Raw genomic sequence first — 58,082 nt, 5'->3', positions numbered from 1 at the left:
ACAGTTAGTGGGTCTGTTCTAGTTAAGGGCCTCTTCACATATGCCGCCAGAAACATCACAGATTGTGATTTCAGCGGTGCCCATCCAGGGGCATGGAAAACCTGTCACCCCATGTCCTGCATTGCCTGACTCACTGATATCAAGTAAATGGGTTCCTGACTGAAGCCAAAATAATATTTGCCCACAAAAACAAAGATATACAATGTCAATGATAAATTGACTGTTATATACTGTATAGATTTGTATTAAATGAAATACAATTGGTACAGTTACAATGGCATTAATCTATACATCTTAATAATTTCTAACTTGAACAATGAGAGTTCTATGCATAAACTTGCCGCTTGTAAAATCAATATGTTGAATTGATGAGCATGGAAATGGCACTGGAGGGCTGCATCTGGCCCACAGGCCAGGCCGTAGTTTGCGGACTCCTGGTCTAAGGTTTAGGACAGGGGCCAGGTAAATTGCCTAGGAGGGATGCATCTGGCCGACAGGCCTTAGTTTGGGACTCCTGGTGTAGTGGTTTGAGAGTTGTCCTACAATTGTGGCTTCATTCCCTACTCAGCCATGCAAACCCACTGGGTGATTTTGGGCAAGTCACACACTCTCAGCCTCAGAAAACCAAAACACTTTCAAACCAGGAACAGATTTTCTTATTCAGAGGCTGATGGCCATCTGTCAGGAGTGATTTGATGGTGTGCTATGATTTCTGTTCCTGGTTGATAAATGTCATTTCCTAATTGATTCTGTCATAAAAACAGCAAGGGACATCGTTCTATAAAAAATAGAACATTATGATTTGTTGAGTCTCTCTCCACCCATCTAACACATTTTCAGCCACAAAAACAAAGTTTCTGAAGTAGAACAATGACTTTCAAAGTAAAAACAACCCAATGAAACAGGAAATAAGACTTTCAAACCAGGAACAGATTTCTGCAATTATTAAAAAATGGTTTATTATAAAAGCTATGAAAATTCACCAAACATCAGAAGATAAGGAAAACTTTCTGAAATTTGGTGAGCTAACAGTGGTAAATGTGTTCTACCACTGTAGCAAATTTCATTAGGATAGCTCAAAAAATGAGGGAGAGGCCCCTCAATTTTCCCCATTGACGATAATGTTTTCCTTTATGCGCATGCGCACACACCATTAACGAAGCACATACGAAGTTTTGGAAGTTTCGGAAAGTTTTGAATTTTTTTGCTTCAAAATTTGGAAATGACTTTAGAAACGAAGCGCCAGTGCCCCCTACCTTTGAAGCGAGTATTGAACCATTTTTTTCATGGATCGCACATGCCTACTTCATATAGAATCATAAAGTTGGAAAAGACCACAAGGACTATCCAGTCCAACCTCCTTCTTTCATTCAGGAGCACACAATCAAGCTTTCCTGACAGATGGCCAACCTGCCTCTGTTTAAACTTTTTCCTGCACTTTGAGTCCATTGCTCTGTGTCCTTGTATCTGGGGCAGCAGAAAACAAGATCACCCCCATATGTCACTTTTCAGCTTGATGGGCTACATGCTTATTCAGAAGTCTAAGGCTCTTTTATTTGATGAGGGTTACTCTTAAGAAAGCATAATAAGAACTGTTTTACTTGTTGCAGTGAGGCCTACATTGTAATGTTTCTTTTTAATGTTGGTCATCACACTGAGTGCCTTGGTACAGAGAGGGAATCTGTAAATGGTGTATATGTACAAATAATAAGACTCCAGAAACAATAGCTGCTATTTTATTTTTAATTATGTTGGCCTTTTAATTTTTTAAAAAGATGACAGGAAAAAAATGTTGAAAGACGAAAAAGATAATGTAGATACAAAACTACTTGGCCTAAAGAGACTCAACAATATGTTTAACAAACAGATTGGCGGATTCTCAAGTCAGTGAGGCCATTTCACATGGTCTCCTTCATGTATTCATTCAATGAACACAGAGGTGCTTCACCGTGCTTGTAACACACATGCATGTACACATTTGTGCATGAGAGTATGACAGGATATGCACATGTACATGTACAATTACTCTCCCAGACATACACACAGACATATTATTCTTGACTGAAGTCCTTAGAATGGAATGAATGAAGAGCATTATGACCTAAGTTTCCACCTTACTTATGGTCAGGTTTAGTTGGGTCTGCCATTTTCTCACAGATGCTAAACCGGTATCCTAAACAATCAGAAGCAATTAGATTCCCACCCTGAATAGATGCACAGATGGGATAATTGCTGGATCCAGCATCAGGAATGTTAAACCTACAAGAGAATACAATTATTTGTATAGACAGCATTAGAATTTCAGGTCCATGTTGACACAGATTGTATTTTCATGTTCATCTAACCCTTCCTCTTGAGCTGAGGCAAGATTCTACATTATTATCAATAACTTCCCTCAATTGTTATTTTACATGTTTTGGAGTACAAAGCTCATTCCCACTCAGTACATTGTTGGAGATAATGGGAATTGTGATCCAAAATACATGGAGTAATTTTCATGGATAAGATGATCTACAGATTTTGAAATCAAGGACAGTCCTAAGGATGCTAAATGTGTTATGGAAAGAAGGAAGATCTGTCTACAGGGTTAACATTAATGTGCCTCATAATAGATGGGAGCTATATGTGAATATTTTACTTTTACAAAAATACTCTTAAAAAAAAGCAGAAGATCACTGTTACAAGATATAAGGATGATAAGCATGTTGTGTATGTGTGTATGGTATACCATTGAGGATTTCTGGGGTGGTGGAATGGCGACGGGACAGACGCTTTGAGCTCTCTCTCAAGTGTCAGCCCCACAGACTGAACATGAGAGCTATAAGCTTCCCTCCTCAGGTGAATCGAAGCCAGAGGAGCAGCCAAATCCATAGGGAGTTAACCCGATGGTCCAAGAGTCACTTTCCCCTCAAGGAAAGTGGCCAAAGGACCTGGATGTGACTCACGTTGGATGAGCTGATCACCGAAGGAGTGAGCCAGGAATCCGGCAGGACCCCTGGACAACTGTCAATCTTGCACATTTTAAACTTAAGTTTATCCGATTCTTTTTATTACCTTCCTTGGCAGTTATAAAGTAATAGCTAATAGCATCCTAGTGAGCCAGAAAACTGAATTAAATACACAGACAACCTCGCAGATGCTGTAGGGGGGAGGTGGAAGCTGGTTTTTATTGTATATGCATTTTAGTGCATACCGGAAGTATCAAAACATTTGAAAAACACATTTAACATATACAACATCCAACCCAAATAAACATTTAAAATAAACAAGCTGTTAACAACAAGGGGTCAAGATCCTGAACCAGATAAATATCTGCATCACCCCTACAATTTACACAAATCGACTCGAAATATGCAGTTCTCAGCTGAGTTGTTTAAAATAGAAAAATAGCACTTTTGTATGTTATTTTTGCATTCTGATCAGCCTATAAAATGTAGTTTTAATATAAGGATCCCAGTGTGTCTTTTGTGTAATGTATGGCCCAAGGTATTTGTAAAGAAGTATGAATTTTAGTTTACAGATGCCATGTTTAATTATGTGGTTATGTTTTAAAAAGGGTATGTATTATTGTTATTGCATGAAGGGAATAGCCACCTCAGCACTCAGAGGCTGGTTGCCATGGAGAAGGGGGCGGAGCCAACTGGGTTAGCTGAAGAGAGAGTAGAATTTGGAGGGAAAGTCAGTGTGTGGTCAGAGAACCCACAGGAAAGGTTGATTTTAGTCTGGGCTCTGTTGAAGCTCAGGGAAGGCTGATCCTAAGTTAGGGGATCAGGGATAAAATAAGTTTGGTGACTTATATTAAGGTAGTCTGTAATCGGAGGAATTGCAGTTAAGACTGATCCTTAGTGAAGGGATCAGGGTGGCTCAAATGCTTGATTTTTGAGTCAATTTTAAAATAAGTTTAGTGGCTTATATTAAGGTAGTCTGTTTCCAGATAAGGAACAGATAGGCTGTGATTGAAATTTATAGGGTGACTGCAGTTTAGAGTAGTAAAGAAAGAAGTGACATTTTAAGAAGTTTGAATCACCTCAATATAGCTTTGCAACTGTTAAGGAAAATGCCTCTAAGTGAGAATTGTAACCATTAAGCTTGTGCCTGAATAAACGTGTTATTGTTCTCTCAAACATCTCAGTCTCTGTCATATATACACATTAAGAATAAATGGACTTCCGGGTGGATGGCATGGAGGCAGGACGGGCGCCCTGGTGCTCTCAGGAACACCCAGCTTCCACCTTGATGAAAAGAAGAAAATACAATTTTTTGGCTGACGAGTTGAGAAAAAGAGATATCCGATTCCGGTGGGAGAAGACTGAAGGCCTGATGGTCTCATATAGGGAACAGAAGATATGGATTACATCAGAGGAAAAGGCCAAATCTTTTTATGATAGGCTGATGAAAGACCAAGATGTCGGGCTGTCACCGGAAGAGGAAGAAGAGAAAAAAGAAGCGAGCTAGATTTCTCTCACCAACGTCCACAAATAAGAATACACCTCAACCGGACTTGGGAACAAACCATAGTAAATAAAATATATAATAAAAATCTGTTATGCAAATTAAGTGTTGGAGTAACAATGTTAATGGACTGAACTCTCCAAATAAGAGGAGAAAATTATTTAATCAAATTAAAAGAGGGAAATATGATATCGTAGCACTCCAGGAAACGATATTTGTCAAAAACACGTCTCAAATTTAACTCAAAAAAATATTGGGAGAGAATTCTATTCCGCAGCTAATGAAAAAAGAGAGGAGTGGTAGTTTATACTAGTCCGAGATTGGATTCCAAATTGGCCTTTAAGGATCAAGAGGGTCGAATGATAGCGATCAGTATAAACCAGAACAACGCTCTTTTGTAACATTTACGCTCCGAATGGCGCCAAAACATTTTTTGTGAGGGAGTTAAGAGAGAAAATACTGAGCCAACAGTTTGATAATTTGATAATTGTTGGAGATTTCAATGGGGTCTTGGACCCACAGCTGGACAAATCTGGTACTCAGAAAAATAGATTAGGAAACAAAATGAGTCAACTCCCGAAACAATTTGTGAATTTAATGGAAGAATATGATCTAATAGATATTTGGAGAATAACACATAAAAAAGAAAAAGACTTTACCTTTTTTTCAGATAGACACCAATCGTGGTCAAGGATTGATATGGCCTGGGCCTCGAATTCTTTATCAACAAGAGTTTCTAAAATTAAAATATTGCCCAGAACCATTTCTGACCACTGCCCGATAGAATTCAGACTAGACGAGAGGATAAATAACTTTAAATGGAAATTTAATGAGAATATGTTGAAATCTGAAGACGATATTAAAAAAAATAGGGAAATCTTGAAGGAATATTTTCAGCTGAACACGTCCCAGGAGACTTCGATTCAAGTAATATGGGACGTGAGTAAAGCCGTTATGCGAGGACATTTGATACAGCAGAATGCCAGAAAAAACAAACTGAAAAGAGAAAAATACGATAAAATCACCGAACAATTAATTAAATTAGAAGCAGGTTTAAAAGCGAACCCCTCTGATGAGAAACTTAAACGAGATTTGAACTTCTGGGTAACACAGATGGATTACTTAGAAACAGAAAAGATAGCTAAACAAATGAAATTTGTTAAACAATATAACTTTCAGAATGCAAACAAACCAGGACGATGGCTTTCCAGGAAAGTTAGGGGAAAAAAACAAGCGCAGTTTATTACAGAAATTGTATCCGAGGGGAAAACTTATACAAAGGATCAGGATATATTGAAACAATTCTTTAAATTTTACAAGAAATTATATACCAAGGATACAATAAATAAAGAGAGTATTATGTCATTCTTAAATAGGCAGAACCTTGAAAAAATAACAGAGCAACAGCGCGAGAGACTAAATAAGGAGATCTCGGTAGAGGAAATAAAAAAGGCCATTAGAGTAATGGACTCAAGCAAAGCTCCTGGCCCGGACGGTTTTTCGGCCAGCTATTATAAGATTATGATTGAGGAAGTAACGCCACACCTCCATAAAATTATGAATGGGATACTCCAAGGTCAAAAACCTCCGGATTCATGGCAAAAGACGTCTATAACAATGATAAAGAAAGAAGGGCAAGACCCAAAAGACGTGAGAAACTATAGACCAATTTCGCTTCTTAATGTGGACTATAAAATTTTTGCAAACATACTAGCCGGACGACTCAAAAATTTTCTTAGTGATTGGATAAAGGAAGAGCAGGTAGGTTTCCTCCCCACACGCCAAGTAAGAGATAACGTTAGAACGATTTTAAATGTAATCGAGTATTACGAGAAAAATAACCAAGAAGAATTAGCATTGCTAAGTTTGGATGCGGAAAAAGCGTTCGATAATCTAAATTGGGACTTCCTAAAATTATTATTGAAAGAACTGGACTTTGGATATCAATTTACGAATGCTATAGAGGCCATATACGACCAACAGGAGGCAAAAATAACAATAAATTTGCAAGATTCGGAAACATTTAAAATAGACAAAGGGACCAGACAGGGGTGCCCCTTGTCACCACTGCTTTTTATCATGTCATTGGAAATTCTGCTGAATGAGATTAGACAAGACTCTAGATTGAGAGGTTTAAAAATAAAGAACGAAGAATATAAAATCAGAGCCTATGCCGATGACGTGATTTGTATTATTAGCAATCCATTGGAAAATATAATAAATTGGATTGAAAAAATAGAAGAATATGGCAAATTAGCAGGGCTCAAATTAAATAAAAGAAAATCAATGGTCTTAACTAAAAATATGTCAAAAGAGAAAAAAGAAGAATTATCTAAACTTGCTGGTCTTCAGGTGGTTGATAGAATTCAATACTTAGGTTTAATAATAACAGGTAAAAATTCCCAGTTAATGAAAAATAACTACGAGCAAAAATGGAAGGAAGTCAAAAAGGATTTGGAAAATTGGAAACATCTAAAACTATCTCTACTTGGAAGAATTTCAGTCATTAAAATGAATGTTTTACCTAAACTGATATATCTTTTTCAGGCCCTTCCGATTATAAGGAATTTAAGCATCTTTAATACTTGGCACAAAGACATATCAAAATTTATATGGCAAAATAAAAAACCCAGGATCAAAAGGATAAATTTAATAGACGAAAAAAAAGGGGTGGTTTTGGTCTACCAGACTTACGACTTTATTATGAAGCTGCGGGTCTATGTTGGATTAAAGAATGGACGACTTTAAAAAAACGCAGAATCCTAACCCTGGAGGGATTTGATCTTCGGAAGGGGTGGCACGCTTATACATGGTACGATAAGTCAAAGGTAGAAAGTAATTTCTCTAATCACTTTATCAGAGCCGGCCTGATAAAAATATGGAATAGATATAAATTGAAATTTTATACGAAAACCCCTCTATGGGTTTCACCATTGGAAGCCTTCCAAAGGAGAGAATTAGGTTGGCGAACGTGGCCTACTTACGAGGACTTACTAATTAAACAAAAAGGGAAATTTGAATTAAAAGAGGAAAAAGATATTAAACTATTATTTCCGAAATGTTCTTGGTTTCATTATAGACAGGCATATGATCTCTTTAGGCTAGATAAGGAAATGGGCTTCGCAGAAAGAAATGGCTTTTGGGACAATATAATGAAGATTGAGCATAAATTAATTACGAAGCTATATAAAAAATTATTAGAGTGGGGCACGGAAACGGAGCAGATAAAGGAGTGCATGGTAAAATGGGCCCAAAATGTGGGCCATCCAATTCAATTAAAAAGTTGGGAGAAGGTATGGAATCAGGGCCTCAGGTATACTTACGCGTATGATATGCGCGAGAACTGGTTAAAGATGCAATACAGATGGTATACAACCCCCTATAAAATCTCAAAATGCTATAAAAACTCCTCAGATAAATGTTGGAAGTGTGAGCACCAAACAGGCACGTTTTTTCATTTATGGTGGACGTGTCCGAGAGCCCAACATTTTTGGAAAGAGGTAAATGAAGCAATACAATCTATACTGAAGATAAAGATTAGAAGAGAACCTGAATATTTTTTACTCGGAATGTTAGATATAGAATATGACAAAGATAAAGAGATCCTGTTTAACTATCTGGTTATTGCGGCGAGAATAACTTATGCTAGGAGATGGAGACAAAAAGAGACTCCAAACAAGGAGGAATGGTTGATTAAAGTCTTGGATGTGATGAACATGGATAGGCTTACCTACTGGTTATCTTCAAGTCAAGGCTTGCCTAAGAAAGAAACCAACTGGGACCTGGTAAAGGGCTATTTAAAACAAATAAAATTTAACCCTATCTGCTGAATAAATTCAATCTTAGAATCGGATAAGGACAAAGGGGATGTGGTTTTGATTGACCATCAGAATTTTTTTTTTTTTAGAACCAGTCAAAGGAAGATGGAAGTCAACCTTTTTTTTTTCTTATTTCTTCTCTACTCTCTTTTCCTACTTTCTAACAAAAATAAATGTTCTCCCACTTTCGATGGAAAACACTATTTTTCTATCAAGATGTATATATTGATGTTTCTTTTTTTTTCTCTTTTTTCTGTCATTTTTCTATATATAAAACCTTGAATAAAGATCATATATATAAAAAAAAGAATAAACAAGAAGAAAGAAAAACAAAATTTAAAAGTCTCCTCTCTAAGTAGCTAGTGGCTACGTATTCCTATAGTGGTGGCAAGAATTGATGATCCCCTTGACATTTGGTGGCAGCATTATAAAGACATTGACATTTGGTGGCAGCATTATAAACATCTTTACCTCTGGTGGCAGCGTAAATAAACATCTTTAAATTTGGTGGCAGAGGTGGGATAAAAATGTTTTCCCCCCTGTCTGAAAGAACCTCAGTCATTCTTAGTTCTTTACAAATTGGTGGCAGCAGTGGGATTCAAAAGGATTCCCCCCTGCCTTAGTTCTTTACAGTATTGGTTTCTCTCTTTCTTATACAAGTTACAACTAAACAGTACATGTGTAGTATCTTCTACCTCTGACGCTCCACATGTGTTTTAGTATGTTTTAACTTGTGTGTTTTATGTTTTATTGTTTATATTGTGTGTTTATATGTAATAAACCACTTTAGGTCCAGCAGAAGAGAAAAGCAAGATAGAAATACCTTAAACAAACAAATAAATAAATAATATTTAAAGGTTAAAAATCTGTTCAAATTCATAGACAATGCAGCCTGAAAATGGCATGACCCTCTAAATCTTGGACAGCAGTTCTCAGCATCTTTATCCTCCAGTGTTTATTTTGAGGAATACTGCGAGTTGTCTAAGGTGAAAATCTGGTGACACTTGTGTTTATCATATAAAATTATACTATGTTCATAGAGAAAATATCTGACAGACATATAGTAACATTATAATAACTTAGGCCAAAATCCTCTTGGAAATTTGTATTTTTGGGAATTAGAATTGCACAATTGCAAAACACTCATGTCCTATATAAGGCTGGTCTTGAAAGCCAGTAAAGCACTTGCTGTGTGTTGATGCTCAAATACACATCACATCAGCCCTGTATTGAGCACCAGTACACATTGGATGCTGTCCCATTACACAATCTTCACAATTCAGTGAAAGGGCATTTAAGTGCCTCTGTTACATAGGTATAGGCAATATAAGATTTCAGCAAAATGCTTATTTCTGTGGGTGATCTCTTCTAATATTTAAAATAAGGGAAGGGGAAAATCCCAATAGCTATATGCAAATAAAACTTGGAGAGTATATGGACTTTATATGCTTTTGTTTGTTGTTTGTTTGTTTGTTTTCTTTAGCTCTGTTTCTCTTTCTTTAGCTCTTGGGTCATCTTGGGTATTCTATAGCATTTTACTCCATGTGGAAAAACAACTAATAAAGATTTTTTTTAAAAAAAAAAAGAAAACGTATGGACTTGAGATCATCATATATCTTTTCACCATGGGTTAAGCTGACTTGGGATGATAGGAACACCTGGTGTGCCACAAATTGCCCATACTAGCTATAGATCCTAGAAGCATCAAAACCATAGTAAAATACCAGATCAGCTTTGTTAAAAATTTGTCTCATCATTCTGAATTACCCTTTTCAAGCACAAAGAACTTACAAGTCAGTGATAAAGGTGCTGTTGTCATCCCATAACCAAGGTCCTCCAGCTCTGCTGCGGAATAAACCAATCCAGTAAGAATTATAGGACTGTGCTGATTCAAGAATAAACTCCTGGATGGAAATGCAAGAATACCGCAAGTCACATTCCACTTTTTGGGAAATCAGGGGAGGAATATATGATTAGCAAATAGACAAATACAAACAGCATCACTTTTTCTTATAAAAAACAACACCAGTTCATTTAGTTTTGTGTCACCATAAACATGCCTTGCACTATTACGCTGTTGAATATTTAATATAATCAGGTGGTAAAAATGCCAATTAATTCAATTTCAATTCTAGGTTATAGAAAAATCAAAAGGGTGTTTGTGTGAGTGCTTTTCCAAGGTATTGTAAACTAATCACTAGCATGATCAGTGTCTCCCAAATATCTTAGAAAGACTGTACAAGTCATGTTTACCTGTCTGAGCATACAAAGCGCCCGCCGCCCAAGTTATTCCCATCTGTGAACTCTAAGAGATGTGGGTCAGAAATTTGTATAATCAGAAGTCTTTCACATGATATTGTAATGTTATGATTCCACTTTAACTAACATGGCATCATCCCATGGAATCCTGGAATTTGTAATGGAGAGGAGCATTTATAATCTTACAAATCCTTCACTTCTTAGGATTCAACCATAGCAGGAGAAATGGAATCATAGTGCTATAATTGTATAGTTAGAAAGGATTCCAAAGCAGCTTTTGTGGAAATGGGGCAAAAACCTAGTTTTTTCTTCTTCTTTAACTCCTCTCTCTCAATATTCAGTCCATTAGAAAATAATTTCATTACACCTCATATAGCAATGAAAGACTAGCATGCTATTAGACATAACTGTCATGATTGTAAATGCCCTCAAACCTCACCTTGAAATCCAGGCAGCCACATGGAGGGATGGAATTCTACCGCACTGGCAATTCAGGTGCTGAAGAATGATATGCCCAACCTCCTTCCACCAGTGAACCATGGTACAATGAAGAATTATGGAAGGACCCTACAGGACACCTGCTTTTGTTCATTGCACCATTGCACCATTGCTCATTGGTAAGAGACATCCAGTACATCACTTGGCAACATCACAGAACTCTGTCCCTCAATACAGTTGCCTAGATTTTAAGGTGGGCTTCAGGAGTCAGATCAGTAAACAGGCTATAGCCACAACATCATGGGTATATGTCTGATTTCTGATCTTGGTCTGTATTTCTTTATATAAAAATACATTTCTTCTTCTAGCTGTACTTTAGGCAATCCATTACACTTGTGTCATCTTTTGCCCTAGTTCCTGTAACCTATTTTCCAATCTCTGCTCCCCTCTCTTGAATAGGTGTCTGCTGCCAAGATCATCCATCTCCCACCATCTTCTGTCATTCTTAACACTCTATATTAGATTCTAACTTGAGATCTTTCTTATCTTTGAAAGCATTGCTTCCTATTATATCTCTATCCTTCAGGACTTCAGAAACTTATTTTTGACTAGAAATCCAAGAATCACTGAGCCAGTGTAGCCGTCAGATGTTGGTACTTGCAAACTTTTCCTAGCTTGATCCCATTCCCAACTTACCTAGGCCCATGAAATTTTTCTTCCAGCTGTACTGAGGAGAGTTGGATTTTATAAGTGCGAATGTTATAAGAATAAAGTTTTGAGAAAAGGTAAAAGAGAGGGGAAGAGGAAGTGAAAGAGTGAAAAGGATAGTGTTGCTATCACAGTGGGAAATTAGAAGTGTGTGAAAGGTGAAGAAAGATCAGGATGACACTGAGAAGAGAGATGAGAGGGGAAAGCACAGGAAAATGCAGGCTTATCCAATTGTTTTGGATAACAGGATTGTTTTGAAACAGAGAACCAAGAAGCTCTGGAGAAGGACAGAAGGCAAAGTGAAGGACAGAACTAAAAGGGAGAAGTGCAGACAGGAAAGAGGGAGAGGGTTGATTACATGTGTATGCAAGTTTACTTTAATCAGCTATAAAGCCCATGATGCAGAATAGCCAAATGTGGCATTTTTGTTCTTCCTGCATATCCAATAGTATATTTAACTAACTATTGTATTTTAGATCTCCTCATTTCTAGTGTCTGATTGGAATATAGATACTAGAGATTTTTGGGGCACTGAGCCTCAACACTATTGACAATGGCCATTTCAACATCTGCTTCCTGAAATGATGCTATCATTTATTCTTGATGGCCCTTCAGATTACAATTATATTTCTCCTCAAATTTACACTTCCTATGAAACCTTTTTGCTGGTTGGCAAACAAATCGCAAGCATATACAAATAGTGCTCAGGGTGGCAAACTAGATGTGACAGCTGGGCTTTCCAACCATTTGAGTTTGGATACCTTTAATTTATGTATCCTGGTCTTCTTAACTGTAGTGTAATTAAACAAATATGTGTACAAATTCTGAAACAGGATCTTTACCAGTTCTTCCTTACTCTCTATTTTAAGAAATCTGGAGTTAAGAGTAATGCACTGAGATTTGCCTTCTTCCCAGGTGTTCCACTTGGTTGAAAAGAAGTAGCAGTTGTCTCCACGCTGAAGCCACTTTTCTGGGCAAGGGCTGCATTGGCGACCTGTGAAATGTAATGAAACAAAAGACTGTGGCCATTTCTCCAAGCACAGCAACATCAGCAGTCACAACTCTCCTGAAAGTTTCAGAGAAGGGCAGAGACGATCAAAACACATGTACTAGGATAAATTCATTTGGTGGACATTTTGAATGTAGATAAGTTCACCAGCTGATGTACAACTCTCTTGTTCTGGGGTTGTTGTGTGTTTTCCAGGCTGTATAGCCATGTTTCATACAGCCTGGAAAACACATGACAACTCTGTGGTTCCGGCCATGAAAGCCTTCAACAACTTTCTCATTCTGATTTCATTTTCTGGAATACAGTGATGCTCACACTGGGTGTGCAGCACATCCAAACCCTAAACTCCATTGTTGATTACCTCTGTGGCTTGACAGTTGTTGGACAGTCTCTGAAAGGTTTAGATTCTGGGCTTGGAGAACATTCAGCTCTGTGAGAAGATTTTCAAACATCTCTTTCTGCAAGGTCAGGTTCTCATTCTGACTGCTCACTCTCTGTGATGCCTGCATAACTTCAAAAATCATATCAAAGTTACAATGAGCTTCCCCATAAAAGCAGCAACAACAATATCAAATTCTTGAGCCCTACATGGTCACAAAGGCAATCTTCATGCCTGAGTGAGCAGCACAATGTAGCAACATAAAAGCACTTCATCTCATCCGCATCTCATTGTTCTGAAGCTACCCCTCCCAGGAAAACACAAACAAACTCTGCTTGACTATCCACCTTCTCTTCCACCTCCTGACAAATTGGAAGGGAGGGTGGAGAAGAAGAAAAGAGAAAGATAGTTGTGAAAGGGGGGGGGGGATTGAGAGAGAGCATGCAAGGGCATGAAGGAGATAGAGATGTGTTTCAAGGAGACAAATAAAGTGGCAATGCCTAAGAAAGACAACATTCAGAGCATCAAGAAGACAGGGTAATTGCTCCTGGGTGACGGGTTCAAAGTGGTGGGGAAATGCAGAGCCCTATCCACACGGACACTATATTGTGGCCTGAAGATGGCTCAAGGATAAGGTGTTCTGATAATGGGCCCTACAACTCGGATTCACCATGAAATAGCATGATACAAAGATTCACCAGAAATCCCAATCCAGCTGAAAGATTCAGTGAATTCCTCCTGTGTCTGACCAAGACACAGGAAGAAACGAATGCAAAAGATGAAGCTCTATGGTGGGACTATAGTCTTTTGCAGCGGGTTTCTAGCCTAGATATAATATTTGGTACAGTAGAATCCCGCTTATCCGACTTCCGCTTATCCGACACTTCGTATTATCCGATGCCTGTGGCTGCCCTCCCTCATTCGCTCACCCCCTCCCAGGCCAGCACAGCAAAGGTGGCAGGAGCGGCTACCTTTGCCATTTCCCTTGCTCACTTGCTCACACACCAGGCGGGGTCCTGGGTCTGCTGCCACTGCTGCTGTTGCTGCTGGTCCTGGCTTGTTGAGTGAGTGAGTGAGTGAGTGAGCGAGCGAGTAAGGGAGGAAGGGAGGGCCTTTGTCACCTGTGCTCGCTCACTCACTCACTCACCAGGCTGGGTCCTGGTTCTGTCCTTGCTGCCAGGACCCGGCCCGGTGAGTGAGCCAGCGAGGGAGGGAGGGCGGGCGGGCAGCAAAGGAGTAGCAGTGACAGAAGCTTCCTCCTCCTCTCCCTCGATAGCCAGCCTGCCGAGGAAGAGGAGGATTGTCATGAACAGCGACGGAAGCAGCCTCCAAGCCTTGCTTGGGGGTTGCACTGCCCCCATAGCGTGTCCTCGTCCTCCTCTCCCTTGATAGCCAGCCTGCCGAGGGAGAGGAGGAGGAGGATCACCAGGAACAGCAACAGGGGCAGCCTCCAAGCCTCTTCCTCCTCCTCCTCTCCCTCAATAGCCAGCCTGCTGAGGGAGAGGAAGAGGAGGAGCCTCTTCCCCTGCAACAGAGGAAGAGGCTCCTTCTTTTGCCATCCTATTATCCAACAATTTTGCTTATCCAACATTCTTCCTGCCAGTTTATGTCGAATAACCGAGACTATTGTATATGCATTTTCATATAAAATGTGGTTTGTGTACATACTGAACATGATCATGTAAAACCAATAGGAAGCCATGTGATCATTTTGGTCACTTCCTTAGTTGCTTCTGCTGCTTACCCATGAATCCCAGAGTTCCAGCTGTTCCAAGCAGAACCAAGCAGAAGATCCCAAGAGAGATTGCTACTGACCGCCAATGAGATTTCACTGAGGAAAATGATAGATTAAAGCAAGAAAATGCCATATATAAATAGAAATATCTGCATAGCATTTTGGATCTCTTTCTTTGTTGATTTCAGTGATGAAGGTGTATTGGGAAAATATAATACTTGTATTGGAAACTATGTCTTGAATGTAATCATGTTAAGAAATAGAAATAGGAAAAATGTAATCACAAGCAGAATTGTGTGCCTATAGCCCAAAAATACACTGCTCAGCAAATAATTGTCTCCCCAGAAGCAAGACCAAAGTTCACCCTGAGTACCAGGGACATATGTTAAGTGTCAACAAGAGTAGATAAACTAATGGACAAAAGACAAATTAAGGCTTTTTGGGATGTCAAGATAAGACCTGGCGCCCTGGAGAAGTGCTAATGACTCTCTGACAGCTAGGATAGGAGGAAATTCCTTAATTAATGGATCCTGAGAGCTTAGATGGGAATTCCAGAGATAACGCCTAATGGAGGGTCAGAGGTCTTGAAGTAGTCTATATTTTAGGAAAATGCAAAGGTAGCTTTTTAGTTAAGTGCCAAGTAAGACTTTTTTTGACACTAATTGGTGATACCTATGTGACGTAGATAGAGGTAGGCCAAAATAGTATATAAGGATCTGTGTTTTTTTGTCTGACACCTTCGCTTTCCTGATTACAGGGGAAGGTCTTTTTCTTATTGCTATATTCTCTCTGGCCACTGAGAATAAACGTCTTTTTTCTACAGCCACCGGAACTCCCTTTGTCTCATTTCCTCAAACCTTTGTCTGCCATTTCATCAGGACAAGGAAGACAAATGTTGTTATATTTATTTATTTGTTGTTCTTATATTTATCTGTACCTCATTTTTTCTCAGAATAGAAACACAAAATGGCTCAGAACTTCAGTAACTATAGAATCAAAAACCTAGCAATTTATTTGTAGGGAATTAAATGTTGTAATTATTTAAAGAACTCAGTGAAGAATAACATTAAAATAAATAATTTGAAATCTGTTGAAAACTTTTCACAACAGCATGTACCATAGCCTGTATAAAAAGCTGTCTTCTTTAAAAGCCTGTCAGAATCAAAAGATTTTAGCCTGCCACTGGATAGACAAAAGAGGGGGGACCATTCTGGCTTCTCTGGGAAGTGAGTTCCAGAAGGCCTTTTCTTGCATCTCCACCAATCACACTTGCAATTGTGGTGGGACTAAGAGAAAGGCTTCTCTTGATGAACACAGGCTCCTGACCAGGTTGTACAGGGAGATACAGTTTGATACATAGCCTGGACTATTGCCATATAGGGATGGTAAAACATCAAACATCCAGGCATTCCCTGGGCAATGTCCTTGCAGACCACCAAGTCTCTCACATCAGAAGTGACTTGCAGTTTCTCGAGTTGCTCCTGACATTAAAAAAAGCACGTTGTGTGATCCTGTAGACAGCCCCAGTTAACAATCTGGCTGCAACTCTTTAGACAAGCTGATCACTCTTGAAAGGCAGCTCCAAATAGAGCATCTTACAGTAATACAAATGGATTTTAGCTATTGCATGTACCATCATGGCCAAAATCAGCATCTCAAAGAATGGATGCAGTTGGCACACACGTTTTAAATGTGCAAAAGCACTTGTGACCATCACAAAAACCTGGGTCTCCAGGTTCAATTGTGATTCTAATTGTGACTCTCCCAAACTGAGAGTTTCAGGGTGTATAACCCCATCTAACCTTATAATCTGATCTGCCTTTTAGTTGATCAGGGGCAACTCTGTCTTGTTTAGATCAAGTTTCAATTTCTTTTCCCTCATCCAGTACATTACTCATGACAGGTACTGATTTAGGACCAAGGCAGCTTCCTTGGCTTGGGGTGAAAATGACTTGGGTGTCTTGTTGAAGACTTTCATGGCCGGGATCACAGGGTTGTTGTATGTTTTCCGGGCTGTATGGCCATGTTCCAGAAGTATTCTCTCTTGATGTTTCACCCACATTTGAAGAGTTCCAAGGGCAGCTAATGACTCTGAACAAAGGATGCCCCCAGGCAGAAATAGCCAGGAGATGAACCTTTCCAATGCTAATTAAGGCGATTAACTGTCCCCTCACCCCTCCTCCCCAACCCACATCCCGCCCCTCAGTATCTTTCCCTTGGACAACCCCTCCCCAACCTTCCCATAGGGCCACCAATGTAACTCACAAAAAAGTTTCAATAAAAATAAAATTAAAAAAAAAAAGGCGATTAACTGCAACATTCACACTGGTTTTCCAACTGACAAAGAGTTCTTCTCACACCCTGGACTTTCCATAGAAATATATAAACCTTCCTTGCTTAGTTTCTCCATACCTCACAACCTCTGAGGATGCCTGCCATAGATGTGGGCGAAACGTCAGGAGAGAATACTTCTGGAACATGGCCATACAGCCCAGAAAACATACAACAACCTGACTTGGGTGTCATCTGCATTGTGATGGCTCTGCAAGTCAAAACTTTGAATGAACTCTTCCAACAATAACATAAACAACTAATGGCGATTTGGTATCAGAAAAATGCTGATTTAGACCTTAAATGTCACATTGGACAAGATCATCCTATGGAGAAACCAAAGGCTCTTAAATATAATAGGAATAAAGAGATACAGAAATTGTTGATCAATCTTTTAAAAAACAACAACAACAAAAAAAAAACACAACAATTGATCAACTACTTCTTTGGGCTGGTCAAAGCAAATGTAAGTCATGAGATGTTTCCCTTTTTAAAACTCTTTTTAAAAAGTCTCGAATAAGCTAAAAAACAAAACAAAAAAAAAACTATGACCGGTTAGTGATATGGACTGGATAAAATGAGTGTGCCTTACTTTTTCCATCATAGCTATTCAGTACATATCCCTATTGCTTTTTAAAATTAAAAGGAAACCCTCCCACTGAATTGGACATGATTCTTCAGCTTTAAAAGTTTCAATTTTATACTGGATGGGACGGTGAAGAAATATATAATATTAGCTAATGAAGCAAAAGTGAAGGGCAGAGGGAAAAGGAAATATGTTTGTGTGTGTGAAAGAGAGAGATTCTAAAAAAATATCTTGTGACAGAAATAAGATTTTATTTTACTAACAAATAAAATGATGAACATTTGACAAAGCTTATTGTCTCTATTTTCAGACTCTGTCTTTGTTGTCTCAAGATACATCCTCCCTGCAACAAGACTGTTTGGTCTTTTAAAAAGCCAATTTTAAAAAAAAAAAAAATCTGCAAGGCCCATTGATAAGATTCATCTAAGGAGAGAAACAAAACATTGATTAGATTCCATGCTATTAAAGATCTGTAATGAATAAATTTTTCAAATAGTTTAGAGATGCAGTTAAAAGGAAGAGATCCATATTAAAAGGAAATACAGTAATATTCTGAAATAATTCTTACTTTTCTCATGCTGCTTGATGATTGTCACTTATAACGAGTGGTCTCCCACATTCAAAGATAATTTTATTACCATATATACTCGAAGATAAACTTGGGTTTTTCAGCCCTTATTTATGAGCTGAAAAAGCCTCCCCCAGCTTATATTCAGGTCAAGGTCAAGCCAGCAGCGGAGCCTGGAGGCCACAGTATGTTTTCTTTTCCAAAACCTCCCTCCTCTGCTTCTCCTCCCAGGCTGGTTATCTTATTTTTTGAGAGAGAGATAGAGAAGAAGCGAATGTTTTCAAAAGCGAAAGGAGAGTGTGAGAGAAACCTTTGCAAGTCAGACTGTATGGGTAGAAGGGGAAGAAAAAAAGATATTCTTGCAAATTTGCACAATTCATTACTATTATTATTATTATTATTATTATTATTATTATTATTATTATTATTATTATTACTACTACTACTACTACTATTATTGCAAGAACATTTGAGTCCAAAGGGAGGGAAGGAGGGAAAAGAGAGCAACAGAAGGTGTGTATTTCTTTTTATTTCTAAGGAAACAAAAATGAGGTGGGTTTTTTTGGGAGGGGGAGAGAAGTTTTAAAAAGCCTTTTCTGGCTACTTTTAGAGTTTGAAAAAGGGAGAAAGAAAAGAGGTGGGAAAGGGCAGGAGAAAAGAGGACAAAGTTGTTTTTAGGGGGGCTTTGCTTGCATTTCTTGGGTAAATGCATGCCCCAAAGCTTCTAAGTTTTATATATGAATTTTATATGAATTTTACCCTCACATGTTTGCAAGTGCAGAGGGAAAATGCGTGTGCGCGCGCGCGCACTCTCTCTCTCTCACACACATGTCTAGATAGATATAAACATTGATGAACAGGGTTTGCAAATATTGCAGGAGGAAAATGCACATAGAGAGAGGATTTGCAAAGGTTTCAGGGGGAAATACACATGTGAAATTAGTATACATAATGATAGATCTATATCTAGCTCTGCATTGTTTATGTAGGCATTATATGTTTGCATGTTATGTTGGAAGCTGGCCTGAGTCCCCAGGGGGAGATACATAGGGCAGGGTACAAATGAAGCTGTTGTTGTTGTTGATGATTATTATTATAAAGTTATTGTTGCTTTTCCACTTATAGAGTTAGTTTACTGTTTTTCTTTGAAATACAGTAAATATTCAAAACATTTAACCCACTGATGCCTCAATTAATGTAATTTTATTGGTATCTAATTTTATTTTTGAAATTTACCAGTAGCTGCTGCATTTCCCACCCTCGGCTTATACACGAGTCAATAAGTTTTCCCAGATTTTTTGTGGTAAAATTAGGTGCCTCGGCTTATATTCGGGTCGGCTTATACTCGAGTATATACGGTACTCTGTTTTCAGAATCTGTCTGTTCTTGTTATGTCAAGACTTCCCATACCTCAGATCAGCTCAGATCAGCTGGGGTCCTGCTCTCAGTCCCGCTGCCTTTGCAGATGCGACATGGGGACGAGAGACAGGGCCTTCTCGGTGGTGGCCCCTCAACTGTGGAACTCCCTCCCTAGTGAGATTAGATCGGCCTCCTCCCTACTGTTGTTTAGAAAGCAACTAAAAACTTGGTTATGTAAACATAACCAAGATACGTGATATATTGTTTTTACTGTATGTGAGTCATTGACTTTTGCCCGTTATTTGATGTGAACCGCTTTGAGTCCTACCAGGGGTGAGAAAAGTATATAAATGCAATAAATAAATAAATAAATAACAAGATACATCCTCCATGCAAGAAGACTGATTGGTCTTTAATAAAGCCTTTTAAAAAATCCTTCGAGGGGCATTGATAAGACTCATCTAAGGAGAAAACCAAGACATTGATAAGGTTCCATGCTATTAAAGATCTGTAATGAAAGATCTGTGGTGAAGTGCGTTAAAGCACTGAGCTGGAGACCGAAAAGTCCCAGGTTCAAACCCTGGGAGCGGCGGGAGCGGCCGCTGTTAGCTCCAGCTCCTGCCAACCTAGCAGTTCGAAAACACGCCAATGTGAGTAGATCAATAGGTACCGCTCCGGCGGGAAGGTAACGGCACTTCATGCAGTCATGCCGGCCACATGACCTTGGAGGTGTCTATGGACAACGCCGGCTCTTCGGCTTAGAAATGGAGATGAGCGCCAACCTCCAGAGTCAGACATGACTGGACTTAACGTCAGGGGAAAACCTTTACCTTTTTTAATGAATGAGGTAATTTTTCAAATTGTTTAGAAATGCAGAATGACCCCCATATCTAAAGAAAATACTGTAATAATCTGAAATAATTCTTAATTCTGCTTGATGATATGATGAGGGGTCTCCCACTCTCAAAAAGAAAATATATAAGTAAGGAAATAAATCTCTCCTTCTCTGCAGTCTGAAGTATCTAGGGATAGTTCCATAATTCTGTTCATTGAAATTTCTCACTAAATCTGGAAGTTCTCAGTTTTTGGGTTAGGTTTCCAAAGCTGAATCAACGCATTATGGAACCTCCATGGATTGGCTTTCCCTCCAGTGCCAAATATGTTCAGTTTGCTGTGTGTGTGTGTGTGTGTGTGTGTGTGTGTGTGTGTGTGTGTGTGTGTATATATATATATATATATTTGGCTACTTCAGTATACACACACACACACACACACACATATATATACATATATACATGGTTGGAGTTACACTTTAAAAATGTACCTGTTCTGACTTACATACAAACGCAACTTAAGAACAAACCTACAGAACCTATCTGGTTTGTAACTTAGAAACTGCCTATACTTAACAATTTTTCACATTACCTTTGTTTTTGGTTTGGTGGAACTCTTCTTTCTTGCTCTGCTGCAGTGTAATGAACTTCAGATCAGCATAAGTGACTTCTTCAGCCATCTCTAGCATGATTTCCCAGGGAACTCACCAGGGATTGAGCCAGACTAGTAGTTTATAGTCATGAGAGTATGATGCATATGTGGAATGTGTGATCTGTTTGAGACACTCATGTTCTCCCAAAGACAGGAAATAAAGAGTGGAAACAAGGACTGTGGGTGTCTCTTATTCTGCAATGTCAGAGAAGAGCTTGAAAAAGTGACTAACATTGCAAGTTTCTCTCCCACTCCCCATACACAGTGTTGTTTACTGGGGGAGGGGCAAGGAACAGGGTTGGGCTCCTGTAGTACTTTAGCTGCTGGAATAAAGAAATATGGTAGATTGGCACATAAGTAAAAATAAGTTGAGATGTTATTAAGTTGAGATGTTATTAATTGACTATGGGCAAAAACATCTGGGATAGCTCTTCTGGCCATAGAGCAAAATACGTTAACACCAAAAATGGACAGAACATCAACAAATGTACAAGACGTATGATGCAAGCCTTCTGAGCTTCACTAGCTTCTTCATCAGGCCCAGGTGTACAAAAATAATACAGGAGAAGAAGAAAATACTAATATTAGAGTCACAGGTTTACATTTATATTGGGTGTCCCGTTATGGCTGTTTCAAGGCATAGAATGTTTGCCTTTGTGTTTTTGTCTATTGGAATCCTCCCTGAGTCTCCTCGGGGACATAGGGTGGATTATAAATATTATTATTATTATTATTATTATTATTATTAGTTCAAGAAGACAGGAGCAGAATTCAAAATGATCTTGACAGACTAGAGAGATGGGCCGAAACTAACAAAATGAAGGGACAAATGCAGAAGGCTAATTTAACTAATTTACAATACCATAAAATTCCCAGCAGCGCGTGGAAGGAATGAGGAAGTAATACTATCAAGTACTCAGTGTCCCAAGTGGACTGTGAAGCAGCAACTCCCCCTGTGGCCACAATTGTCACAGCCCTGCACAGCATCTCTTAGTATAAATAGCCATTCACTATGCTCATTGTCAGTCAGTCCGTAGTCAAAGCCAAAGTAGATTCAAACACCAAACCATGCTGGGATAAACCAATAGGCATAGTCCAGTCCAAAAGTTCTCACCAACACATCCAAAATGTATGTAATCCAAGGTTCAAAGTCAAGGTCCGACATATGAAGTCTTCAGACAGAGCTCCAAGCTGTAGCAAGTTCCAAACAATGCTCACAGCAAAGACCAAATCCAAACTGCCACTCTTTATGCTCCGTAGCACAAGTGCTTTCTCTCATCTGTTGGCTCTTCTCTGTGCTGACCAGGCGGATCTACGCAGCTGAATAGCATGAGTCTTCAGCTGCAGTCTTTCTGGGATACTTAATTCTGCCTCATTGCTCTCCTGATCCTGAGTTAACTCAGGACTCTCACTTGCCTGAGGCACTTGGTCCTGCCCTGCAGGGGTAGTTTCCTCAGAGTCAGGCTGCAACTGTTGTTGCTCCCTGCTTTCCACTGACTCAGATGCTAGGCCTTCATCTTCATCTGTATTGCAGACCCTGACAGGAATCGAGCATATCCTCATGAAACCAGAAGCTGGAAAATGTTAAATTGCCTCTGTGTCTGTCTGTGTGTTGTTTGTCTAAAGGCATTGAATGTTTGCCATATATATGTGCATTGTAATCCACCCTGAGTCCCCTTTGGGTTGAGAAGGACGGAATATAAAAAAAAAATACAAATGCAAGATACTTCACTTCGGCAGAAAAAATGGAAATCAAAGATACAGAATGGGGGACGCCTGGCTTGACAGCAGTGTGTGCGAAAAAGACCTTGGAGTCCTTGTGGACAAAAAGTTAAACATGAGCCAACAATGTGATGCGGCAGCTAAAAAAGCCAATGGGATTCTGGCCTGCATCAATAGGGGTATAGCGTCTAGATCCAGGGAAGTCATGCATCTCCCTCTATTCTGCCTTGGTCAGACCACATCTGGAATGCTGTGTCCAATTTTGGGCACCGCAGTTGAAGGGAGATGTTGACAAGCTGGAAAGCATCCAGTGGAGGGCGACTAAAATGATTAAGGGTCTGGAGAACAAGCCCTATGAGGAGCGGCTTAAAGAGCTGGGCATGTTTAGCCTGCAGAAGAGAAGGCTGAGAGAAGACATGATAGCCATGTACAAATACGTGAAGGGAAGTCATAGGGAGGAGGGAGCAAGCTTGATTTCTGCTGCCCTGCAGACTAGGACACAGAACAATGGCTTCAAACTACAGGAAAGGAGATTCCACCTGAACATCAGGAAGAACTTCCTCACAGTGAGGGCTGTTCGGCAGTGGAACTCTCTCCCCCAGACTGTGGTGGAGGCTCCTTCTTTGGAGGCTTTTAAATAGAGGCTGGATGGCCATCTGTCGGGGGTGCTTTGAATGTGATTTCCTGCTTCTTAGCGGGGGGTTGGACTGGATGGCCCATGAGGTCTCTTCCAACTCTACTGTTCTATGATTCTATGATTCAAGATGTTGTTTTTGCTGTTGTCAGCATGGTATGGAGGGATATTCTAATAGGAAGCAATTTCTCATCTCTTTAGCCTCGAAGGCTACAGGAAACCCTCAAGGCTAGCATCCAGGAAGAAAATCAAATTGCCATTAGCAAGAGAAAAAAAAAGCAACTTCATATGAGATAAAAGCTTCCTCTGGTCCAGTCTGCATGGGTACCTAAATCCAGAGCTAGTTTGAACTGATTTTAAAGAGTTATTACATACTCTGTTCCCTGTCCTTTCCCAAGATTGCACAGACACCTTTGCTGATATCAATAAAGGTGCATGGTGACTGCTATTGGGTGCCTTTTCCTTGCACTAGAAAATCAGAGAAAACATGATAGTGCCACTGGACTTGTTTGAATTAGGCCAACTGTCCACATCAAGTGTGCGTTTGCTCCAGAGTTTTAGGAAGACTCCAGAGGATTACCTGATTTCAGCTGATGCATGGTAAAATCTAGTTAACACATTTTACCCACATAGCTAGGAATCCCTGAATGTCATGTGGACATCCAGGAATATAAATATGCTATCTGACCTGGATAAACTACCCAAATATGGACATATTCTTGCATGTAGAATCATAGAATTATAGAGTTAAAAGAGACAACATGGGTCATCCAAACCAATCCCTTGCCAAGCAGGAAAAGCAGAATCAAAGTAATTTGTAAGTAATTTATAATGTAATTTGAACCCATTGTCCGAGTCCACTTCCACACAGCTGTATAAAAACCACATTGAATTGGATTATATGCCAGTGTGGACTCAGATAATCCAGTTCAAAGCAGATATTGTGGATTATCTGCCTTGATATTCTGGTTTATATGGCTGTGTAGAAGTGAAATTGAGCAATTTAAAGCCGCCGCGGATATTGGCAATTTCTTATAAGACAAGAACTAACTCTATATTTGAAAAGAATTATGAATGAAATAAGAGAAAATCAGGAAATGCCAATGTCATGGAAACAAGCTAATATATATGTAATTCATAAAGAAAATTCAGATCCAGAAAAAGGTCAAAAACTATAGATCAATGTCATTATTAAATTTGGACTATAAAATATTCAGTAGTATAATTGCAGAAAGACTTTTAAAAAAATGTAAATAAATGGACAAAGGAGCAGGCAGGGTTCCTCCCCAACAGGCATCAATGGGAGAATGGAAGAATGATAGTATATTTGATAGAATACTACAAATCTAGAAACCAAAAGTAAGACGTTTTTCTTGCCCTTGACGCAAAAAAAGTGTTTGATAACGTAAATTGGTATTTTCTAAAATTTTATAATTAAAGAGATGGATATGGGCTATTATTTTCAAAATATTATAAGAGAAATATACAAAACTCAAGAAGTTAAAATATTAGTAAATGAACAAGAAATGGAAAAAACAAATAGGAAAAGGAACAAGACAGGGATGCTCCTTATCACCATTAGTATTCATTTTGACACTAGAAATATTATTAAATAAGATAAGGGAAGAAAAGGATCTCAGAGGAGCAATAATACAAGGCCAGGAATACAAAGTACAAGTATTCGCTGATGACATAATATGGATAATTGAAGAACCAAACAAGAAAATTGGGAAATTGGTAGAAACAATAAAGGAATTCGGTGAAGTAGGGGGATTTAAAATAAATATGGAAAAAACAAAAGCAATAACGAAAAATATATCAAAGAAAGAACAAGAAATAACAAAAGAAAAATGGGACATCCAAATTACACCAAAAATAAAATACCTAGGAATTTCACTAACCTCCAGAAATCTACAATTACTACAAAACAACTACAGTGGCGTAGAGGGGTAAAGCCTTGTAACTTGAAGGTTGGGTTGCTGACCTGAAGGCTGCCAGGTTCGAATCCCACCCGGGGAGAGCATGGATGAGCTCCCTTTATCAGCTCCAGCTCCATGCGGGGACATGAGAGAAGTCTCCCACAAGGATGGTAAAAACACCAAAACATCCAGGCATCCCCTGGGCAATGTCCTTGCAGACGGCCAATTCTCTCACTCCAGAAGCAAGTCAGGTTGCTCCTGACATAAAAAAAACAACAAAATTATATATCAAAATGGAAAGAAATTAAAAAAGATGTAGAAAATTGGAAAAACTTAAAACTTTCACTTTAGGAATAATTGCTAGTATGAAAATGAATATATTACCTAAAATGTTCCCAAATAAATTGAAGAAGATGCCACTGAGGTATTTTATTCAAGTCAGCTGAAGTAATGCCCGCTCGCAGTAATCTGCTAAAGTAAGCCGAGATGCCATAACATTGAAAAGCAGACATTTTTATATAGTACAGTTCTGTAAAATTCCCGCTCCTACCCCAGATGGAGCCGGCTTCACCATGATTAGGACCTGTCTATGGACATCACTCCTTTTGATGTTACAATCAGCTGGGTGGACCCGCCAGCCAGTCAGCGAGCATTACCCGCTTCCAATGCAATATTGTACTGAAGTAGCCAAATCAGACATGAATATCAGTTTCAAACTGTATGCAAGATTCTCTAATTCAGGACCCGTTGTCTTATTATTTGTCAGAAGAAAAAAATAAATTAATTGAAAATATGAAATCTATGTATAGGAATTCAAAACTGAGGTTAACCCAAAATAAGTTATTTTTATCAAATTACCTCAAACCTCTGGGAATCTTGTCACAAGAGGAGTACAAAGTTCACCTTTGGGATTTTTTTACGGGTATTCATCCCTGGTATTCTTATCTGATAAGCACAAAGAAAGGGCAGAAATTTCCTCCAGGCAAAACCTGGTTTATTGTACTCCTGATACAGTTTATCAGGCATACCATCATAAATTGCAGCTATAGGCTAAGCTGCCCATCTGCTATCAATACATTACTGCAGGAACAAATTCATTCTCTTACAAGCACGATATGAAAAGTATCTTGTCCCTTTGCTACCCCATGTAAAGGCAATCATAGCCATAACATCTGTCTGACTTGCAATAAAGGAGCCACGCAGATGTCAAAAAGTGGGAATAGGGTTCTCAACGCAAAGCAACTGATATGGGAACACCTTTATGCAATGCTATTATCAGTAATCAAGTAATTTCCAATGTGATAAGACTGAATAAATCTCTGGAAGCTACTGAATGTACAACAGAAGCTGTTGAAACTACAGAGTATCCCAAGGGAAATGTGAGCTATCAAGGAAAATGTATCTTAATTAATATAGTAGCCAATCAAGGTCTTGGTAATATTGTTCAAAATGATACTTCCACTAAACTGGATGCGTGCTTTTGGGGTAATGAGAACTCTATTTTAAAAAGAAGCACACTAAATCCCTTGTTGGAACATCTTCACATACTGTACTAACTAACAAGAATTTAGGACCTGTCTATGGACATCAATCCTAATATATGCCAATGATATCATATCTAGATATAACTGGGCTGAAGAGAAGCCTAAATAAATTTTCCAACTTTTTTCAAACAAAACTTAAGAATAAATTGTATTCACTCTTAGGTGATCGCTTTTAGCAAATGTTCAACTACATTTAATTAGAAATTGAGATGTAAATGAGATAGAACAGGTCTCCTCTTTCAAGTATTTGGGATGCATTTTGATCAAAAACTGCAAAACATTAAAATAACAGCAGTCTGCCTGTGCTAGACTAAATTTTTTCTGTTATGAAAGAGAAATCCTATAAATTCCAGCATGAAAAGTATTGTAAAGGAAAGTGATTGCTCAAATGTAATATGGTATGGCGATATGAGAAATAAGACAGTAAAGTGAATAACCTGGATATCTGTCAGAACACATTTTTGAGATACTTGTTGGTAGCACATTTGTAGTTTTAAATGTTTTAAATATTTAATATGTCTGATTTTAATCTAATTTAATTTTAATGTCTGTAGTATATGTTTCTAAGGCATTGAATAAGTGCCTTTATGTAAGCCGCCTTGAATCCACTTGGGGTAGAGAAAGGCGAGGTAGAAATAAAACAAATAAATAAATAAATAAATAAATAATAGTCTTAAAAACAGAGACAGATATGGTATCTGTAAAAGTTAAAGTTGATATGGCAACCTTTTCCTACAAAAGGAACATGGACATATCAGAAGGCCACCTCCCTAAGCTTTGTTTAGGTGAACAATGGAAGAAAGATGGCTGGTCTAACTTAATCTAAGAATTACTAACTCTAAAATTCTTTCAATTGCCATTTTTATCTTTCTGAGAGACAGAAGAACAAGTTGAAGGACTGGATTTACAAGCTGGATAATGATCAGGACTTGGCTTAAATCATCAAATTCCTCCCATTGGTATCATAAGCTGAAATCAAATTGTGTAACAGCTCAATATCGACAGATTCTTACCTTTTCACCTCTTGACAACTGCATTCACAGCTATGTTTTCAAACCATGGCCATGTCTGTTTTGGATGGCAGGTATGGCAATGTTTCAAGAAATTTAGCACTGTGATGTGATGTATGGAGCCCCCGGTCGCGCAGCAGGTTAAACCACTGAGCTGCTGAATTTGCTGACCAAAAGGTTGGCAATTCAAATCCAGGGAGCGGGGTGAGCTCCCGCTGTTAGTCCTAGCTTCTGCCAAACTAGCAGTTTGAAAACATGCAAATATGAGAAGATCAATAGGTACTACTCCGGCAGGTATTACTCTACCGTCCACATGACCTTGGAGGTGTTTACGGACAACATTGGCTCTTCAGCTTAGAAATGGAGATGAGCACCAACCCTGGACATGACTAGGCTTAATGAGCAGAAAGGTTGTTGTTCAGGACAAAAGTGGAGCTATGACCGCTCTCAGGCTTTCCCCTATGGCTTGGGAAGAAATGTGACTCCAGCACCAGCTGATGACCTTGGAGCAGCTAGAATCATAGAGTTGGAAGAGATCACACATGCCATCCAGTCTAACATCTGCCATGCAGGAAAAGCACAATCAAAGTACCCACAACAGATCCAGCCTCTGTTTAAAAGCCTCTACCAAAGTCCAAAGCAGAGAGTTCCACTGTTGGGAGCAGCATTTATGTTCAGGAAGTTCTTCTAAACATTCAGGTGGAATCTCATTTTCTGTCATTTGAACCTATTGCTCCAAATTCTAGGACTTCTTCACTTGGGGAAAAAAATGCTCCATGCCTCACAACCTCTGAGGATGCCTGCCATAGATGTGGGTGAAACGTCAGGAGAGAATACTTCTGGAACATGGCCATACATCCCAGAATACATACAACAGCCATGCCCCATTTTGCCGCCTTCACACACGGCTTTGATGGGGTCTGTCGTGTGCAATCATACAATGCACAGCAGGCCCCGTACACTTCACCCTTCACTATGGGGAGGAAAGCGTCGTGCAGGTAGCTCCAACTCAGCTACCCACACTTTGGCCCCAAAAGCTCGTGTGATGGCAGAAAGAACAGCGGGACAATACGCATTTCCACCCTTTCTACCATGTGATGTGGGGTTGGAAAGGGTACCAACACACCCTTTCCCACCCTCCATGTGTGATGAGAGAAGGAGGGAGGGTGCGTGGGGCGCAACGAGTTGCCTTGTGTTCTTTCCCTTTCACCAGCAAAAGCCAGCGAGATGGAACAGCCCAGCTGGTTGACACACCTCCACCCCCAGATTAGGACCCTTGATGGCTTGAAAAAAGATTGTTGCCTTTCCCAGTATCATCAATATTCAGGTAATGAGTCTCCATGGAAACAAAATGACCCAAATAGGCTAGCTGATGGTGAAATGAGATTATTCATCCAGACGACTCATCCAGATTTCTTCCTTCCACAGTGGTGGGAGCATGCGTACTATATTTGCAGCAGAAAAAGAGAAACACAAAGCTGAGTTGATAACTGTAAATACCATGTTTCCCCAAAAATAAAACAGTGTCTTATATTAATTTTTGCTCCCAAAGATGCGCTAGGTCTTATTTTCAGGGGATGTCTTAGTTTTCCATGAAGAAGAATTCATATTTATTGTTGAACAAAAAAAATGAACATTTTTTATATTCTGTACAGTAGTTGTCATCACAAACCAGCATAACCAGACAAACTATGAACCCTATCAAGAATTTCTTGTTACTACCATTATTTCCATGTACAACATTCTATGGTACGTACATTTACCAATTCTGCATGCTCTGGTGTTCTGTTCGGCGGGCATGCTTCCAAACCTAAACTTTGCTAGGTCTTACTTTCAGGGGAGGCCTTATATTTAGCAATTCAGCAAAACCTCTACTATGTCTTATTTTCTGGGGATGTCTTATTTTAGGGGAAACAGGGTGGATTTTAGGATTCTGCATCTGCCTATAGATCTAATGTGGGAAGCTGGGAGTGGTGAACTTTGGTTGGCTGCAGGAGTGTTTACAACATGTCACCATCTATGTTTTACCTGAAGATTTGAAAATAAATGCACATTTGACAACATTCTGTTTAGCCTCCAGTAACATCCTAATGACTTCAAAGCTATCAGATGCTGTCTGATCTTGGGAGTTACCTCTGAAGAAGCCTGTAAAAGAAAACCCTGCAATAGTTTTGTTTTAGAATCATCATTGCTTTTAGATCACCTGGTTAGTGCTTGGATGGAATATCCCAATGACTAACAGGTACTATACACAATATTTCAAAGGAAGGCACTGGCAAATCTACCTTTGAGTATGCTTTATCCAAGAAAACCCTATGAATTTCGTGAGGTTACCATCAATCAACATGATGCCTAAAATCTCAGTATTTGCTTCCTGGTGTACTGGCTCCTATCATTTCCAAAGAGACACACAGTGATTGGAGGCACGATCAGAAATTGCTATTGCTCCACTAGTCAAAAAAGGATGCCAGGAGAAAGCTTCCCAAATACAACGTAATCCACAGTTAAAAGTATGGACATGTTATAAACATTTGACAGACATTTGAAAGAATAGACATTTGCTGCGATTGTAAATTATGATCTACAATCCTATTAGTGTATAAGGACAGCTGTGGTTGTCAGGAACCAATTTCTGCTGTTTAAGAAGTTCACCATAAATCTCCTCCATGACATCTTGAGACCAGCAGGAGGTGCTGGTGGAAAGACTTGCTGTCACCTGGATGGACTAATTTTTTCTCGTGGGAAAATTGTGATAAGAAGACTGGTGGGAGGGAATGGGGTGGGTATTTAGAATAGCTGGAAACGCATGGGGTTTTAAGCGGGAATGCCAGTAGCGAGTTTTTCTTTGACTGTTGAAACCTGGGAAATAAAGCTAAATCTGAAGTGACCTTTGTGAGTGGTCTGAATTGCTGGCTAGGTTCTGCAGGGAGTGACAGTGGTTGCAACGTTTATAGTTTGTGATTAGTGAATAGTGCAGTGAGAAACTTAAAAGGTTTCTTATTGAAGGAATTATTGGGTCTATCTCCTCAATCCGTGCCACCACTTTCTGTTTGCGGGGACCCTTCTGCCTGGGATGGGACCAGAGCCAGCCCTAGGTATTTTTCAAGTGTAGGCGAACAGAATTTTGGCGCCCCCCCCCCCAAACCAATCACTGAAAAATAAAAGCATTGGATAAGCGAAAATGTTGGCTAATAAGGAGGGATTAAGGAAAAGCCTATTAAACATCAAATTACATTAAAATTTTACAAATTAAGCACCAAAACATCATGCCCTGGCCCTGGATGGGACTACTTTGGATAAACAATGCCTGTTGAATGGTCCTGTTATGGGACAATAGATGACCATTCCAAACTGATGGGTTTAATCTTCAAGGAAGAATTCCATTATGTTGTGTATGGTATCATGGTATCAGGGTGCTCTCACCGCATAATTTGCCAGGCGATTCAGCTGCATCCTTTTAGAAATTCATTAATTGTTGGGAAAAGAATGAGGAGTTTGTTACCAGGTGAGAGTATAGCGGAATCAGTAGCATCCAGATAACACCATGTGCAAAAGACTCAGACTAGGCAGAGGAATTGAAATGAACAAAGGAAACTTTACTCTTGCTTGTAGAGTTGAAATACAAAACAGTTCTGCAATCATACAATGTCCATGTAGTAGATCAATAACTAATCAATCAGCATCAATATATACAGCATAGCATATTAAATCAGCTACTTGACCGTAGCTATTAGAGAGCCTTCTTTTTCCTGTGCTCTCCCAGCAAGCTCAAATCCCAACTGACAAACCAAGCCATCTGCCAGCTAAGGATACATTGTTTTGAGGCGTGGCTTGCCTCTGCAAAAAGATCAGCTCCCTTTTTGCAGAGCTCTTTCTTTGCAAGAATCTTTCAAGGGATTTCTTTTACACACACACATAGCAATTTGGCGCAATAGAGTTGTCAATGTGATTCAGCTGGGTGGTTATTCTCTTGACTGTCGTAAGCAATTGGGGGTAATTCTAGTTCATTCTTAGACCTCAATAATTTTTAGAGTCCCTGTTTTAGATAACAAATAGGCAACATGAAGTAAATGAATGCGTAAGTGCCAACACATACAGAGAAACAGCTTCATTCCAGGATTTCCTTTGCTCAGTCATGGAAACACACTAGATGAATCTGGCGTCACATATTCTCAGAGGAAGGCAATGGTTGCAGATAACCTCTGAAGAAATCTGGCCAAGAAGACTCTGTAATACATTTGCTTTAGGACAATGATGGGCAACCTTTTGCGCTTGGTGTGTCAAAATTCACCAAAAATCCTAGCATGACTTGGGTCGTGTGTCACTTCGAGAAAAAAAACCATAATTTCGCAATATGTATAGTTTAAATAACAAAAATATATAATTGTAATATATAACTGTATTCAATAAATCAAAAACTATTTACTACCATTATTTCCATGTACAACAATCTATGGTACCTCTTGCAGTTTCTATACTGATTTCTCTCTATTCTAGTTTCAATGTAGTCATGAATAATTAATAATATAATAATAATAATATAATAGTAATAATATGATAATATACTACAATAATAATAGAATAATAATAGAATGAATATATGTGTGTGTGTGTGTGTGTGTAATGTGCATAATTCCCATGGAGTAAACAACAAAACCACTGGACCAAATCACACTAAATTTGGCCACAAAAGACATAGTCATCCAATCAATCTGCATGCAGCAGCGTGTCAGCACAAATGGCTAGGCGTGTCAGTGCTGACACGCGTGTCATAGGTTGGCCATCACTGCTTTAGGATAACTGTAAGGGCCCATTCAAACAGGCCCAAAATGCAGTACCTGTCTGGGTTTTTACCGGGGACGTCCAAACAACGCCTCTGGTAAAAATGAATTAATTTGGAATAACTTATTCTGAATTAATTAAATACTCCATCAGATCTGGGCCTTCCTGAAAGGCCTGGGTCTAATCGGGTATTGGGCCTGTGGGGACTCACTTCCGGGTAGTCCTGGGACTACCAAGGGCTGAGTCCCCATTCCCATCCCATACCTTTTGGGCTCCTGGAGTCCAAAGGTCCACTGTACAATTTTTATATATGTGTTTTATTGTAAGCCGCCCTGAGTCCCCTGTTGGGTGAGAAGGGCGGGATATAAATATTGTAATAAATAAAATAAATAAATAAATAGGATGGCACTGAAACCCTCCCCCACAGCCTTCCATTTACCCCTAAAAATAAGAGAAAACTTACCTGGACACAATTATGTTCCTCTTTGCACCAGGAGGAAATGATGTGCCAGGAGGAAGGGGGAGAGAAGGGATTTTCCTCCTTGACTGCCTGCCCCCCATTTCCTTATGCACTCCTGGCATGAAGAGTAATGTAATGGCAGCCACGTAGGTTTTCTTTGGGGGGTCTGCATGCCATCCCAATTGTTATCAGAATGGCATGTGGCCACACACACACAAGCACCTCCCGGTTTTTGGGGTGCAGTGGGGACTCAATCCGTTGCCAAAGCAAATTTTATTCCTGTCTGGGAGCGTCCTAAGTCGGAACAAACTTGAAGACACACAACAAAGGTTTTATTCCAAAGGGAATAAAATCTGCATAAATGCAGTGGAACCTATCATAATGCATAAAAATGAAGCATGTGTAACAATATGTTGTTTAGTTTGGCTATCAAAATGTTAAATGCCAAAATACCCCACACCAGAGACTCTTTTGGAATCCAGAAAGTGCTTTGGCTTCACCAGCATGCAGTTTTCAGTGGCATGTTAACATCTGAGAGGAGCAGATGTTTCTGTAACCAATCTGGCTGCCGTATTTTGAACTTATTTTTTTTTAAGCTTGAGCTCTGGTTACGTTTGTGTGCTATTTTCAAGAATCCATTTGTTCTGCTTTCTGCCTCTAAAAGCTATAGCAAAGTAATGATTTACCAGCTTAATTGTCAAGACACATGGTTGTAGCAAAGGATAACATGCCCTTTTAGATTCAAAAGTGGCTGGCCTTTTAGAAACATGAATCGAAGGAATGTTAAGCCCCAAAACCGATTTTGTTTCTTATGTGGCTAAAAGTTGACTTACTGGTTATTGGGAAATGTTTTTTTTTTCCTTTACAGAACTTGGATAATATATGGGAATATCTACATACTCAACATCTATATACACATATAGGATAGGGGAGGAATGTAATAGCAATTCAGGATGATTGTACAAGAGGAAAAAAAAAACAGGTTGTAAGTGGAGACTGCTTAGTTTAACACCTTGAGGGAAAATACCTTAATCTGAAAGCATAAAATCAACCTGCTTTAAAGAGAGAAGGGTGGTGAGCTAGGCAAGAGCAAATAGTTGAAAGTAGATGCAGTTGGATAGAAATTACCATGTAGAAGCCTCTTCAGAGCAAGGCAAGGCTATGTGTTTATTGAAACAGTGAGAAATACTTCTGATGTTATTCTGGAAATGCCATCACCTGTTCTTGGAAGAGCTTATCAAAAGGTGCAGGAGAATACATGGGAATACATGGATTGAAAAACAGCCAACGTGAGATACAGGGAAAGTTTATGCAATGGCAATAAAACAAGAGTGAAGGAAAACTGTCCTTCAGGGCATCCTGAGACAACGCCTCTTTCATTTATTCTTACTTGAAAACCATGCTTGGAGACATGCAGTAGGAAGGAGGTTTGAGCTTTAGAAAACAGCAACATATCTGCTAATGGGAAAGTATACAAGAGTTGTGACTATTTCTGCATTGACATTCATATCTCAGGTAAGCCACACTGGATCCTCACTTGTGTAGACTAACATAGTGGAACGCCAGAAAGAAATGAGGATTGTAAGATGAATTCAGTAAGATGAATTCGGGTGTATAATATAGACTATACAAAAAATATCCCCCTTATGCAGAGGAAGGAGAGAAAAAACAGTTTATGAATCTGACTACTTTGTGATGATGGTATGAAAACAATGTTATATTGTATATCCATTAAGAAGGGGAATGGCAAAGATTTGACAGTGGAGAAAGTGGTGTTAGAATAAAGTTGGAAAATAAAATCAGTAAAACCTCTCCACACCTTGACTCTTTTTTCTTTAAAGGTTCCTTGTGTGCAAATGCAGAAGAGCTGCACAAATGCTGACAAGTGAGTATATATATATATGTGTGTGTATATATATACACACATAAAATGTTATAAATACAATAGAAGATTGTAAATATATATGAATGAAATTTTACCTCTGTTTTTGGACATTTGAGGAATTTGAGAAAGGAGGGAATGCCCTTTTGTCAGTTGGCTCAGGAATTATGGGCATGTAGAATGGACTGAAAATTTCAAAAACCATTTTTCAATCAGTAGTTGAATGTGAGATCTTCCCCAAAGTCTAAGTACAGTAGAGTCTCACTTATCCAACACTCGCTTATCCAACGTTCTGGATTATCCAATGCATTTTTGTAGTCAATGTTTTCAATACATCATGATATTTTGGTGCTAAATTCATAAATACAGTAATTACTACATAGCATTACTATGTATTGAACTACTTTTTCTGCCAAATTTGTTGTATAACATGATGTTTTGGTGCTTAATTTTTAAAATCATAACCTAATTTGGTGTTTAATAGGCTTTTCCTTAATACCTCCTTATTATCCAACATATTCGCTTATCCAACATTCTGCTGGCCCATTTATGTTGGATAAGTGAGACTCTACTGTACATAGATTCCTCTTGCCAGCCCTATTTTCTGGAATGTTTTCAGGGGAACATCAGCCCATAACACTGCATCACCCTTCCAATGTGAAATCCATGAGAACCAGTAGGAAAAAGAAACACAACCATCTTTTTAATTACTGCCTATATGTTTTACTAGGGTTGTTCTATGTTCGGAAGGATGTGGGGCTTCTGAATTTTGTTAAGGTCTTCATTCTACTCCCATCCCCATATCTGAGCAATATCATTTTTCCTGGGTTTGTCATAAAACCAACAATTCATCTACCTGGTAGAATTAATGTTGTTTGAAACGTACGAATTCAAGAATTTTTCCCAATTTCAAAATTTCCATCACAACTTGTTTTCATTTCCTTTGAGCTACTTCATGTATGTCAGATGTATCACTTGGTGACTGCAGCATCTTTATGGCATGCATAGAAGACTAAACCATGAACAGCCGTGTAAGGGTTTGGATGTCTAGAAGGACTTGTGTGGAACAATTGCTAACTCTCCATAATAATAATAATAATAATAATAATAAGTTTATTTATATCCCGCCTCCATCTCCCCCAAAGGGGACTCGGGGCGGCTCACAGCAAAATCAGATACAAAACAATGATAAAATAAAATATGAAACATCAAAGAACAATAATAAAAACCAATAATAATATATACACAGCAGCCGAAAAAACACAACACGGTATTAAAACATCGAATTAAAAACAGGTGTTTCACATGTAAGAGATGCATAACACAGTGACTTGGTGTTCGTTAGCTAATCAAGTACGTCTGTTGCAAAAATTAATGACAAGTTACTTTCTGTAACTGCAGTTCCTCTATCAGGCTTAGCAAGGTCAGCTGAAGCTGAAGAAAGATTTTTCTGGCTTAGAATGGCTGAGGGATTCTTCCTTTGTTGCTTAGGATTGGAGATTTTTCTCCCTCTTTGCCTGGGAAAATATCAGAAACTTCTACCACAAGGAATACTTAGCGATCAGGAATTAAATAACTGATCATGTTTGGAAGGGATACACTTAGTCATACTCCTGCCCATATACAGTAGAGTCTCACTTATGCAACATTCTGGATTATCCAACACATTTTTGTAGTCGATGTTTTCATGATATCATGATATTTTGGTGCTAAATTCGTAAATACAGTAATTACTACATAGCATTATTTCGTATTGAACTACATTTTTTTGTCAAATTTGTTGTACAACATGATGTTTGGTTGCTTAATTTGTAAAATCATAACCTAATTTGATGCTTAATAGACTTTTCCTTAATCCCTCCTTATTATCCAACATATTCGCTTGTCCAACGTTCTGCCGGCCCGTTTATGTTGGGTAAGTGAGACTCTACTGTAATTGATACATTGAGGCAGGCATGTAGCGGGGGGGGGGGGGTGGTGGTGTGGTGTGGTGGGGGTGGCTTGAGGGGCTTCAGCCCCCTCCCCCCGAAATTCTCAGGGTGGTCCTCAAGAAGTCCTTACATTTATTATTTAAACTGTTATGTTTATTCGTATCATGATCTGATCACCATGCTCAATATATCCTATATGCATGGGGGTATTGGGATAACGATACAAAAGGTTTGCTAGGGTAGATCCTCCCTCACTCAGATTCAACCCCCCCCCCCCCCCAAATCAAAATCCCAGCCCCCTCTGAATCAAAATCCTAGCTACGGGCCTGCATTGAGGTGATGTTTTGTTTATTTGAGGGGTCCGAGGGGATTACTTAGACCAGTTAAAGGATGTGAACTAATTTTCCTTTTGCCTTGAGTTTTACTGCTGCCTTCTGCTTAATATCTGAATGCCATCAAAAACTCTATTATTCATTTTAATGGAGCTTCAATTTACCTGGAAACTGAGTACTGGGATCCTGAAATCATTACAGCCACCACAGCTACGTTGCCATATATTGCCATATGTTTGATGCTACCTCTATATTTATTTATTTATTTAAAACATTTATACCCCACCCTTCTCACCCGAAGGGACTCAAGGCGGCTTACAAAAATTGGTAAAATTTAATGCCAAAAAAAATCATAAAAGCAAAACAATACATATAGATCTGTTGATAACATTGTTAAAATACATTATAAAAACCTTAAAAACATATATATAATTAATTCCATTTGTCCAAGATCCTCTTGGTTCATCCTTAAATCAGGCCATGTCAACTTTATCGTTTACTCATCAAAAGCTGGGGGGCCTTGGTGGCACAGTGCATTAAAGCGCTGAGCTGCTGAACTTGCGGACCAAAAGGTGCCAGGTTCAAATCCCGGGAGCGGAATGAGCGCCCTCTGTTAGCCCCAACTCCTGCCAACCTAGTAGTTTGAAAACATGTAAATGTGAGTAGATCAATAGGTAACGCTCCGGCGGGAAGGTAACGGCACTCCATACAGTCATGCCGGCCACATGACCTTGGAGGTGTCTGCGGACAATGCCGGTACTTCGGCTTAGAAATTGAGATGAGCACCAACCCCCAGAGTCGGTCACGACTGGATTTAACGTCAGGGGAAAACCTTTACCTTTACTTTTTTACATCAAAAGCTTGGGCACATAACCATGTTTTCATGGCCCTTCTGAAACCCAGAAGGGTAGGAGCCTGTCGGACATCTCCAGGGAGGGAATTCCACAGCCGGTGAGCCTCCACCGAGAAGGCCCTGTCCCTCATTCCCACCAGCCGCGCCTGTGAGGCAAGTGGGACCGAGAGCAGGGCCTTTCCATATGATCTTAGTGATCTTACTGGTTCATAGGAGGAGATGTGTTTGGACAAGTAAATTGTATATGAATCACTTTGGTAACCAGTTCATTGCTTTTCATTTTGCTGAAACAAAATATGAGAAGTCATGAAATAAAATGGATAACATCCATCCAAATGCAAAAAAAAACTTTCCAGTGAAGCTAATTGAATGATTTGGTGACTTGTCAAGTCTAGAGTAAAATGAAGAAAAATCACACAATCTCATATTTGACTATGAGTCATTTATTTGACAATAACATTTTCTCAACTTTTTTTCACACTCAAAGCTGTGCAGACACAGAATGGGTGCAGCTCTGGTACATCTGGTAAGTTGGAGAGGGTGAACATCTGAATGGATAGCTTCTATTTGTGAGGCTTGTGTTGGAAGGGATGGGGTGGGCACACAGTAAATGGACACTACTGTGTTTCCCCGAAAATAAGACAGTGTCTTATATTAATTTTTGCTCCCAAAGATGCTCTAGGTCTTATTTTCAGGGGATGTCTTATTTTTCCATGAAGAAGAATTCACATTTATTGTTGAACAAAAAAAGAACATGTATTATATACTGTACACTAATTGTCATCACAAACCAGCATAACCAGACAAACTGTGAATCCTATCAAGAATTTCTTGTTACTACCAATATTTCCATGTACAACACTTTATGGTATATACATTTACCGATCCTGCATGCTTTGGTGTTCTGTTTTTGCTTCCAAACACAAACTTTGCTAGGTCTTACTTTTGGGGGAGGCCTTATATTTAGCAATTCAGCAAAACCACTACTAGGTCTTATTTTCTGGGGATGTCTTATTTTTAGGGAAACAGGGTAAGTAGTCATGTTCCCTTAATTCTGCCATTTAATCTGAGTTTGTGGAATTTCAGATGAACTCTTAAGACATGGTATTCATGGATTATTGGGGGGGGGGACATTATCAGCAAAACATTACACAGAAATAATTATCTTACAACATTATGCATACTGATATCATGGGTGCTTCTTTGCAGGTTTTTGAGCAAGATAAGTTCCTAGACACACACACACACACACACACACACACACATGGTTGTCAACTAAGATCCTGCTTTGCACTTTATCCACTCCCTGGCCCTATGATACTCTGATGTACAAGTTTTAGCTATCCATTATAATTGATCATGTCTACCTTGAAGTCTTGTTTACAGGTACAGTAGAGTCTCACTTATCCAACACTCGCTTATCCAACATTCTGGATTATCCAACGCATTTTTGTAGTCAATGTTTTCAATACATCCTGATATTTTGGTGCTAAATTCGTAAATGCAGTAATTACTACATAGCATTACTGTGTATTGAACTACTTTTTCTGTCAAATTTGTTGTCTAACATGATGTTTTGGTGTTTAATTTGTAAAATCATAACCTAATTTAATGTTTAATAGGCTTTTCCTTAATCTCTCCTTATTATCCAACATATTCTCTTATCCAACGTCCTGCCGACGCGTTTACGTTGGATAAATGAGACTCTACTGTATTTGAATCCTTGATGGAGTACATTGATTTAGATTTGTAATTTTATGTCTTTTTAAATATAATTGTTTTCATTCTGTCTTATGATGTTGTTTATTATGTTTACTATGTTTAACTTTGTTCTATGGTATTTTTTAACAACTTAATGCTTTTTATGTTCATGTTGGAAACTGCCCAGAGTCCTCTCAGGGAGATGGAGTGGTATATAAATAAAGTTTATTATTATTACTAGTAGTAGTAGTAGTAGTAGTAGTAGTAGTAGTAGTGTCTTATCCATATAGATCAGTGATATGGGTGGGGAGGAAGACAGAAGATGCAAATGAACACAAGGAACTACTCAGTCCTGAAACCAATTTAGACATTCAAGTACAGTAGAGCCCCTGTAATCCGAGCCCCGCTAATCCAAGCGTCCGTATTATCCAAGGCAAATGTCCTCTCCCCCCTCCCCCCGCTCTCTCTCTCACTCACTCATCCCATGTCCTGGTGTTGCCGGAACCCAGCCGGGTGAGTGAGTGAGGGACGGAGGATGGGCGAGTGAAGGAGGGCGGCAAAGGCCCTTGCTCGCTAGATTGCTTGCTCCTTTGCCAGGCTCCTTTGCCCCAGTGATGCTGGACCCGGCATGGCGAAGGAGGTGAGGGATGGAGGGCAGGCGAGTGAAGGAGGGTGTCAAAGGCCCTCCCTCCCTCGCTTCTTTACCAGGCCGGACATCAGGGCCTCCCTAAATGGGGCGCTGGGCGGAGGAAAGAGTGCCTCTTCCCTTCTCCCAGTGTCCGTTTGGGGAGGCCCCGGTGCATGTTGCTAGGTAGCAAGCATGCACCGGGGCTTCTCTAAACCAGGCTTCCCTGTTATCCGGGCAGTTCAGTTATCCGAGATTGGGCCTGCTCCTTTATCTCGAACAACTGGAACTCTACTATACATGAGAATTTCCTCAAAAAGGGAAGAGATGACGTGAAATTATATGTATATCTGTAGAACATATTTGCATATCTCTGGTTTTATACTCACACTTTTTAGTGTGCCTTCATAGTGTCAACTCTGCTCCAATCTTCTCACTTTCCAGGCTTGTCATCGCAATTTGTGGACTCTTCCTCTTCTGTGGCATCGTCTGCCTCTGTGTGCGGTGTTGCTGTCTTAAGTGCTACCATGCAAGAGAAGAAACAAGTCACCCACCCTATGAGGTCACAGTCATTGCATTTGATCGAGACAGCAGCACCCTTCAAAGCACCATCACTTGTGAGTGGCAAAACTGTGTTCAACCCAGAGTCTCAAACCGGAGGGTAGAAGCAACCCTGGAAGGGAGAGATACTGGTGGATGGTCAACTTGGAAACTTCACAACAAGAACTTCCTTTCATACAATCATAGAGCTGGAAGAGATCCCAGGGGCCACCCAGTCCAACCCTATTCAGCTAAAATAATCTGGCCAAAATAATCTTTGGACACCATTCATTTTGACGTGGTTGAGAGGCATTTGCTATTCTGCCTTCCACAATAAAATGTTTCTGACAGAAGGAAGTCTGGTGTAGCCTCCCTGTGGCTGCTAGTAACTAGTCACATTATATGGCTATGCAGCAGGTCCTTTGCATAAGTCTGGAATAAGACCAAAGAGTGATTCATTCACACAGTGACATAGCTTGCATCTACACCATAGAATTAATACAATTTGACACCATTTGCTCAATGCTGTGGAATTATGGGAGTTGTAGTTTGGTGATGCACCAGCACTCCTTGGCATAGAAAGCTAAGGACCTTGGCAAACTGCAGCTCCCAGGAGCCATGGCATTTAAAGTGGTTTAAAATGGCAATAATTTTATAGTGTAGATGATACACCTATAGAAGCTATCTTCTCGCACAAGCTTAAGAACATTTAACGGGTATCTGAAAGTAGTTTTGTTTGTCAAACACTATGAAGTTATTATTTGACACCTTGGGTTGAATTTTGTTAGCTAGTTTAGATCTTTTAATATGTTTGTTTGCAATTTACTTAAAATACCTATTGGTGTTTTTTTGGGTTTTTTTTTTTTACAAATCCTGTTGAGCAATCTAGTATAATTGTGCTGCCCGAGTGATGGATTGACTGTGCAGTTTAAAACAATCCAAATACTGAAAAAGCCCTTCTTCAATTCTTATTGCTCTTTGTGGGTCAAAATGCTGTCTTTAATGCTTCTGTTCTTTTCTCTTCATTTTCAGCCCTCCATTCAGTGCTTAGCCCTGCTGCTCTGAGAATACTAGCAGTAGCTCATGCCCAAAGTGCTGGGCAAGCAAGATCTCAACCTGCTGGGACAGAGACACCACCAGTTTATGAAGAGGCCATCCACATGAATAGATTCACTGTGTCCAGAAGCAGAGAAAGACCCCCTGATCTTCAGCCAGTGCCAGAGGAGAAGCAGACAACTAATGTGGAAAGAAAAGAAGTATAAACAGTATGTCCATGAAACTGCATGAGTATAGCCAGTAGGGGTGTGCAAATGTTCATTTTAAATTTGTTTTTCAGATCAAAGTCATTAGATTCGTACATACAAATCGATATTAGAAACATGCATGAAAGGTGGTGGTGGTGGTGGGAATTTAAGAAATGAAAAACTCACCAATCATTTTTGTTAAGATTCTCTAACATTCAGATGCCTCCCAAGGTCAGTTTAATTTTCAGTATAAGCGTTAAGCGACTTTGGTAAAGCCAAGAGAAAATAAAGTGTTTTAAAATCCAATCCTTTTTTCTTTGTCCTGATCGCCATAGCAAAAGGCACTGGGGGCAGGACTAGCAAACGGAGAACACAGTATTCTGAGAAATGTAGTTTGGGAAGGTGAGGCCCCCTATGGCAAAGAATGCAAAAGGCCCTGTCCTAAACTACATTTCCCAGAATGCAGTGCTCAGCATCAGAAAGCCTCAGTGAGGGCTGCAGCAGCTAGCTGGTTACGGTCAGTCAGTCTAATAATAAATACACTTTTTGAATTCTGCAAAGAGGACTAAAGTAAGTAATAGTATAAATCCGTGCTAAGTTGAAGTTATGTGGTTGTGTGTCATAAAGACAGACAGACATTCAAGGGATTGCTGTTATCGGTTTTTAGGGGGATACATTGTTTTTGTCTAAACTTTTAAAAATCCCCAAAAATCTATAGATATGTGAATCTTTCTGAAACTTCTGGGGATTGATGCCCTGGTTATCTTGTGCATTGTATATAAAATTCAAGGAGATAGCTCTTGTAGTTTTTTTTTTAATGTAGCTTATAAAAACTTTGAAAATTCCCCAAAAATCCATGGATAAGTGAAATTTGGTGGGTTAACAATGGTATATGTCAGGGGTCCTCAAACTTTTAAAGCAGAGGGCCAGTCCACAATCCTTCAGACTGTTGAGGGGCCGAATTATCATTTGGAAAAAAAAAACAAAAAACAAATTCCTGTGCACACTGCACATGTCTTATTTGTAGTGCAAAACAACAACAACAATGAAAGTACAATACAATATTTAAAAATGAAAACAATTGTAACCAACATAAACCTATCAGGGTTTCAATGGGAAGTGTGGGCCTGCTTCTGGCCAATGAGATAGTCAAGTTAATTAGGATTGTTGTTGTTGTGTGCCTTCAAGTCATTTCAGACTTTGGGTGAGCCTAAGTCTAAAATTATTTATTTATTCATTTACTACATTTATTTATTACATTTATATCCCGCCCTTTTCACCCCGAAGGGGACTCAGAGCAGCTGTATGCACATACAATATATTATATTATTAGCATAGCACAATATTGGCATTATATATTACTATATTGAACTATACCACTATACTGTAATATTATATGTAATAAATATCATATAATTAATATTATTACATGGTATTATTAGTATATTGTATAACATTATATTATTATAATATTATATGTATATACAATATATTATATTATTTAAAATGATATAAAATATTATTATTTATTTATTTACAGTATTTATATTCTGCCCTTCTCACCCCGAAGGGGACTCAGGGTGGATCACATTACACATGTAAGGCAAACATTCAATGCCTTGACATAGAACAAAGACAGAAGACAAACGCAGGCTCCGAGCTGGCCTCGAACTCATGACCTCTTGGTCAGAGTGATTGGTCTCAGCTGGCTGCAGCTGGCTGCTCACCAGCTTGCGCCACAGCCCGGGCTGTGGGCGGGGGCCAGGTAAATGACCTTGGAGGGCCGCATCCGGCCCCCGGGCCTTAGTTTGGGGACCCCTGGTATATGTGTTCTACCATTGTAGCAAGTTTCACTCCAATAGCTTTAAAAATGAGGGAGAAAGGAGCCCTGAAGTTTCCCCAATTATAGTAATTACTATAATTAAATAGGAATGAAATGTTGTTACTCTTGTTATAGTAATGAATTTTTACTAACTATACTTTAGAAACACTTTAGAAATGAAATGCCAGAGCCCCTTAATTTTGTAATGCCTTTCAAACCCTTTTTTAATGGATAGACATCCCTAATAGCCAGAAAGATATTTTACGGTGAATCTTCTACAGACTGTTCTATGCTTGTAATTTTTAATGCTGTGATTTTCCAGTTATTCAGTGCAACAAATAATTTCATGAAGAATGCAACATGCAAGTTAATAGTAAATGTGACAAGAAGAAAAAAAACTTATAAAGCAGTTCTGAAGTAGAATTGTAGAATCATAGAATAGTAGAGTTGGAAGAGACCTCATGGGCCATCCAGTCCAACTCCCTGCAAGAAGCAGGAAATCGCATTCAAAGCACCCCCGACAGATGGCCATCCAGCCTCTGCTTAAAAGCCTCCAAAGAAGGAGCCTCCACCACAGTCTGGGCAGAGAGTTCCACTGCCGAACAGCCCTCACAGTGAGGAAGTTCTTCCTGATGTTCAGGTGGGATCTCCTTTCCCGTAGTTTGAAGCCATTATTCCACATCCTAGTCTGCAGGGCAGCAGAAAACAAGCTTGCTCCCTCCTCCCTATGACTTCCCTTCACGTATTTGTACATGGCTATCATGTCTCCTCTCAGCCTTCTCTTCTGCAGGCTAAACATGCCCAATTCTTTAAGCCACTCCTCATAGGGTTTGTTCTCCAGACCCTTGATCATTTTAGTTGCCCTCCTCTGGACGCTTTCCAGCTTGTCAACATCTCCCTTCAGTTGCGGTGCCTAGAATTGGACACAGTATTCCAGGTGTGGTCTGACCAAAGCAGAATAGAGGGGTAGCATGACTTCCCTGGATCTAGACACTATGCCCCTATTTATGCAGGCCAGAATCCCGTTGGCTTTCTTAGCTGCCGCATCACATTGTTGGCTCATGTTGAACTTGTTGTCCACGAGGACTCTAAGATCTTTTTCACACGTACTGCTGTCGTGTTTGTTTCTTCTCTATCCTGTACACTGTACAGGATAGTACACTGACAGATGCATCATCCTCGTTTTGAAATCCAGCAGGACATTCTATGAGAGCATTGCCATGTCAACATCCTAGATTCTGTTGTTAGCCTTAAAGATAGTAGACAGTGACACACAGGAGCGGTCCTAGGTTTTTTTCAATATGTACGCAAACCTAGGGCCACCCCCCCCCCCGAAATTACCCCCCCCCCCCAAGTACTCACGAGAATAGCAAGTATTTCCTTGTTTCGCAGCGAGCGACCCAATGGTTGTCACCACCGCCGCTTCTACTACTCTATGATTCAAGAGCGCCCAGCAAGGGCTTCATGGGCCTCCATTAAGAACCAGCCCTGTGGACACATTATATCAATGAGATTTACCCACAATGTTCACTAACCACTCAACAATTGATTGAATAAATCTACTGTATCTGGGACGAACCAACAGCATGCTAGCATTTCCATCTACCTCTTTTGTTCAGTAAGGGTATGCATCCATAAGTGCTAGTAGAATTATATTAACGGAGGGAAAATATTTAAGAAAAAAAGACATTTTACATGTACTGTTTTAGAGTAATCAGTCTCATAAAATTGTTTTAGTTTTAAAGAGCTAGGTGTAAATGAAGTTAACCTCTGCAATTTTCCCAGTCTGCTACATCATCCTTTGGAATTAACGAATCACAGATCATGCCTGTATCAAGTCACTCGTGGTGGAGAGTAACAAGGGTTTTTTTTCCTCCTCATGTCAGAAGCTAATTGAGAAACTGCAAGTCACTTCTGGTTAAGAGAATTGGCTGTTTGCAAGGACGTTGCTCGGGGGATGCCCAGATGTTTTACCATCCTGTGGGAGGCTTCTCTTATGTCCCCACATGGGAAGCTGGAGCTGAGAGATGGGAGCTCACCCCGCCTCCCTGGATTCAAACTGCTGACTTTTTAGTCAGCAGTCCTTCCAGCACAAGGGTTTAACCCATTGCACCATCAGGGGCTCCAACAAGATGGTAACCACGTCACATTTCAAAAGCAATATAACAAATGGGAAGGAATAATGTTCTTTTATTATATTTTCAGGGTGGTTTTAAACATTGTAGAGACTTTTTGACAGGAAGTTTTCAAGTCTGTGGGTCTTACATTGGAAAGAACTAATGGCCAAAGCGAAGGGGAAAAGAAAATATAAGGAACTGAATCAGGCCATCTCCATGATCCAACAAATAGAATAAAAGCCAAAATAGAATCACAACTGTTCCTGGAGGGAGGGGGGAATAAGGAAAAAGGTTTAAGTATAAGTAGGAAACTAAAATGCAGTTAGAAATTGAGCTATACTAGAAGAATATATAATCTCTTCGATTTGTTCTGGTTGATTTTGTTTCTTTAATACTTCTGTAATATAATGGTGACAGTTATACTCTACTCATACAACCCAATTTTTAAAAAGAAGTTTTCAAGTTTTACTCCATTTTGTTATCTATCTGGAAAAAAATAATGAAAACTATCAAAATGCGACCAGATTAATTTAACAATATATTTTTAAAACTTGGAATGAGTAACTTCAACTACTCAATCTTTAACTGCTGTAATGAGCAATGGGAACAATGACTATTTAAACCTCATTTTCCAATTCCTGAGAAGTATGAATAAATTTAAGTAAATAATAGTACTGGCAGGAAATAGTGTTCTCCACACAAGACAAAATTATGATTCAAATACAATGTTTTGAGTGTAATATTAGTTTATTTAATGTTTAGATCATAGGTCTTTCACATACAGGACAAACAAATAAATACATTAAAACCAGATTATTAAATACAATTTGAAATACACCATTAAAATGCTACATAAATCAATTGTGAGATGCACCCTTAAAATATTACATATGAATTAGCTCTTGCATACTTAAAGTGAAGTAAAATTCAGTATTATCAAAACTTAGGCAAGAAATACTTTGGATACAGACAACCACACTGTGATTAGATAAAAGCACACCCAGATCAGTTGATTTCAATATCAGAAATTAATATTGCCTGGATTTTAATTGCTGCCAGGATTTTCATTGTTTTGAGTGGGGCAGACTAATTTCCAGATCTGCTTCAGAACACACCTATTTCTGGCTGATAGGTATATGAGACTCAGTGTAATCTATGACATGTCACCTGCCCAGAACTCAGAAGTGATATGTGGCTAATCGTCTCTTTGACAGCTTGATCTACAGGAGTGATCTGCATAAGAAATGAGACCTAGATGTCCCCAAATTTTGCTAAACATTATTGCTCACATTGGTAGTCCATGCCTGGATTCATGTTGATAAGCTAAAATTAAGAGATCTTTGGACTGATACCCAAAGATCTACTTGTAACTAGAACTGTTAGCTCTAGAAAATCATTCAGGATTATATCCTTCAAATTCCTGCACAACACTATCTCTTGTGATGCTTGCTACTTTGCTTGTGAAGTTGGAATATGGGCAAGTGTCTAGAGTGGGCAACAATAAAAAGCATCAGATATGTGATGTTCCTTGGATAGAACAGTGGTTTGCTTTGAAGAAAATTTTCATACTTTGAGGCTAGAGTTCGCAAAAAGGGGAAAGGAAGAGGAGATTCACATGCTTCAGTTGCTGTTTTTAGTCCTTTAGCCAGTCAGAGAGATTACTTAGATCTTCCAGTGATTCAGTTGGAAGGAGCGACACGATTCTTCAAACTCAGAATTACTGCTAGGAATTCCCCCTTCAGTTTCTTATTTTTAAAAAATGTTTTTATTAAGTTTCAGCAAAAAAACATATATCATTAAAAAGAAGAAAGAGAAAGGATACGCTTGAAACAAATAAACATAACATAATCCAATTAAATAATAAAAAATTAAGACACTACTTTTATGTCTTGGCTAGACTTTCTTCCCTTGAGGTAGAGATTCTTCCTTAATCTTTTTGTCTTCTATTTGTCGAAAAGAAAACTGACTACTACTGCTTCCTTGTTTTCTTTAACTCTGAAGTTTTTCAGACTTAGAGTCCTTCTTTTTATATAGTTATTCACTATTTCCATAAATTTCCCATATTTTTTATGTATTGGTAGAAATTTTCAGAAAACAATTCTTCTCCAAGAGTTGTTGTTTTTTCTTTCAAATTATTTTTGTACTCTTAAGATGGTTTGCAGGAAAATGATTTGCACCCAAAAAAACTTGCAAAAGAATAAATTTGTCTGTTTTTGCAGAAAACTGTATTTTCAGAAAAGAAAGATTGTATGCAAAACAGCTTTTTCTAGAAACAATTTCTTAAAAAACCTCAACTTGCTCCAAAAAATCGTTGCAGTTAGCCATTTTCTCATTAGGTGTCTTGGTGTGCTGGGGGGAGAGAGAAAGTGAGAGGGGCTTTATGACAAAGATAAGAAAATGGGCAACTATTCTTGACATTCTAATCTATGCATTAGATTGTCTGCATCATGAAATGATGTCCAATGTCTTTGTATGTGTTTGTGTGGCAAACATTCAGACAAGAGAAAGCAGGAGAACAACAACAATAACAACAACAATAGTAACAACAATTGTAATTATGATGATGTCCTAATGATTTTGTTTCATAATTGCATAAGTTGAATTGAAACTATTGGGTAAATACTCAAAATAAAATTCATTATGACATTAATAGTCTCCTTTCTCTGCTGTTTTGAACTTTTATATTTCCTTAATAGAACGTTACTTTTAAAAGTATTTCATATTGCTTTTCTGCTTGATGAACATATCACAATGTAAAGAAAATATTAAGCCATTTCATAATAAGAGGGACAGTTGGGTCAGGATTGGGTGTATGAATTGATCTTGTTGGGCTGAGTAATAGCGGCACTGCAACAAGATGTGCTCTAATGATTCTATTTCATTTCCACCGCATGGAGATAATTTTTTAGAGTAGGGGATACCAGCTAGTCTGCCATTTAGCAGCTTTAATGGAAGTACATTTAGTCTCGCTTTTGTGAAGAGTCTACAGTAGTTAGATACTGTGAGACTGTTAAGATAATTACATGACTTAAATGGCTCAGTGTATGGTAAGTTTAGAGCCCTAGGGGAACATATTGAATTTGAGCCAAGCTCTGAGCTCTCCCAGGGCAATGTCCCTCATCCGTTATTTCAGTAATTTCTGTGCCATTTTGAAACCAAGGTGCAGCAAAAGGGAGGCTGATAGACCAATTGAGGTCACTTTCCTCTCGGCTCTCCTTGCCCAAAGGGGTTGAGTGGTTTCGGATGGGATAAAATGTGATAGACCCGTTCCCAGTTTGAATACTGTTATTTTCAGCCAGAGATTCATTTTCAGAATCCAGGCCCTTGTGCTTGGTGGACTTTCGCCCGTTTCTAGAAACAAGACTGCGTTAGGAATGCAGTACGGCACATTTAGCAGGTCTCTTATAAACCTTGCTTGGAAGTTTACATATGTTTTTTTCCCACCAGATGGCTGCATCAAAAAGAGGTTTTGAGACAATTTTGGCATTAAAGATTTTTAATGCCGAGGGGACATGTCCTTCTGTGGTGTAGTAAAATCTTAACGCATTCACTTTGGTCATCTGGAGAGGCCCTGCTCGTGATCCCGCCTGTGTCGCAAGCGCGGTTGGTGGGGACACGAGACAGGGCCTTCTCCGTGGTGGCCCCCCGACTCTGGAACACCCTCCCCAAGGATCTCAGAGAGGCCCCTACATTGGCAGTCTTCAGAAAGAACTTGAAGACCTGGCTATTCCAATGTGCCTTCCCAGATTAATAGGAAATCTCCAACACCAAGTCCCATAAGCACTTTATTAGAACTAAGATCGTATATTGCACTCTGCACTTGCCCTATAAGCCTTATATATCACCTGTCACATCAGCACTTTTAATCTTGTACCCATTACTCTGGCCCGGCCCAGTTTTATTGTGTTTTAGCGTATTGTTTATTGCTTGTTGTTTATACTGTTTTAATTGTTTTTAATTTGCCTTTTGTTTTGTATTGTTATATTGTGTGTTGAGGCCTTGGCCTTTGTAAGCCGCATCGAGTCCTTTGGGAGATGCTAGCGGGGTACAAATAAAGTTTAATAATAATAATAATAATAATAATAATAATAATAATAATAATATGGCAGCTCAGCTGGCCTTAGCTTTTTGGGTCACAGTTTCTCAACACAGAGTCTTGTTTTTCAACTGCATGATCCAAATCCTGTTTGTACCAGTCAAAGCTGGATATACCTCTCCTCCCTCGACTACATGTTTCTTGGAAGCCTAAACTTAGTGACCTGAAGGAAATGGAAGCACTTAAACCCCTCCAAACTAGGAACAGACTTTCCCAGCTTCATGCAAACAACCATTATTTGTCCTGTGTAGCATACAAATAATATATCACTTTGCATTAGCATGGGTACCACATAGAAACTAGGTGTCAACCATGTCTCACCCTCAAGAGATTTTCAGACTTCTTATGCATTTTTCAGTTCTTTGATGAGGGTGTATTGTATACACAATTGTCTGTGTATATTTGCCTTTAAGTCACCTGTCATCCTACATTAACCCCATGAATTTCACGGAACTGGGCAAAATTTGGACCTCTAGGTGTTTTGGGCTTCAACTTACGGAAATCCAAGTCAGTTTAACAGTTGTTAGGAATTGTGAGACTTGAAGTACAAAACACCTGGAGGGCAGAAGTTTATCCATGCCTGCTATAGTGTGGACCCATGTTGCACTGTTGCCAACCACAATACCCCCACCTACTTCACTCTTGGGGTGCACAAAGACAACCATATTTGGAACAGTATGTGAAATTTAAACAACAGGAACCTGGGAATGTTTACTTCAGAGGATCTGCCACTTTAAACGAGTAATATAAACAATGTAAATCCAGGAAGATGCTCCTTTTCTCACCTATGTGTTAAAAAACAGGGCAGAAATAGGGAATCTTGTGGTTGCCTAGGTGACATTCTCACTTCTAGGTAATGAAGATATAGTGGGGGTGCTTTTCTTCTTTTCATTTTCATCACGTTATAGGGTAGAACCATGGCAGATTGCTATCTGTGTGCAGTGTAGATATATGTGTAAGGTGTTAGGAGCAAGACTAATCAAAAGCAGAAATGAACACACACCTTCATCAGACTATATATATGTACAAACTGTCAATGAGCATGTCAGCCCATGCTCTGTGAAGCTGAACCCTCTTCTCCTGTCCTCAGAAGTGGATCATATAATCATTGAGTTGGAAGAGACCACAAGGGCCATCCAGTCCAACAAATATTGGAGTAATCAAATATTGGAGTAGTATTAGGGTGGAAGCATTTCCTTGAAATGTATACACATTTTGATCCAAATCTTGGTGGCAACCCTTCCTAGAATAAACCCACTTGATCATTGGAATGCATCTACATGTTTATCCACAACTCAGCAATTGGTCTTATAGATCTATTCTAGCTGGAACTAAGCAATTGCATCTAGGTAGGTAGGTAATATCTATCTATCTATCTATCTATCTATCTATCTATCTATTTATCTAATCTCCTTTTCTCCCCATCCATCGCATATGGCTACAACATACTTTGTTCAAAGCAGAGCTTGGAAAATATCCTTTGGACCATGGCTTACGACCTTATCCTACCAGGTTAGATTCGATGCAAATGCTGATCTGGTCTTGGTCACCCATGGAGCTGTCCAACTCTGATCACAAGTTGTGCCGGCTTTGGGTGAAGGAGGATAGAACTAGCGTGACATGGCCCTGGCAACACAGGAGGGTGTGTTGCCATTCCTTCAATGGGGAAGCTGCGCAGACCAAGCTTCCCTGTATGAAGAGCTGCCAGAGGAGCCTGATGAAACAGGGCTTGTGTTGGGGGCTTCCTGATGCTCAGCGGCAAACTGGAGCTACCAAGAGCTGCCACCAAAGATATGATGAGATGATTAAACTTTTTCCATTCATAACCTCTTTCTGCCCAATACATTTTTATGTGCCCCGCATATGTAAAATTGGTATAAAAAATCAAACATTTAGTGATAATAAATAAGAATTTGCAAGGCTTGCTAAACAAGCTGGTTCTCCTTTTTGTGAAGTACAGCTGAAGCAACTTCTGTAAACACTGAACATTCTTACTAACAAATACTTGTAAAGGGGTGGCATTCATAAACCTTATACTGTGGCCAAATTTTCATGAATCCAACATAGAGCTAAGGGAACCCTGTTTGGGGTCGGGGTCCACGGTATAAGTAGCAATGCTTTGCACTGTAACTCTCGTGTTTTCTAAAAAATCCCCATCTGCTTAAAAATATATATTGAAAACTGAAATGGAAAATGCATCTATATTTCTTTGTGAAATGCAGAGTTTAGAAAACTAAATTTTCAACTAGAGAAATCTTTTCTCATTGGTGTGACATTTTATGGTCATTACCCGAATAGCATGTACTCAGCAACTGTACAAACTAACTGCACATATGAAACTAGAGTTCACATAAGAGCCTCCATTAGCTGATTTCTTCTTTCCCCACTGGCTGCATGAAATGTATTATTAACACATTTTTTAAAAAAAGATAACACCTTATAGGCCTCTCTGGGTTCAGAGAAAAAGAGTATAAAATGGATACTTCTTCCTTCCTTAGGCACCTAAGGCAAAAGGGAAGTCATGCCAGATGATGTGTTTAAATAACCCTCTGTACTTCCCAGAGGTACTGTAAGCAGGCACTTTTTTATAACCACAAAATTTCTGCTTGGTTTTAGTGGCATAAGACTGGCATAGTTTCTGTGTGTACAGGCTTTTTGTTCCAAAGGTAGGTGTGAATTCCACACTAGTGAGCAAGGCAAGAAAAAATCTGTCACAGAGAAGACATTACATGGGATGATTATCAGGTACATCACCTGCCACTTACTTGCATCCAAAGTTACCCAAGAAGCAGGAAGCAACACCCGATAATTCTTAATGGCAATGACAATTACTGTCACCCAATCCTAGGGTTTCTAGTTTGGTCAGAAGCAGCAGAGAAGTTCCTTGTGTGTGGAGTCTTAAGCCTCCTCCTCCAACTCAAAAATGGACGGAATCATGGCAATAAAATGAACTGTAGCACTATGCAGCACTATAAAGGGGTCCCTGGAATGAATGCCCTTGGGGCCTGTTTTTGTGTTTTGAGGCGACTGGATTAAGTTTGCCATGCTTGTGCCTTCCCCTGTCCCCCACCAATTGTGACCCTGGAAAGGTGTTTAAAGCAAACAATAAAATGGAATTGAATTGATAATGACATGGGGTTACTTCTTATTGTTTTTTTTTTAAGCTCTTTCCTGAATCTCAAATGGCTCAGGGACCACCCTTCTACCCCTAAATGTGGTGCAAGTACGCTCTCCGCACTCTCTCTCTCTAAAGAACATATACAGTAGAGCCTTGCTTATCCAACATAAACAGGCCGGCAGAACGTTGAATAAGCGAAAATGTTGGATAATAAGGAGGCATTAGGGAAAATCCAGGGAGCAGAATGAGTGCCCACTGTTAGTCCCAGCGTCTGCCAACCTAGCAGTTCGAAAACATGCAAATGTGAGTAGATTAATAGGTACCTCTCTGGCGGGAAGGTAACAGCGCTCCATGCAGTCATGCCATCCACATGACCTTGGAGGTTTCTACGGACAATGCCGGCTCTTCGGCTTAGAAATGGAGATGAGCGCCAACCCCCAGAGTCAGATATGACTGGACTTAAGGTCAGGGGAAACCTTTACCTTTACCTTTACCTTTACCTAGGGAAAAGCCCATTAAACATCAAATTATGTTATGATTTTACAAATTAAGCGCCAAAACATCATGTTTTACAACAAATCATCAGAAAAAGCAGTTCAATACACGGTAGCATTATGTAGTAATTAATTACTGTATTTACAAATTTAGCAACAAAACATCGCAATGTATTGAAAACATTGACTACAAAAACATTGACTACAAAAATGCAGACTGCATTGGATAATACAGAGTGTTGGATGAGTGAAGGTTGGATAAGCGAGACTCTACTGTAATTGCATTTTTAAAAACCTGGGCAGGCTTGTGGGCTGCCCGTCAAAATTGTCTATTGGCCGATGTGTTCTCTAAGCCCACCCCAACCACTTTTAAGCAATATTTATTTTACTGCCTGTTAGGATGTTACAAATTCTTCACATCTATATATATATAATGGTAATGGAATCCCGGCACCGAGCAAAACAACAAAACTACATATCCCACAACCTCAAAATTTGCCAGCACAACCCCTCATCCCTGCCTCTGGGTTCATACAACTAAAATAAACAACAGGAACCACCACGGGGCCTAAAAACAAAAACGCTCCATGTGCGCCTCCGCCACAACGAACCCCAGGCAGGGAGAGAACAACCCCTACCCCTCCCCTCAACAGGCGCTCCCGCGCGCTCCCCTCTTCCTGCTCCGAGGCACCGCGACCAAGAAAAACCTCACCCAGCGGCCCTCAACATGGCACCAGGGAGGAGGGACCAGCAAGGCCTACACAGAGCCCCCCACCGCCGCCCTCCCCCTGGCGAGGCCTGGCCGGGACTGGGGCCGGGGGACGTGGCCAGGAGAGGGCCGGGAGGCCAGGCCTCCTCCCCGGCCACCCTCCTCCGGGACGACCTCCTTCTCATGGTCATCAGGGAAAGAGAGCGAGGTGGGAGGGAGGGGCCTTGCCCACGTCGCCCCCTCAAATAGGCACACCGAGGCCATGGAGGGGCGGGGGCCAGAAGGGAAGCAGGAAGAGTTCTCCCTCAATTACTTTCCGTTTCTCCTCCTCTACACCTCAATTCCAATACAGTAAAGTCTCACTTATCCAACATTCTGGATTATCCAACACAATTTGGTAGTCAATGTTTTAAATATATCGTGATATTTTGGTGCTACATTTGTAAATACAGTAATTACTACATAGCATTACTGCCTATTGAACTACTTTTTCTGTCAAATTTGTTGTATTGCATGATGTTTTGGTGCTTAATTTGTAAAATCATAACCTCGTTTAATGTTTAATAGGCTTTTCCTTAATCCCTCCTTATGTTATCGACCGCGTTTGGGGGATCGGGCCCCTTTAGAAGGAAGCCGATCCGGTCCTGAGGGAACGGACCTTGGCGAAGCCAAAAGAAGAATATAAGCCGCAATACAACCTGAAGCCTGAAATGAAGAAGGTCCGCCAAGTTGAAGGAAAATCCGCCAAGGAGTTTTTATTGAGCAATTCAGCTGAAAAGGACGCTAATAGCGATCATTCAATCTACTAGCGTAACATATGTTTCAAATAAAGCCATATTTATACAATGTTTCGGTCTGACAGCCCTTTGAATCTCCCGCCCCGCTTCCCTGCCCATCTGATCGCGGATAGGCTGAGAGGTTGAACGAGGCGGGCTTTCGTTTCCCGCCTTGCTCTGCTGGCCCAATGGGGAGCCGCTTTTTGTCCCCTCTCGGGCCAATCAGAGAGGAGGAGGCGGGAGCTATTGAGACAATGGGGTGACCGGACAGGAAATATCTGATTAATTCTGGCCCAGCCGATTTCTAAAGGAATTAATGACACCCATCAAGGATGTCCGGGGTCCTGTCACGTTCACAGATTTTAGATATGTCTTTGGGGTGTCAGACGGGAAGTGGTGATTTGATGAGCCATCATTGACGGCCCCACAGGGTGCCTTCCTGCGGCGTCCTGGCCTGAGATGTGACAATGTTTGCCTTGGGGGCGAGTCACCTTTAGGAGTTTGGTGACTCGCCCTATATTGTCCATGCGATCGGAATGAGATGGGATTAAACTGTGGCAGATTATCCTTTTGTTTTTGGGAAGGGAGGTCTGAGTCATGGGGCTAGAGTTCAGGTTGGGGTCATAATATTTCCCATTTGATTTCATGATCTGCCAATTATATGGGATAAAATGAAAATTAAAAATAAAGTTGGAATATAAACCCAGCTGGGAAAAACACATATTTTCCGGGGATCCCAAAGAGTATAAATACATATAGGCAGATAGGTAGATAAAGGAGATAAAGGAGAATCCATAAAGGTGGGTGACATTGCATAAAGGGGAATCATGAATGATATAAACAATAGAAATAAGCAATAGAAAACATTTGATAAGGACGAAGTTCACAACATCTGGGGAATCCAATATAGAAGTGGGGTTCAAGCAGCATGATTTCACAATTCATGAAGTTAGCCCAACGATTTGAAATTCATACACAGCGAGTCATGAGTGTGTCCAAGTACATAGAATATGAATATTCACAAATGCATGAGGAGAAAGAGTTCATAGGGAATTCATAGAGATGGCATGGGGAAGGGGCACATATGGGTTAGTAAGTCTTTGGAGGTATAGGATTTCATAAGTCCAAGGGTAGGTCTGGGGAAGAGTGTTCTTCTTCTTCATAAAATCACAAAAGTATGCATGGAACGTGGAGTGCACCCGTCCGTCACCCCCTGGCAGCTGTAGAGGGTGAGGGTCCTTGGAGAACTATGTCTCCCCCGCGAGAGAGCGATCCCCCCCCATCCCCAATTCACAGAAAGGGGCTAGGGAAAGCCATTCCGCGAGTCGCGGGGAGAGGAAAACCCGGGATAAGGCAGCAGCTTGGCTTGAAAGGAGCTGTCGATCCCGTTTTGACAGTCAGCTGATGAGGTGCCGAAAACTGGACCGATTCTGGTTCTGCTGGTTGTCTTCGAGTCAGGAGCCTTAGAAAGGGTTAGGACTAAAAGAGGAGCGTTCTAGGGGTAATTTTGATAGAGATATGAGCCAATTTATATCGACCGCCATGTTAATCTATGGCAGGGAAACCTCAACCGGAGTTTAAAGGGACGGGAGGGAGAGAGAGATTGCATGCAAAGGAAAGGAGTCAGAGAAAAGATACAAAATAACCAGATAGAGAGGGTTACTGTTAAAATAAATGCTACTTTTATTGGGGGGATTTGTTACATAGTTCAGGGAAGAGGAAAATGAAGGAAAAAAGGTCTTTTAATAATAGTCTGTTGCGGTCCCGCTCCGTTCTTTTGGGGAGTAATCTATGGAACTTTCTGCTGCGTTTTCAAATCAATTTGAAAGCTGGGGTGACGGTCATCATATTCCCCACTCGGTAAGGGCGGGGCGAAGATGGGAGGAGCCCACTTCGCCCCTGCCCTACCGCATAAGCATTATAACCTCTTAGCGGCAGCATGGCCATCTGCTGAGAGGGGTTCGAATGGTTCCTTTTCTGCCAAATTTGGAACAGAGCGGGCAAATGCGACCAGCAACAGCTTATTATTAGAGGGAAAAGGATTACAGCTAGAAAGAGGAGAAAACCTTTCCTCAACCAGTCTAAAGAAGGGAGCCAATCGGTCAGGAAACTAAGGTCGAATCCAGTCGTCTCCTCAATTCCTGAGGCCAAATCATTCAAACCCTCGATGGATTTATGAATCATAGGAGTCTGGTCTGTCAAATTAAAGCAGCACATGTGCCTTACACTCTCACAGCCATAGTGGTTTTTTCAATAGGAGGAAGTCAATAGCTGCCCTGTTATCTAACACAGCCTCCTGCAGCTCATGCATTTCCTTTGCCACTGACGCCAAGGCTTGAGAGGTATAATTGATGTTTTTGACCAGAGCGCAGGCCAGATGCTTTATGGCCCTATAGTTCATGGCTGAGGCCACTCCAGGAGTGAACAATGCAGCCGCCACAAATTGTGGGATGCCTTTTAATACCACTGAGGGATCACAATTCGGATCTAAGTTTTGAATGGATCTTGCCTTCCGACCCAAAGAGTGTGCCAATTCTAGGTCGTTCTTGGAAGGCATAAAAAGAGACAGCCTACCCAAGGCACAATTCCCCATGGAGGTATTGGCAGGTAGATAACCATAGGCTGTCTGTCCACACAGGAAAAA

General features: G+C 39.8%; 2 protein-coding genes across 3 annotated transcripts; one reads left to right on the top strand and one right to left on the bottom strand.

The window, feature by feature from the left end:
• Positions 1–1,723: 1,723 nt before the first annotated feature.
• Positions 1,724–21,555, bottom strand: LOC107982397 (oxidized low-density lipoprotein receptor 1). The gene is made up of 7 exons (XM_062971378.1): positions 21,063–21,555; positions 18,319–18,325; positions 14,808–14,894; positions 13,046–13,195; positions 12,518–12,669; positions 10,062–10,174; positions 1,724–2,259 (listed from the first exon to the last, which is right to left on the bottom strand). Exons 1-7 carry the CDS (start codon positions 21,162–21,164, stop codon positions 2,115–2,117), a joined length of 756 nt encoding a protein of 251 aa, XP_062827448.1. The 5' UTR covers positions 21,165–21,555; the 3' UTR covers positions 1,724–2,114.
• A 12,400-nt stretch (positions 21,556–33,955) lies between these two features.
• tmem52b (transmembrane protein 52B) lies at positions 33,956–42,612 on the top strand. Of its 2 annotated transcripts, none has more exons than XM_003216796.4 (5): positions 33,956–34,713; positions 35,040–35,083; positions 38,684–38,722; positions 40,967–41,139; positions 42,095–42,612. In XM_003216796.4, exons 1-5 carry the CDS (start codon positions 34,660–34,662, stop codon positions 42,322–42,324), a joined length of 540 nt encoding a protein of 179 aa, XP_003216844.2. In that variant the 5' UTR covers positions 33,956–34,659; the 3' UTR covers positions 42,325–42,612. The 2 variants fall into 2 exon arrangements, with proteins under 2 accessions (XP_003216844.2, XP_062827449.1); XM_062971379.1 differs by having other exon boundaries at positions 34,658–34,713; positions 38,692–38,722.
• Positions 42,613–58,082: the final 15,470 nt, after the last annotated feature.

Source organism: Anolis carolinensis, chromosome 2, assembly GCF_035594765.1.
Source record: "Anolis carolinensis isolate JA03-04 chromosome 2, rAnoCar3.1.pri, whole genome shotgun sequence".
In the NCBI taxonomy this organism is placed as follows: Eukaryota; Metazoa; Chordata; class Lepidosauria; order Squamata; family Dactyloidae; genus Anolis; species Anolis carolinensis.
The sequence above is the reverse complement of the archived record's forward strand: the minus strand, read 5'-3'. Positions and strand labels throughout refer to the sequence as shown.

What these genes read in the sequence shown, in the direction of transcription:
- LOC107982397 (XM_062971378.1), bottom strand. Translation starts at nt 21,164, where the DNA reads ATGCTAGAGATGGCTGAAGAAGTCACTTATGCTGATCTGAAGTTCATT. An exon ending in TGGAACTCTGGGATTCATGG is followed by an intron (nt 13,196 to 14,807) that starts GTAAGCAGCAGA and finishes TGATTTTTGAAG; the next exon opens with TTATGCAGGCATCACAGAGA. An exon ending in AGCACCTTTATCACTGACTT is followed by an intron (nt 2,260 to 10,061) that starts GTAAGTTCTTTG and finishes ATTCTCTTGTAG; the next exon opens with GTTTAACATTCCTGATGCTG.
- tmem52b (XM_003216796.4), top strand. Translation starts at nt 34,660, where the DNA reads ATGGGAAAGTATACAAGAGTTGTGACTATTTCTGCATTGACATTCATA. An exon ending in GTGCAGCTCTGGTACATCTG is followed by an intron (nt 38,723 to 40,966) that starts GTAAGTTGGAGA and finishes CTCACTTTCCAG; the next exon opens with GCTTGTCATCGCAATTTGTG. An exon ending in CCTTCAAAGCACCATCACTT is followed by an intron (nt 41,140 to 42,094) that starts GTGAGTGGCAAA and finishes CTTCATTTTCAG; the next exon opens with CCCTCCATTCAGTGCTTAGC.